Here is a 72089-nt window from a genome sequence, read left to right on the forward strand (position 1 = left end):
AACTAGGCGGGCTTCTGATTTGCCGAAATAGAGTTATTTATGATGTGTGTAGATTTATTTCTTGAACTGACGTAGATATTGTGTATGACAAGTACTTGCACATTGTACAGGAAATTTACTATCATGCGTTCCGTTTCACAAAACTCTCGTAAGCTTACGATCTCGTAACTTTTCTCGTAGTATTCTACCTCCAATGCTGTAACATGGGCTGTAAGAATGCTACGAGAAAAGTTACGAGATCTTAGGCTTATGAGAGCTTTGTGAAACAGGGCCCAGGGCCCCGTTTCACAAAACTCTCGTAAGCCTAAGATCTCGTAACTTTTCTTGTAGCATCCGTAGCTCCTATGTTACAGTATAGGAGGTACAATGGCTACGAGAAAACTTATGAGATCTTAGGCTTACGAGAGTTTTGTGAAACGGGGCCCATCTCTCAAATATACTTTGAACCGGAGACTAACGTATATATTGTTCAAGTTCAAGCTCAAGTATAACATTGTACAGGAGAGCTCATGTATACATTGTACGGGTGAACTCATGCATATAAATTGTACAGGTGAACTCATATACATTGTAGACCTCTTGTGTATTTACTACACAGGGAACTTCAAGCACATATTATGTATGAGCTCTCAAATATACATTTTGTAACGGAGGCTCACGAGTATATTGCGCACACACACAAGCTGGGAAACATAAAATACCATGCAGACATGCAAGAAGAAGTACCCCTAGGGGTGCACTGGCCCATTTTGGTCCAGCTGATGCACGTTCTGATTTTGTTAAAATCATTAAGTTAAACTAATTAGATTGATGCAGATACATCTCAGTTCTTGCCTTCTCTCGCTGTTTTAGCTGCAAGAAGTGACGTAGAAATAGATATTTTACGTGTGTTTCAAACTACAACGTATAGCGTTTTCGCATGGCAAGTGACCGCCTCAGTCATACAGCTTACAAGATTGCTTTTCAGGCACCTGTTGACATATCATGATTATGAATCATGCACATTGGAAAGTTTAACATGTTAAAATTTGAAAATAAAATATTCTTTCGAATTGCCTCTGTGTTCTATTAAAATATAAAATGTTGAATGTCGATTAATGAGCTGTCACCAAAGTCTAATGGTTTGCTTGAGATAAAGAAACTCCTTATCAGCAACAATATCCAAGTGTGTGTAGGGGTGCTAGCCAACATGATATGAATAGTAGGTCGACGATAGCGAATTGTTACTTGAATCGTAGTCATTTGAATCATTTATAAAGACTTTTTATCTTACTTGAGTAACCTATAATTGTTAGAGAGTCATCCTGGAGGATATAGAGGCAGTTGGTATGAAACGAGGATTTGTTCAACATCTCATACCAAAAGTATAGAAACCGTGACGAACAACGGTACAGATAAATTTCAAAAGAAAGAGAAGGAAATGCAGGGCAACAAGACAAGCGGAACTGAACCGGCCTTGGTTAAAATGTCAAGATGTCCAAGTTCAAGATGCGTCAACAAAGCCATTATGTTTTACTCTCTGTGTCGTATGTGGAACAGGAAACGGAGAAATGGATCCATGGTATGGAATAAGAATGGATTCCGTTTAACTTGATAACATACATTTGCACTTGCATTTGGAATGCAGTTCCCATTAAGAATGCTTTCACGAACTTACAGACCAGTAAATGGCTGTCCAAATGGTGGCACAGAAAATGAAGGAAGGCAGATCATTTGGATCATCTGGACTCAGGCTTGATGAATATTGTAACATATCCGAGCCTGAGGGGTCAGTAAATGAGAGACCAAGTCAGGATTTAACAACAAATGTAAACTTTCAATGAATATTCAGAGGTGGTCCTTTCATACAGTATGTATGCACTTGATGTCAGAGGTATGACATGTCAGGATTCCCAATAAAACTCAGTGATCGGCATAACAACTTACTTCAATGGATAATATCCCATACTAGCAATTGAATTTCCCATGGAGAATGGTATATATGATAATGTATTCACCTATATTTATATTCCTGTTTAGTTCTTTTAATATTCTATGAATTTGTGTTTGGGCCTAAAGGTTACACAAGTAGTGCCTCTGTGGAGGTCTGATCAAGTCCCTGTTCGAAATTCGCGCTGAGCTTATATAGATTCCTGACTTGTCATGTGACTAGATATTAGCCAATCAGAATCGACGTAAATGACTGGCTTGTTTACACTGGAAATAAACAAAACAAATTTACAACAATACAAATATAGTTGAGGTTGTCCTTTCAATGTCCGTTTTGTCCGAATTTTACAAGGAAAATTATGGTATGATTTGTTTTATGATCGACAGTAACATTACAAAACGGACAAGCAAAATGTTTTCTGAGCCGATGCCGTGACATGACGGTAATGATGACCTCACATAGGTAAGGTAAATACATGAAAATATATTTAACCAGATGATCTTAAGTTGTCCGTATTAATTTATATAAGTCCGTTTTTATCGCAAAAAGTAATTATGGAGTTAAATACTTCATACGTCAAACATTAAGAAAACGGACAAGAAATTTTGGTGTCAAAGTTATGATATTACCGTAATGGCGGCTTTCTTTGATGTTACATTTCTGTAGCCGTTATTTTGTAGACAGCTTAATCACAGAGTTTCCATGAAATGGATTTAGTGCCCAAAATGGTTTAAGAACCGAATTCATCATGTGACAGGTCATGGTAACATGTCAAAACGTCATTCGACGCAATCGAGTGATCAGATCGTACAATAAAATGCATTAAAAATACCAGGAAGCACTCTTACTGTATCCTGTTGCAATAAAATGTTTGCAAGGATAATTTAAACCAATTTAAGACCAAATATTAAGTTTGGTTTGATTTTAACAAACTAACCGTAATTACAACAGAATTGCAATGGACAAGGAGTGAGAGACTAGTTCCATTGTGGTAGCATAGCCATAAAGCTAAATAACAATTACTCATGCGCATGAATAACGCAGTTATGCTTGTCATGTGGAAAAGACATTTCTGAACACTTTTCACCCAAATAGTGACTAAATATAGAAGGTAAACATGAGTATTGTCACAATAATGATCCATTTAACTTCAACAACATTATACAACCTCAGGGAAAACATATCAGCTTGTAATCTAACGTGCCGAAGCAAAAATAGAAATGACATGTCACGAAAATAGGTGACGATATTACCACATTACGACCGAGCATTATAAATCTTGTCTAGCGTTCAAGAGTGAAATGATTACATCTAACTTCTATAATTTCCAAGATGTAGCGTTGAACATGTCAGATTCTTAGGAAAATCAGTAATGAATATTACAATATATAGACGTTTCGCCAAGGACACATCCTGCATTTGTTGGACGTTATGTTGAAGATGTGGAGTCCAAGCTAGCGTACCCCTGCGACCAGATAATCGCAAATGTAACTGCGGTCACTTTTAACTGATAGGCCTACTTTATTATTACCACTACTACAAAGTTGGATTTTAGACCCTATGAAAGTGCAGGCTTGGACGGAAGGAATGGGACGCTCAGAATTAAGAGATATATCACAATGTGAGGGAGTAGTAGTGAGGGAGTAGTAGTGAGGGGGAGTAGTAGTGAGGGAGTAGTAGTGAGAGGGAGTAGTAGTGAGGGAGTAGTAGTGAGGGGAGTAGTAGTGAGTAGTGAGGGAGAGTAGTAGTGAGGGAGTAGTAGTGAGGGGAGTAGTAGTGAGGGAGTAGTAGTGAGGGAGTAGTACATACAGTTGTACATAAATCAGTGTTATCAGTCAATTCTTGCAGATCTGCGGTTGTCATGGGCAATGGCAAGAAGTCTGTTGACAAGCTCAGTGGAACTGCTAACCAGCTGAAGTCATCAAACACACATCTCCTGTGTTATGCCTGTTCCATGTTCGCGGTTGAAGTCGCGGTGGCTGAGCGGGCTAGGCGGCTGACTTTGTGTGATGGCGATTAAGTGCCCGAATCTGAGGGTGCGGGTTAGAATCCAGGAAGGGACTAAACACCCCCAAAAGTACTAGAATTTGTACTTTACTAAGAAAGTGAAATCCCAAATATGGCATATGTTGCTGTCAAAGTTGTTCAAGAGGGGAGATTTGGCCTTGAGTTGTTGTTGAACCACAGGATGAGGATGAAAGAGAAGCCAGGCACATTTATCTCCAAATTTCGCTCTGTGTGGTCAAGGAATGGCAAAGAACAGGCAGATAAATGTAGTGTCTTCCATGGATACTTTCCATGCTGGGGAACCTAAGGGATAGGCTGTAAGCCCCTGGCCTGAGGAAAACTGGAGATTCCTCATTTCTCACCTTTCACGGAGATGCTGAGGTATGCTACTAGTGCATAATATTGTTCCATTATGTTTTAATCAGTGAGACCCGTGAAGGTCCCTGGGTAGAATAGGCCTTCAGCAAACCATGCTTGCCATAGAAGGCGACTATGCTTGTCGTAAGAGGCGACTAACGGGATGGGGTGGTCAGGCTCGCTGACACACACACACACACACACACACACACACACACACACACACACACACACACACACACACACACACACACACACACACACACACACACACACACACACACACACACACACACACACACATATATATATATATATATATGATCAACAACATGAGCATCGATCTGCGCAATTGGGAACCGACATGTGTTAACCAACTTAGCGAGCCTGACCACCCGATCTCGTTAGTCGCCTCTTACGACAAGCATAGTCGCCTTTTATGGCAGGCATGGGTTGCTGAAGGTCTGTTCTAATTATGTTGAAGTAAATCGATACAAGAAGTATCAAAGTAAGAAAGGATGCCTTTTTTGAAATTCCGTCTCCCCGTCCATTCTGTATCGTCTTTGAACGTAATACTGGGCTCAAGGTAAAATTTGATAAACCACAAGCGGAAAGAGAAATGTTGTGAGCTGCAACTGAAGTATAATTTCATTTGAATCATGAAGCCTATAGAATTTGTGGAATAAACTTTCGTATTTTACTCTTGGAGCATACGAACCAAAAACAACATATCAGGAAAAATGACAAATGCATTTTTGACAATGTGCCTGGCACGAAACCCTTTCGTACAACTCAGTTTATGAAAAACAAACATTTATTTTGGGAAAGTGATGTAACTAAGAACCTTGGATGAACATGTGCGGAATGTGACACTAAGTACTGGATTTATACCTTTTTGAGATCAAGAAAACATAACAAAAGACAAAAGTTTTTATTTGATTTTATTTAACATTAGTCCAAAATGCTCTCTCACAGTCAATCGATACGTTTTAGTAGTGACAGTTGCATTGGAAACTTCGACCGTAACAGTTACTATAAGTACGTCAACAAAGAATACAACATATACATGGAAAAATTTAAGGGAACGCATGTTTCTGAGGGCAATTCAAAATTTCTGTTTACTAACTTCAGCGCCGTGTATTATCGTTTTCGTGAAGAGCAGTTCACTCAAACTTACCATAATGCTTTCCATGCACGTGCACTACATGCTCCTAAAGTTACATGCACTTAGATTTACACGTGACATGTATGTGCACTGTCAAACATAAAGGTTAAAACATTGTTAAGATGGCGAAACAGTACTTAACTTGGTACAGAAATGGGAAGCAACTGGCATTGTTAATGGTGGAAGGTCATTACGACAGGTTGCAACAACCTTTCACAAGTCTTTTAGCGTGATATCCAGACTTTGGAATCTCTAGAGAGCGACTGGTGACGTCAAAAGGGGCGTGGTAGGGGACAGAAAAAGAAAACCACCCCATGGGATGACCGGACCCTACGTCTTGTTGCTCTGCGAGACAGGTTCAAAACCTCCTCCAAAATCAATACGGAATACAGGCGAAGAACAAACGTCGGAATTTGTTCACGTACAGTGCGTAATCGTCTTAAATCGGCCGGTCTAAAAAGCCGCCGTCCATTGGTTGGAATCAACATGACTGAGCAACACAAGCGCTTGAGACTGCAGTGGGCACGGAACCATGGAGGAAGAACCGTACGTCAATGGAGAAACACCATGTTTAATGATGAGAGGTGGTACACACTAGTGACGAGATCCTAAACCCGATTGTGATCCCCTTTGCGCGTACAGCAGGTCGAATGTTCGAGTTCCAGCATGACAATGCCCGCCCTCACATCGCTCATGTTTGTCGGGACAGACTGAGGGCTGCAGGTGTCCGGGTGTTGCAATGGTCGGCTAAAAGTCCTGACCTTAACCCCATCGAACATCTTTGGGATGTTCTTGGCCGCAATTTTCGGGACACACCTGTTCAACCCAACAATTTGGATGAACTTTTCGTGGCTTTCCAGGAGGAATGGCGTAGAATTCCGTTTGGTACCATCCATACACCCATTCGCAGCATGCCACGACGATGCCAAGCAGTTCTCCAGAGACATGGGGGACACACCCGATATTGATTTTTATCAGCCTTTTCAAATGTATGAACTTTACTGTTACTGTTTCAAAGATTAAAAGTCACAGCTATTTCATGGGTTCCCTTAATTATTTCCATGAGAATATTTTCACTTCAGAAATATTCCACTTGAAATACTAACTCAGAAAAGGACTTCACATGTTGTACCTTGAGGTAATCAAACCTTAATGATGAGCGAACACCTAGACCACTATGCTATCCTGCATCCACTGACGTCACAACTTGTGGATCAATGTGCCGTCTTTACATCTCTCCGTCGTGTAGGGACAGTGCGGTTTTGGGTCTGAAGTGTGTGTTACTTGGCAAGGCATACGGTTGTTGCCGATTTGTCGTTTCCAGCTCTTTTTGCACACGCTGCATCTTTCTGTAACGCTTCCACCTGGAACATAAAGGGTGTGGCTTCCACCAAGTTCCTTAAAGTCTACTTGCCTTATTTATGCTACAGGCGGTTTGCAGCGCTCTAAATAATCGCCGTCCCGGAGGAGCATGTATGGGCCGGCAGTTTCTAATATCTGCAAGCCCTTATGGCATTCAGTGAATTATCTGCCAATTTGTTTCAACCAGAATGTTGGCCATGTTTTTATTAACGTTCGAGAACCATCCATAATTCATCAGTGGCAACACCAGTCTTTACCAACATACAAAGTTTTCTCTGCACCATAGTCTTCGATATCTGGTTTTGAAGATAAAGGGTGAAACTGTGTACAGTGTAGTGTATGTCATTTTATTGGTTTGACTTTAACAAAAATGAACCTGCAGATTTCATTCAGGGCCTGAAGGCTGCAGGAGGTCCTGATGACTAACTGGCAAATTAAAGTGTTGCAAACACTGGCGACATGTACTACCTAATTACTGCTGCTGCTTCTTCTACTACTACTGTGACAGTCTAGCAGAAAACAGCTACGACAAAAACTTTGAAATGCATGAGTCACAATTGTATGACTTTCCTCTCGTAAATTTTAATTTGCAAATAAAATACAGTTAAGATATTTCTTTGGGCTAAATATGTTGGCTCCGCGAGGGAAAATATTGTTTTTTGCTCAAAACGCATGTCTTCTGAAATGAATCAAAACACGTGTACAAGTATCGTGACATAACTGATATTAACTTAATGCAGATGTTTAACGTTATTAAAATACCTAGCATGTGAGCAAAATAGTTTCGTCCGTTAGTACATACAACCTTAGCAGCGTAAGACTCGCTATATGGTTCTGCATTCACTTTTTCAGCTAATCAACCATGAAACCACTTTATGTTTTTTGTGGACAAAACAATTTTAGTAGGGAGCAATCTCATGCATAACGCTTGTTACAATGTGAGGCTGGATGGAAGCACTGGTAAAGCAGAGCTTGTTGAGTATCCGACGCAACCCATTCAAGTGTTGTGCAACCTTTGTTTTGACCCAAGACAATGTCCAACATTTCTGGTTAGAAGAACCAATCAGCATGCTGGCACACGCATTTCAGTTTAACCAGATGTTCCTCAGATATTGTCGATGAAAGTTGAGATAATACTGTGTCACAAGCCTCATTTTACTAAAGCAGATTAAATATGTCTCACCATTTCATACATAGAACGACAATGATGATGGCTGCGAGAAGACAGCACACAGACGCTGAAGAGGCAATGACAACTACAGGGACGTTCCAATCTAGAAGCGAACGTAAGGAAGATTAACTGCAGCAAGATGAAACATTTTGCATGTACATGTGTGCGACAGATCATGATATGAATTAGAAAAAAAATAACATTTGATAACAACGATAAAACTTCAGCTATTCATTATAACCAATTCATGTTTGTAACAGAAAATAAATAGTCTCAAAGAGTGCGAATACATGTTTTATTGTATGGGAAACAGTGTTTATTGATACGTACCTGAACTTTTCACATCAACTGAAATATACATTGTAATATTTACGATCATTAAATGTTCTAGGATATATAATTGTACTGTAAGGAAATACAATCCATTATGTTTATAAAATGTTTGGTTTACAGTTATTTCTTTCCCTACAAAAGACATTGTGCGTAAATGCATTGCAGAAAAGACATTTAGCATAGATCGCCGATCTGCTAACTTACAGGACAGATATTGTAACCACGAGTTTTAGAAGAAATCACTTTATCCCAAAGCAACAACATTATTCAGTTAATGAAATTACCTGAATAGGAAACAATTTCTGTTTACGTGTTTCCACGTAATTCCACGAATCGACTTGATAACAGTATAGAATGAGGTATGTACCCTTGCATTCGTTGAGGACAACTGCACCACGCCCAAGAGTTGTCTTCCCGGAAGTACATGCCTTACAATATGTCTGCCCGGCTTCGTCCTGGTATCGTCCCTTGTCACATGTTTCACAGAGTCCGTTCAGCAGGTAGGTGCCGGGTCCACAGGGAACTGTTCACACGTACGTCAAACATAAACAAATGTGACAAGATATGCATACTATCGCACTATACCTGATGGCTGATAATGTGTGCCGGAAATATGAGACCAGTGAGACCTAGTCTGTTCCAAATTTAGATCTATGCATGAAGATTTAGAATGATAATATGATATTCTCAATACCTTATGAAAAAAAGTGTGGCATCTTTTCGGCAGTCGTCTTTCCTGCTAAGTGACTCCTGTAGGACTAAGTCGCCTTTTTAAAGACGATCGGGTGGTCAGGCGTGCTGACTTGGTTGACACATGTCAACGGTTCCCAATTGCGCAGATCGTTGCTCATGCTGTTGATCATTGGATTGTCGGGTCTAGACTCGATTATTTACAGATCGCCACCATATAACTTGAATATTGCTGAGTGCGGCGTACACCACACGAGCGTCAGTCTGCGCAACTGGGAACCGATGACATGTGTCAGTCAACTTAGTGAGCTTGACCACCCGATGCCGTTAATCTCTTACGACAAGCATGAGCTACTGAAGATCAGTTCTTACCCGGACCTTCACGGGTTCTGATTTTTAGTAGGACATTTCTTGTGACTATGTAGAGGGTTTTATCGCTGCATATGGAAGGCCTACAATCGTAGGAATCTACGTACTGCAGAAGGCATCAACCCTGGTGAGAGTATCAGGACACGTGACATCTCCTGAGATCGAGGTTGAGAGTTGGTTCAGGTAGAAGTTGCTGCCTCCGATATTCACAGTGAAGACTCCGCTGAGGCTGGAGGTGTTCATGTGTATCACTGCACTTTCCACATCTTTCAGGCTGACTATCAGACCAACTGAATAGACAAGGCACACGTCTACTGTTCAAAGATTTGATGATAGCGGATTAAACTGAACGCGATTAAAGTAGATATAAATCAGGAATTTATGAAATGGAATCATTTCCACAGAGTTGATAACTAAACTAATTAATATTCCATGTTCCATGCATGCTTGCACATTTGACTAATAGATTTGTCAAAGGTTTATGATGAATCAGAAACAAGACATACCGATAAACATGAGTCTCACAGACATGAGTTGTCTCGTGTGAAAGTGAAAATAGGCACTCCCAACTTTGATAACACCGTACATGTATGTCTATATTCTAAGTCTAGGTTTAGGCAGCATACCTAAAACACCACTTTGCAGATTCTGATACCCTTAGGTATGCACTTACCGAAACAAATCATGAAAAGTGCCAATTCAGTCTGTAAAGTTGAAATCAACGCCATGAAAAAAAGCCCGCGAAATCGGACTTCAAACGATTCACTAAATTCCCCCCAGCGCCTGGGGGGTGGACTGGTTTCAACAGCTGTGCGCCCATAACGCATGCGCCGTGAATAGGTTCGCGGAGCTTGAAACAGTATGCATGCTCGGAGTATGAGGTCGTGAGCAGTAGTCTAATCTTGGTTGTGTACACAAACAAGTAAATAATCTACTCGTTACATAAAAAAAACTTGTTGATTGTAGTAAGCAGCCTCTGTCACCGAGAAAGCTCAATGTCTGGTTTATTGACAGCTGTATGTCTGCCTGCCTGTCTGCTAAAGACAATATACAATAGACAGCTTCAATCATTGACCACATACAATTTGAACTTAACACCTTTTAGACTATACGCCATAAATTGATTTATGACTAGTGCACCCGAGTCCTGTCTCTGCCACATTATGTGATTAGGCAGGTGTGATACTTGTACAAGTTTTTATACTATCGACAGAAAATAAGGGAACCAAGAAATTGAATGTAGATGACTTTGACTGTGACAGGGTCCGTTATCGTGGCGTATCTCCCAAACGCAACATCCAATGACAATGGAATTTCGCATAATGTATGCCCTACACGTGCATACAGAAGTTAACTCCTGTAAATGTACTGGAGAAGTCGCAATCACTAATGCAATAGAGATTGACACTTACTGACAGAAATGACTCCGAGGCAGTATCTCGGTGAAGCAACAAAATGGAGAATTGTGGGGATGATAGAGGGGGGGGGGGGGGGGGGGGGGGGACATCATTATGTGAAGTTGCCCGGCAGATGGGTAAATCAAAAAGTGTAATTTCACGCCTGTGGGATAAGTACCGTCAAACGGGTGGGGTTGCAACGAGACCTGGGCGTGGTAGACCAAAATCAACGACACCACGACAGGATCGTCTCATTACGTTAATTGCTCTACGCGATAGGTTTAAATCGGCCCCTGCCATCAATAGAGAATTCCGCACACTCACTGGAAGACGCATTTCAACCTCAACTGTTAAAAACCGACTCTATCAAGCTCGTCTGAAAGCAAGACGGCCTTTTAAGGGTGTCACCCTTTCAGCTCACCATAAGCGCCAAAGATTGGCATGGGCTAAGCAGCATCAGGGACGGGCTATGCGCTACTGGCGTTACACCATGTTCTCTGATGAGTCAAGGTTTTGCCTACGATTCACAGATGGCAGAAAACGTTGTTGGCGTCGGAGCGGGGAGCGATATGCCAGAGCAGCGATATGCCAGAGCAGCAATTCTTGACCATGATCGATATGGAGGTGGTACTGTCATTGTGCGGGGTGGGATTACACATGACAGACGATCAGATTTGGTCATCATTAACGGAGCCATGACTGGTCAGCGATACGTTGACCAAATATTGCGTCCTGTTGTGGCTCCATTGGCTAGGGTTATCGGCCGAAATTTTGTATTCCAAGATGATAATGTCAGACCACATCGGGCCCGAATTGTCTCCGCTTATCTCCGACAAGAAGGTATCCAGACATTGGACTGACCCTCTAAGTCCCCAGACCTGTCCCCAGTTGAACATCTCTGGGACGTTCTTGGTCGAAGGGTGTACGCCAGGGACCCAGGACCCGCCAACCTGGCCCAGCTTGGTGCAGCTCTCCAAGAGGAATGGCGGGCATTACCACGGGCAACCATCCGGAAATTGATTAACAGCATGCCGTCAAGGTGCCGTGAATGTGTTGCCCAACATGGTGGACACACCAGATATTGAACTTGACGCCTAAAATTGATTCAGTGGATATTTAAAGCAGTTTCAAATTCGCTATTATTTCATTAGTTCCCTTATTTCTTGTCGGTAGTATATGTCTGTGGGTTGAAAACAAACTACAACCATTTTTTCGGATGACTGGATTTGACGGAAACTGGTGCAAAGTCCTGCTTTGTACTTGGACGAACGACACTGTCCAGTCACGCAGTAGTTCACCATCTCTTCTGAGATGATTTTTGATTTGACTCAAATTCAGAGAACGTGTATTTACAAAACCCAACATCTCTATTTACATTCTCTAGGGATAACAACTTATTCTAGTGTAAATGATTTTGTTTGACAACAGTGTATGAATCCATACTGAAACGATGCATCAAATACAATAAAAGAAGTTGTTATCCATAAAGAATCTTACTTTCTATGTGACTCGCCATACACTGAAAGGCCCACCAAACGGATCATCTTTCTGAACACACAATGAGCCCTCAGCGTATCAGCAAATGAACCAGCCAATCGGAAGTCGTCGTTACCCTTTAGTGCACAGCCACCCGCTATGACTGGGTTCGGTCTCCCGAGGGCTTCGTTTCGAGGGGAGTAAGCCCAAGTACAAAATATTGCACGTTTGAATCGCGATTGTACGCTTATAATTTTGTGTATTTGTTTTTTAACAAGCAGCAGTGCATATTAGATGTCATGAATAAGTGATAATTGTGTTGTTATTATGTTTGATATTTTGGTTGCATGTGACCTTTAACTACTGCTAGACACATATTAGATGATCCTGCGCACTAAACGCATTTGTGACAAGAGAGGCGGTACAACGAATTGGGCGAGTACACTTGGCTGCTACAGGTAGCTTGACCATTATGCACGTGCAATACATGCTAACCCTGACATGAAATCAACTGATTAACACCTGTCTCGTTACTGTGTAACACCTGTGTCAATACTATTTAACAGATTTCAGTTGTAGTAAAAAATGTCCAAGTTAGGAAAACATGGGCAAATAGTTCATTCTCAGGCAAGGGAGATAGCATACAATGTTGTCATGTATATGGACAAAAATTGTGCAACCAAAGCAGATTCTCTTTTACAAAGTAGCCTTGCTACTGGACTCTCAACGGCAACTTTAAAGCGCATTAAGGCAGAAGGTAGTAGGAGTGCGAGTGGACCTACATTTATCAGTCCCACCAAGTTGCGCAAACCCAAAACTTACAAAACTTGATGATTTCGACCGGTGTGCAGTCCGTCAATTTGTACAAAGTGTATATGGCGTAAAAAAACAAACTACCCACTCTGGATACGATGTATGATATGGCAAAGTGCCAGTTGAACCACAAGGGTTCTAAGTAAAGTTTTCGAAAAAATCTCAAAGACATGGGGTTTAGGTGTCGAAAAACATAGTCAAACCGTAAACTTTTAATGGAACGTAAAGACATTTGTTTCCAAGCGTTTGCAATCCTTGAGTGCAATAAAGAAATACAGAGAAGAAAATCGAACACTCATCTTTATCGATTAAACATGGTTGCATGTACACCACATTGTCCCAAAGTGTTGGCAACTTGAGGGTGAAGTCGTAATAAATGGGGTTCAACCTCCGTCTGGCACCGGACCTCGGCTTATTGTGGTTCACGTAGGGAGTGAAAACGGTTTTGTTCCAAATGCTTTGCTTGTTTTTGATTCCAAACTCAAATCTGCAGACTATCATGACGAGATTAACTTTGATAATGTTTCCAAATGGCTCCAGGAAAAGTTGATCCCAAACCTTCCACTGCACTCTGCCATCGTTATGGATAATGCACCATATCATAGCAAGCAAGTGGACAAACGTCCGACAACCGCCAACAGAAAAGATGACATAAAAGCGTGGCTACAAAGGCACAATATCTCATTTGATGAGAAAAAGCTTAAAGTCGAACTATTGTTTCTTGCAAAATCCAACAAATCGGGCCCTGTCTACAGAGTAGACACGATATTGAAGCAACATGGTCATGATGTACTACGTCTCCCTCCATACCACGCAGAACTAAACCCGGTTGAGTTAATTTGGGCAAATGCGATAAGTTATGTAGCTTCACAAAACTTGCAGTTCACAAAAAGTTCCTGAAGAGTTGCCATAAATGAAAGGATGTCTGCAATCGGTGCAAAAGAATGGTCGGAATGTTGTAAACATGTTAAAACAATTGAAGATGGTTACTGGCAACGTGAAATCGCAGTAGAAAGGGAAATTGACAGACTAGTGATTGACTTAGGACTTGCAAGTGATTCAGACACCGAGACTGATTCAGAGAGTGATAATTAAAGCATAAATCAGTAAGTCCGCCTAATTTTCCAGCATTGTTGTGTCTTGTATAATAATTGACACATACTATATCAGGTCTTTACTGTTCCCATACTTTGTCATAAAAAAGAGTAATCTTTGGTGAGTTGTCTGTATTTTATATTTTTTTAGTAACTGACAAATCTACTGAGTACTTGTACTGAGTAATCCCCAAACCGTCAAATTTGTGTACAAAGATATATCTCACTGACGTATCAATGTCAAAAGGTATTTTCAGTTTTCTGTACACAACTTTGGTGACCATAATAAAAATATGACAGAAATATGGAAATATTGTTTGAATGCTAACCATTTCTCTGGAAACGGTTTTATAAATTTCCAACACATGTATTCCCGGTCGATCACCAACGGAATTATGGACGAAAATCAGCCCGTACAGAGAAATAGGAACATAATTATGGGATAAAAATATTTTCCCCTTGCTACTCTGATTTAGCCACCACCATTCAGTAACAGATAACTTTTAACATATTAAAAAGTTAAATGAAACACAATTAACTATATGTAGTTATTATCTATTTAATATTTAGCAGACGAAAAGTCAACTTTACCCATTAAAACAACACCGCATATTCCTTCGAATGATTAGACTGCAATTTCAGGCATAAGATACTGATATTCCACGCTAACCTTTAGTTAAGACGAAGACAAATAGATGATTGGGGCATTGACAAGCATTTTAGATATTCAACAATTTTGTTTAAAAAAAACCCAGGAAAATATCATTTGCTTCGTGAAATGGATCGGTGGTCCTAAACATATTTGCTCAGTATATTGTGTTGATTCAGTTCGTTGGGATTGTACCTGTTCCCAAATCGAGTGTGCTATAACAATTCATGCGTGAAACGCACGGGGAAAATGAACTTCTCGATATTTACCAGACAACCTGTCTCCCTCTTGTTTCAAATGGATCGTTCTGTGGGGCGTTCCCAAGTATGCAAATTGGGGTCATTTGTCAGGTCGTGGATCATCTTATATGTGTTTACCAGTAAGAAATCACAGACTGCCCTTGTTTGATGAGGTCGTAAAATGATTCGCTATGCATCTAGCTCACTGGTTACGCCTGTTTTATGTGTTTTTGCGCTTATTCAGTGTATAGTTCTGTAACGCACAAAGAGATTGATATAGTACCATTCTTTACCAGACCGCCAATGTTTTCTAGCGGGAGAACCCCATTCCACGATTTCTAGATTTCCACGATTTCCAGGTTTCCGTGTGCCAGAGCGCTCTGTACGAGAGCACTGCACGGATTAGATGGGGGCAGAGTTGCAATATATACGTGCTTAGACGTATCAAATCATACTGATATTTATATATCCAGTTAAATAAATTAGTCAGGGTCACATCCGTATCTGAAATTGGCGTTTTGAAAGTCGTAATTACGATATTAAAAGTCGTAATTACGAGTTTAAAAAAAAATCTTGTAATTAAAAAATCGTTATTACATTTTATGAAAATCTCGTAATTACGACTTTTCAAAACGCCAATTTCAGATACGGATTTGACCCTTATAGGCTTTCGTATTTATTAACCGCATACCGAATTTGAATTTGATTGATATAGACCCGTTAGTCTAGTCAGTACATAGCTCCATTATTCAAGTCTAGCTCAACATGGTTGAAGACTGCACTCGTACTATCAGTTACCTCGCTTGCCCCGTAAGATGACACTTCCTGGAGATAACAAACAATATGACAATATCAGTCATACGTACATACCACTTGCAGGGCTGTTGCCGAACGTCACCGTAAACCCGGCAGGGGGCGCCGAACGCTTCTTACGCTGTCCCCCTTCACAGTTGTCAATAACAACACTGGTCACCTGGCAACGTTTTTCTATTATACAGGGGATGGAGGATATTTCTGCCTGGACGACCTGTTGAACTTTGCCTCTTGCCTCGCCCACATTTGTGCCGTCACAAATCAGGTCTGTATACTCCGCTGTGTAGTGAACGTCTAGTGCATCTGCTGGGTGGATTTCTACAAATATAGGAGGTGTGATTTAAGATTCTGTTCTACAGATGGACGCCAATTTTACATAATTTTTGTACATGCACTTCTTCGTCTTTGTGGACCAACAGGTTCCAGTTCATGAACAGATCTATCGTTGTGCTACGTTTGGTGAAGAAACAGTGAACGGTTTTATCACCAAATTCAGTCAAGGTCAAAGTTGTTGCCACGGAAACGCAAAAAATATATTTTATTCAGCAGTCTAACACTACCGAAAGGCAACAGTACACCACCAGACCTACCCATGTGCCAGGTTTGGTTTAGAAATAGTGAACAGTTTTACAGTTCCGCTCCGGAACAAAGCACACCCACCAAATTTAGTCAAACTCGAACTTGTTGTTATGGAAAAGTAAAAAAATATTTGATTCAAACTACCAAGAGGCATCAGGCATCAGGCATCAGTACACCACCAGGTGAAGGCTTTTACAGTTCTGGTCCGGACACACCCACAAAAGTTAGTCAAACTCGGACTTGTTGCCATGGAAATGCAGAAATTTATTTTATTCAGAAATCCAAAACTACCAAAAAAATCTCCAGTACACAACATGATCTATCTATGTGCCAAGTTTGTGAAGAAATTGTGAACAGTTTGAAGTTCTGGCCCGGCAAAGACGAATGTGAATAGACGGACGGAAGACGTTGCGGGAGAAAAAAAAGTATGATGTTTTTAAAGTATAAACGGTACAGAAGCATGCTGACATACACAATGTGTATCGACAGCAAATAGTTCAGTTTGTATCGAATGGTCATTAAGAGGTATCTTACCCATGCAGTTGGGTAGTTTGTGGTAAGGGTTATCCTCAGTTTTGAAGTTCCACACATATCCGGTTTCATCACCGCACTCGTAAATGTCCAGCGGGGGCATGTCGAAGCTGTAGCCTTCGTCGCAACTCACGTTGCAGAACATCATCTTCCCTTTCGTGTCGCAGTTGAAAGTGCCATTCATCGGCGGAAGGACATCGGAGCAAACTGACGACATAATCAGTCTCATAAACATATTAACATTATATGACATTCTTCTCGCGGAAAGAATATATCATTTCCATGCTTCCTGCCTGAAGATGAACCAAGTTCATGTAAATTTTTATACTGATTAAATATATTGATTATATGAATGTCTAAAATATATGATATTGATATATCTGATTATTACGTAATTACGTGATTGGAAAGACTTGTTTCGTTTGTTGTTTAACACCTCTCTCAGAAGTATCCCAGCTAAAATGGGTTCTGTAAATCACGTCTGGACTAGACAATCGAGTGATCGACATCATGACCATCGATCTACGCAACTGAGATACTATGACATGTGTCAACCAAGTCAGTGACCAGCCGATCCCGTTAGTCGCCTCTTACGAAATGCATGGACTCCTGAAGACCAGTCCTAACCGTGATCATTGATCCATTAGCCTTGAGTGATTACATAGAAGTGTTTTTGCATCAAACTAACGCAGCGGTGATGTTGCATCTACCTGGACACGCCTTTGTGTTACAGTCTCCTACATCGACGTCGGTCCCGTCGCAGTCCCTCCCCCCATTCTGAGGTTGTGGATTGTCACAGCGCCGTGTACGATTTTTGACCCCACCATCACATTCTTCACTGCATCTGCTCCAGTTGCCCCAGGTACCCCAAACCCCGTGCACTGCAGAACAAATCAAACATGTCGACATAGAGGTGTTGCCTTTTGTGTACAACAGCAAGAAGATATCATGTATTGGTCATCTTCTTTGCACTATGGTGTACGTGGACCACCGATAGGGTAGCTGGATAGGGTGCGTCTCCATGTCGTTGTGAAAAATGAAAGCTTCGTGTTTTCACAATTCCCTGCCATTTAATCTTGTCCCCTGATTTGTCTAGCTTCCGAGTTACAACTTGTTTTAATGCTACCGGTGAAACAGGACATGGTTACATGTTTTGCAAACACCCGATGGCACTATTGGTCATTGACAGTAAAGACAATGTACTCTTAAAGGAGTATATCCAGTCTTCAGAAGACTGCTCAAAAGCGCTGCTGAACTCCGTATACAATGCTGAACAAATGAGTGTTAATAAGAATCTGAATGTCCTGACGGTTAATTTGTTCCACAAACCTTGGTCGTCAAACTGAAAGACCTACTATCACCAAATGTCTTGGTCCGACTGACCACCATCTGCTACATGTGTTAGATGCCCACAGATGACGTTCTATATTTAATGTATACTGAACCGCAACAGAAACGCAAGTCGGTTTTCAAATAACCATACACTGCTATTTTGGGTACTCATAAACTTGATTAATAGAAAAAAACAACAGACACATGATTGTTGATGAAATGGTTCATGATCTCTGATGGGAAATTCATCTCTGTTAACAAAAAAGTCAAGTGTCACCCATAAACAGTAAAAATGACAGAGTCTCGTAATCAGTAACGTGTGTGACCGCCATTGCTGTCGACACAGGCAGTACAGCGACGTCTCATCGAGTCAACAAGTCTCTGGAAGAAGGCTTGTGGCAGTTGATCCCATTCCCTTGTCAACCGTGCTTCCAAATCTCTCAGGTTTAGAGGTGGACCAGCTGTGTGCATTCTTCTTCCAGTTTCGTCCCACACGTGTTCGATCGGTGCCATGTCGGGGGATAGAGAGGGCCAGCACAGGAATGTTGTTTGCTCTCAGAAAGTCCATGGAGACCCGTGCCGTGTGAGGACGAGCATTGTCTTGTTGGAAGATTTGGAGCGGACGCTGTGCTTGTAAAAGGGGTACAACGTTTTGTTGGAGAACTTGATCGCTGTAAACGACAGCAGTCACACGTTGACGAAACACATGCAGAGGTGTTCTGTAGTGGTAGTTGAAGCCTCCCCAGACCATCAGACTTTCTCCTCCCCAGCGGTCAGCCTCCACAACGCAGCAGTTGGCGCAACGTTCATTACGTCGTCTTCATACACGTACTCGGCCGTCGGCGTGAGACATGTTGAACCTGGATTCGTCAGGAAACAACACTTGCTGCCATTGTTGACGTCGCCATCGTTGATGTCTGGCCCACTGCAAGCGTTGTTGGCGGTGACGTTGCGTTAAAATCGGCCCGACATAAGGACGTCGACATCTGATCCCTGCTGCCCTCAGTCGACGACGAACGGTGTCTGCAGAGATGTGGTGACGTGATCCTTGGGTGGTTGAAGCCGTCTGCGTCGCTCTTTGTTGTCGGTTACGAAGGTGAGTAACCCGGATGTGGCGATCTTGAGCTGGCGTTGTTACTCTCGGCCGTCCAGATCCTGGTAGGTCCTGAACATTTCCCTTGTGATTGTCGCAATGTGACACTGGAAGTGCCTCGCGACCGCAGTTGCTGTGGATCCGGCCTACAACATCGCAGTGGCGATCCCTCTTTCTGTTGAGTTAGACGTGGCATCTTGTCTCAGCGATCTCCCGTTGCATTTGGTAATGTGCGATGTTTCTGAATGGCGTACCTTATAAAGGGCCCATCAAGCAACGAAAAGCACACGTTTTGTGAGCAGCACGAAAATTTCATGCAAAAAGCAAAAATGCATCACTAAGGTCGCATTTGGGCAATTTCACCAAGAAAAAACGGAAACAATATTAAAGTCATCGTGGGGACCGTGGTTTAATATGCTTTACTGTGAGAAAACTATTGAACTGAATATTTGCAATAAAATGAACTTGCGTTTCTTTTGCGGTTCAGTATATATTTGTTCATCAGTAAATGAAACTGCAACGGCTTTCAGATATTTCCATATCTGGTATAAAACAGACATCTATATTTGATAATAAGTCTTACCAAGAAGATCGTCACAGTATTGGCCAGTATATTCCGACGTACACAAGCACGTGTAGCCCTCGACATCGTCTACGCACGTGGCGTTGTTTGCGCAAATATTACCGCCACAATCGTCGATGTTGATGTCACAGTTCTCTCCGGTGAAGCCACCACTACATGTGCACCTATACCCTCCCAGTTCGTCCGTGCAGTCGCCATGAAAACAGGGATCAGAGATGCAGGCGTCAGTGTCTGAAGAGGATATGCTTACAATCACCATTGGACCTATGCCGTATGTTCTACTTCAAAATGTAAGCCTTTGCTATCACTTAGAACTTAAAGGAAGACACGAATCGCTACTCAAAAGCTAGCGGGTCTGATGTACCATGTGAACGAAATACTCACCACAGAAACCGTTTTCGAAGTTACCACTACATCCTTGACTCTGAAATATGTGATCCATCGGTTTTTGGATTAAGAATTGAGTGTCTGGTAAAAGTTTGAAGTCGGTTTAAAGTATTCGCTATGCCCCCCGCGCTTACCATCACACTCGCTGGGTATCTGTACAAAGGTGTCAGCTAAATCAGCTTTGACAAAGGTCTGCCACGGAAACAAGTCTCCGTGATCATCCCTGAAACATCTTCGGGACACAGAGGTATGTACTCCGGACCATATGTTCACCTGTGAGATGGACCCGATGAACCCTTCCCCTGCAAATGAAAAGGTTATATTTTATATAATAATAATAAAAGTGAATTAGTGAGTTTGGTTTTACGCCGCTTCTACCAATGTTCCCGAAGTGGGCTTCGTTCATTTTACCCATGGGTCGAATCCAACGATCGAACCTGTGTCTGCGGCCTGACAGGCGAACGCTTTAACCATTAGGCTACCCCACTGCCCCTCAGAATCAGAAAGAGATGGTAGAACAAACACTTTAATTGGGCATCACGCATTGTACCCATAGGATACCCCACCGCTAGGAATATATCAGATCATTATGTTCAGTTGTTCGTGCATACCTCCAGCCGTAACTACCAGAGATCCGTTGATTGTCACCATGCCTGTATGCCCAATCGTCTCCCCAGATACACCGTCCGTGTACGTTTCAACATCCCCTTGTGTGACCGTGACAATGTGCTGGTGCCACATCGAATCATTCAGGAAGACAGCGGACTTAATGGTAACACTAAAACATGCGATGAATTGAAGTTAAATGTGCGAAAGGTTTCACGTGGAGAAACATTAAATACAAAATTTGTACAAATTTAAATTGTATCTCGTAATTAACAGGGTGATTATGTACCCTTGAATCCTTGTTCTGAGGCGGTTGCTTTCCATGTAAACTGACATCAGTCCCTTGCCATCTGATGTGACTCTGATGACACAGCCTTCCTCACTCTGTGTCTTCAACCACAGTACCAGTGTGACATTAGGCAGGTCTAGTTGACCTCCAACAGCTGTTTTTGCAGTAGCAGTCGTGTTGTCGCTCGGAATAAACTCAACATCAAACTCTGAAAAAAAACCCACAGTTACACGAATGTGTCGGTTCATCCCTGAAACACCATCACTTCAGATGCTTCACAACTCATAAATGTCATGTCTCATGAAACAAATCATAAAGCGTTTCTATTTCCAAATGAGTAACAACAAGGTACGGCGGTATAATATCATTAATGCTGAATTTGTTTTTACCTTGGCATTTGTCAATTGACTTTGCTTCTTGGTTTAGTGTAGTCTTTCCCCCTGGACACTCCAAACAGGACCTGCTTCCCCACCTGTCCTGGTAGTGGCCGATATCACATGGGCTGCATGGCATTACTCTGGTCGCAGAGAACATGCCTGGCTTACACATGGCTGGCAACATGGAAAAATATTCTAAAGAATTCTAATGGTTTTTAAGCATTTTATGGTTAGCAGCATGGAAGGGAACTGAAAAATCTGTCAATAGCTGGCAGAGAATTGTAAACGCAAGTGGATAACGGTTTCAACATAGAAGAGTATTGTAAACCCTGCTGGACAATGGCTTGCAACAGTGAAAAGAAGTTTAAACTTTACTGGACAATGATTTCCAAATATATGTAGATGAGAATTGCATACTGCTGGTCCATGGCTGGCAACATGGAACGTTTCTGTAAACATCTGCTGTTCAGTAGCTGGCTAAATTGAAAACAATTGTAAACTCTGCTGATCAATAGCTAGCAAAATAGATGAGAGTTGTAAGTATCCGTCAGTGGCTCCTGGCAAATTCGAAGAATGCCTTACATCTCAGTGCGTGATCGTGGTTATGGTTATCTGTCGTAAGAATATGACTACCTTCACACTTTGCTCTAGACGACGCTCCTGTTTCAACTGTGGTAGTGTGGGTTGGACAAGGAGTGCAACTGGTCTGTCCAGAACTGTCTGTATATTGACCAACTGGGCATTGCGTACATTCACCCGTGTTAGCATTGTAGAAACTGCCTCGGACACAGCCCACTGGAATCAAAGCAACGCACAAACATAGTATACGTTATTGTAGAAACGATGTATGCATCCACACGGAGACAGTTCGAAATGACACCTTATTTGACAATCTGGTTGCATTTGACGAAAAGTTCTCACCCATATGTATATGCTAGTAAACCATGGTCTGGTTCCACTTACCAATGGTTAGCTGACTAGTCTTAACGTAACTACTTTTATGTACGCTTAAATTTACATACTATTACGTACATTTACGTCAGGATGTACCCCCATTTACAAAATATCTTGCTAATTTGCAAACTTCAACGGCTTTTGTAAAACTGAACTTTTAATCTAGTGTTAAAACAAGAAGTCACTGATCACATAGATCATAATATGGCCCTAACTGGGAAGCCATGATGAATTGCGAAGTTCAATATTTATGTGCCACGGACATGCTGTTACTGAACACTCACCGCAGCCATATGTTCTGTATGTAGGGAATGTACCCAGAGGACAATCTAGGCTGAGCTGACCACTCCGGACCCCAGCTTCATGAACTGATGTAATGGAGGCGGGTATGAATGTTGAGGAGTTGCTGTGTATATCGGCTTCGATAACCTGCAGTAAACGCTGGATGTTTGCGTTGATGCCTTCGAACTGATCCTCTGCCGAACGTGCTGGGTCCAGTGACGATACGAGGCTGGACATTAAACGGTATTCCATGCCATGAGTAGAGTTGACACTGCGCTTTACTGTTAAAGGACCACATGAAACCTGGTGGTAAGAAATCAGTGAACTACAATCAGGATGTTAACTTCCAATAACGTAGAGTTTATATATCGTCTACTGACATTATACGCCACTCTGAATTCATAATATCCCTTTCCACAATAAATCATAATATATAGCATCACTGATACAATATAAATTGTCTGTCGTCTTTTCATGATTAACCTCAGTGGTCATCTAATCCTGGAAAACATCAAACCTACCTACCTATACATATATTAGTAAACAAAGAAAGGCTGAAGACACCACATTCCACCACACAAATAACATGGTTGGGTTGGTTGGGTTGTTTTAAATGCGGCACTCAGCAATATTCCATATTTATGACGGCGGTCTGTAATTAGTCTGGACCGGAAAGTCAAGTGATCAACAGCATGAACATCGTTCTACGCAAATGGGATACGATGACGTGTGTCAACCAAGTCGTCGACCCTGACCACCACGATCCTATTAGTCGCTTCTTATGAAAAGAATGGTTTGCTGAAGGTCAATTCTAAGTTAAATTTTCACGGATCCAGATCACATGAATGTTTGATATGTAACGCAAATCATCACGGCAACAGAAAATCTAACGGTACACGACGAAATATTTTGAGAATACTAATAACCAAAACCCTCAAACTAATTTACGGACTAACCACATGTGAACAACAGAAAAGCTCCTGTTTTCTCCTCGAAGTACCATATGATCATGTACAAACCTTCACATCCGCTACACGACACTCAGATACATCACACGCTTCTTTGTAAGGGCTCGCTTTCAAAGCAGTTACGAAATTGTCTCTGATCGCATCCATTGTAGCTGGGTTTGGACATTCTCCGTCAAAGTAGGAATACAAGTCCATCATCAATTTCGTCGATCCAGCTCGTATGACCTCTCGAAAAGTGAAAATATCATTTGGAAAATGCAAAAAGAAATACTGTACAGATGCAAGGATCCCGAAGATATATCCATCCACAACCTTTAATCATACTGAAAATAACTTAATGAAATAATAACGTTCCAGAAAATGTGCCCACGAAATAATTTGGAGCAAGTTTTATTTTCAATATAAGAGAGGCATACACACACACACACACACACACACACACACACACACACAGAGAGAGAGAGAGAGAGAGAGAGAGAGAGAGAGAGAGAGAGACAGACAGACAGACAGGAGGAAAGGAACACCCGAGCTTTCATGTGATCCCTTATTTTCCCCCTCAGTATACGCTTTATGAGAGAGCAAATGACAAGTGAGAGAGCTTAGCTTTATGCAACACTGTCACGGTGGAATTCTCCAGAAATTACCTTCACTCATTGTGCGTTAAGGAATCGAAACTGGGTCTTTGATGTGACGAGCGAACGTTTTAACCACTAGGCTACTCCACTACCCTTACGAGCAATGACATGATGCTGAAACTGTATGTCATAATCAGGGCGACTGCCACGAGGCTACCCCAATGCCCCTGGTTTATTAAGAAACTCTATACTTGCACAGTCAGGAATGCTGCCGTCAAAGTTCCACGTCCCAGATCGCCCACAGACAAAGAGTTTCTTGTAGGGAAATCTTGGTGAGATATCCGTTCCGTTCATACACTGCATCTGGCAGTAGTTTCCATCCTCCCACAGGTCACACACTAGGGCACCGTCACCGGGTGGAGTCAGGAGGGGACAGGTTCGATTCACTTCAGAAAGACACGACAGATTGATGATTGTTACTAAAGTACCTCGAGCTCTGTAACAACTATACAACATACATGTTTGATGATGATAACAGATATTATAATCATCGCCAGGAACTAAGACACAATTACATCATACTGAAAATATTCTCATACTGGTCTCACTTAAATCTGCATTTCATAGGTAATTTGAAGTAATTACTCTTTTCGCAAAAAGAAGACAAAAAAGAAGACCAAAAACCAAAACACACACACAAAATAATAAAATGATAAAAAAACCCTAAATAAATAAATAATTTTTCTTTAAATGTTAAAAAAAAATAAATAAAAAAAATAAAACACTTACAGTGGCAAACTGGTTGACTGTGTGTCCATGTAACATACTTTGAGTCGCTCTCTGGTTTCTCGCACCTCGTGTGATCTGGACCCCCAAGTAGACTGTACCCAGTCTGACAGGTAAAGTTACAATGTGCCCCATATCCGTGTCCACTTGGACAGTCCACTCGCATGTAAGGATGAGCGTGTATTGTCGGGCACTTCAGCTCTGAACATTTTGACCAAATAATCAAAATACGAATTTGTTCTGTTTTGCTATCGAAGAAGATACGACGTTGATGTCATATTTATAAGAATATATTCAGTTTGTGAAGTCCTCCCGACATCACATATTAAAACCGAAATATATTAGAGAAAGAAATGATATGAAACGTTCTATCTCGCTGGTTGATGAAGGAAAGAACTGTCTAGATTCGAGTCAAATTATATTTGACACGGGCTCAAGACTTTCACATAGTCAGTATTATTAATGGCCACAGGTACTTGTTTAGAAACGGCGTTCGGAAGACATATAGGTGTATAGACCCTACCTACGCTAGTACTATATAAAAGGAAGGGGATGTAACGAAGAAATCATCCCTCCTCGATCAGAGTTGCATGTCACCGTGAAAAATATTTAAGGCTCCGTCGACGCCAACGGATCAAAAGCCATATGATTTCCCTACAAAATGAGCTTTAAATGGTCACAATCGGATCATTATTTCAAAAGTTATTCGCCATGAATCATCGAAAACAGCTAGCTCCACAATTTCACGTCAAAATCATGGATCACCAAATACGGCGAAAACTCACCTTTTAAATTCGTTTATTAATTCCAGCCACGTTGACAGCACCAGCGTTGGGCTGGATTCGATCGGTTGCGGCATTCCGTGGGTCGGAAAACTTATTGCAACATCTACATGTCATTTTCTCGACACTAAGAAAGCATTTTCAACAAAATCGCCGGCAATCCTACTCACTTTGGCCATAAGTGAAACTCAAACAGTCTCGGGCCATCCCATTGGTTGGAAACAAAATATACAGTGGGAATGACCAATCGGATGGCCCGAGTCTGTTTGTTCTTTCGAACGCCGTTTCAAAGCGATACAAGTCCCTGTGGTAATGGCTATGCCATGAGAATGACCTGTCAGTGTTGTGTGAAACCGGTGAGAACTGTGAATGGCTATTTGAAGCAAATGGTGGGTCACGTGATCACATAGGGATGCACGTGCTTCTTGGTGTTGATAACGTTTATTTCTCATAGACAGATCAAACCAAGGATAGTTTAATTCAAAATTCGTTTTGCGTAACCCATGATCAGTCACAACGGGGTGATGCGTTTTTATTGATTTCAGTATATTTCAGTATATATTTGCTATGGATATCGCTTGTTATGGATATCGCTTGTGAAAACCTATTCAGTGTCTTACCTCGGATTACGACTTTGAAGCTACACGGGTGACCCTTGTTGCCATCAGCGTCTGTTGCCGTGTACAGAACTGAGTATACCCCTGCTGCCTCGAACGCTTTGTTTGATAATTTGCTTACTGGGGTCACTGTGACCTTGCCACTGTTATCAGTTGCCGTTGGTTCCTTCCAGTCAACGAAGCCGTGGCTTGACCCTTGCTCTGTGAAGAACACTTGGTAGCTGGGGCAGACTGTGAATCTGGGAGGTTCCGAGTCTGTGGGTAGACGTTATCATTCAACGTAATGAAACTCCTATATTATCACTAAAAACATTATGTGAGATGGCATATGTGAAACGGGACATTGACTACATAGTGTTATTTGATATGTCGTGATGTTTGTTTGTTTGTTTGTTGTTTTACGCCGCACACAGCAATATTACAACTATGTGACGGCGTCTGTAAATAGCCAAGCATGGACCACCCAATCCTGTGATCAACAGCATGAACATCGATCTAGCCAACTGGAATGAGATGTCAACGTGCACAACCACCCAATCCTGTAAGTTGCTACTTACGACAAGTATAGGTTGCTATTCGTGTATTCTGTGATTACATGTTTGTTTCAGGTAAGGGAAGGATTATATTCCTGAAACCTTCAATCTCGTGGAGATTTAATTGTGAATTATTCTTATTGTATGCTATCGCACATAAATATATCACTGAGTGTTAAAGGTATAAAGCTCTCTTTACCAGTGCACACTGGATTTGTTCCACGCCATGTTTTATGAGCACTGCACACTCTCAGGCGGGTCATGCCTGGCTTGACGTCATATCCGGGTAGACACTCATATGTACACCTGCTTTGGAAGAACATCTTGTCAGAGCAACGGATGTTAACATTTCCCGCAGGTTCTAAGGGTGCACATTGTACTCCTGAAAAACAAAAAAGACAAAAACCATACAGAACAAAACAAAACAAAAACAATAACAAAACAAACAGCAGCAAAAAGGGATGCAAACCAGAAAAAAAAACAACAAAAAAGCGATGGTGCAATCCTAAATTGCCATTATATTGCACAGGCTAGTAATATTGTCCCTGATATATTGATTTAATTTAAATTGAAAATGATTCGTAGTGACCTCAGTGATTCAACTCGACGAGATCTGGACTTGCTTCATTTACGATAGCAGCAGAAAAGTATAATTAATGTGGTTCACGGACTGTGAGACAGACTATGGTTTCTTTTTCGTCTTACTTTCACAGGTTGGTTCCGGTGCCGACCATCTGCCACTGTCTCCTTGTGGTTCACACGTCCGGACACTGTTCCCGTGGATTTCATAGCCGCTGTAACACCCGTAAATACACCGTGTACCCTGAACAAAGTCGGCACTTGGGTGGCACACGTAGTACCCGTTAGGGAACACCTTGTTTGGAGTACTACTGCATCGAATCACTGAGAACAATAAAATACAGTGCCTGTTATTGTTAAGCTATGCACACTATTTTACAGTATAGACATGAGCTTAAATAATGAAGTATTGCAAGATATTGCAACCATTTTATAGCTGACTTAAGAAGTATGTCCCCAAATAGTGAGAAATATGTCTCCAAATAGTATGAAATATTTGAAAAAATCATAAGAAATGTGTCCGTAAGAGAAATATGCAACAAGGTAAGAAATGTGTCTCAAAGGAAGAAATATGTCCATAAAAGTAAGAAATGTGTCCAAAAACACCTAACCTTGTACGTGGACATAGAATGTCATTCGGTTTTCATTTCCTGATCTGTCCTTGGCAGAGTAAATAACTCGTGTTGCGCCCTCAACGAACGTGTACCCCGGACCAGGACCGTAGCGGTGGACGCTGTTCGCAACACCAGAGATAATCTATTCATATCATTTGTCAGTTAGTGCCAGTTTACCAAAGTACGATCTCTCGAACTAGAGAAGATGGGAAGGACATCTGTGGAGTGCGTGATAACCATTTACCTCCGTATGTCAGTATGAGAATAGCTACCGGTTGGGTATTACATGCTTACTCTTTTAACTGTAACCTGGTTTCTTCACCGATATTAGTGAGGCATACACATTATTTCCCCCGCTATTTGCCCTTTACGCCGAAGAGAATTACTTCCTGCAGCCAATCAACAATGGTTATTCTCTGGCGTTGACGTTGGATTACGCATAATTATTTTGGACTACATTGCACACGTCATTATGTCGTCCATTCAGCATCTCCACCGAATCTGGTGATTAAGCTTTCTATTTACTTCCACACAACAGCAAGAGCCTACCTGACAGATCCATCTTTGTTATCAAAGGCTGTGGGCTCCACCCATGTGACGCCTCGTTTGTTGGTCTGTATTGGGTCAGCCCTTACATGGATATCAGGTAACACTGAACTAAAACTTGGTTTTTCGTTATCTACAACCATATGATAAATGACATTACATGTGCATCACGATAGTACTTCTTCTGTACAAGAAGTTCATTCACAAATGCTTCACGATAATATTTTTCACGAAACATTGCTATAGACTCAGTAAGATATATGTCGGGATGTTATAGGCAATGACGAATCAGTTCTGTTCATATTAATGGAGATTTTTCCCAAGGAACTGTGATTGGGATAATACATCTATTTCTATTTTAGTGGGTACATGTTACCTCTTGGTCGATGGTGGCAAAATAAGGCGCATCCAATTGCAGACTCAACTACAAGCCCAAGGAGTATGCCAAGAAAGCGTTTTCCCCTGTGCGCGTTTTCCCTCTGCACAAACGTGCTTGTCACACCTACAGAAAGATAAAAGGATTTACAAAATGTACACTATGGTGAATCATTTACAAAGATACAAAGACAACGGAAGTACATACCATCAGCAAACTGCCCAAATATCGTATCTGTAAATCATTTTCCTGTTATACGCACATCATGATATATATACCGGTGATTGTTCCACTAAACAAACAGCCAAGTTGCAAATATACCAATGTATAGTACCGATGCTGAAACATATGCCTTTGACTTCTTATAGGTATTTAACTCCTTTATCAGGGACAAGGCGGGATGCTCATGAACATGTGGACATCAATGTCTACCATGCATGTGTTCCTGATTAAAATACTTTACTGACAATATCGTACATACAAGCAACATATTTACTCAAATAATCAATTTCAAAGGTTACGTTGTATGGTCAATGGCTTGTAAGCTATGTAATCATGTGTTAGCTTCAATATATCTGAGTATTTTGTTAACGAACTCCTCATCTTAATTAACCCTTGCCTCTCTGACACACTGTGTCCCATTTTCCATCAATACAGATGGCAGTTCCTGGGTCCCCGGAAGTCTGACACACTACATCACACTGAGTGCCTGGTTCCAGTAGGTGTGTCTTGTTGTGAGATAACAGGACTGTACCGTTGTTTAGGCTGCAAGACTCCAAGGGAGGATTCAAGTCTGGGTGCCACGGGCATGGCTGAAACAAATTGGCTATCGACACTCAGATATCTCATAAGATGTATGGATACTGTTGTAATTAAACATCAAACACTGCGGGCAATGATAATGCTATACAGTAGCACTCAAAATGAACGTTAACGGCACTAAGGAGATTTGCTGATGTTCTGTAGTATGCGATTCCTGAATTTCAGAAGAAATATATTCTTCAAGAAAGGGAACTTGACGTAGGAGCAATTTAAATTTTCGGAATATATTTGACGCAAACCAATCAATGCTGAATACAAACATGTGGAGTCATGGTTACCGACTACAAACCATTCTAAAAAGGAAACGTTGAGCAGAAACGTGATGTTACACTTCTGTTTGTAGTGAATAACTAAATGAAATCCATGAACTTTATGAATGGTGTATCACCTTGAGCTGAAGCCTATGACTTTAGGCTTGAAAATGTCACATCAACAGTACCGCACGTGCATTGCTTTACAGATCACATAATACTCTAAGGGGTACAAATACAAAACCCATTTACTGGCATCGTTATAAATGAAAGTCCGCCATTAAAACTACTCATTTCGACATTAAATTACCTTAAATCGACCTTTTTCGATAATCGTGAACAATTCTCTCCCACGAACGAAATTGTAACCAATCAGAGGGGCGCACATGTGACGTAATGTGAGGTATGGTTATGTGGGGCACTGGAGAATTAAAGTACATTTTTGGGACTAAATTGTCTTGCATACAGGTTTGTCTAAGCCTGCAATCGTCACAATTCTTATGAAAAATGAAAGCTTTATGTTTTCACAATCGCCTGTCATTTAATCTTGTCACCTGCTTTGCTTAGCTTCTGAGTTACAACTTGTTTTCATAGACGATTCTGTCAAAATCGCTTGTTGTCATAGTGGTTATAAATCGTTATATTACTAGCTGTGTCTTTCAAAATCATTTTGGTAAAGATTCAAAAACATAAATAACTACGAGTTGTAAGAACTTTTGATTTTCTAACTTGGAAACAAACCATAATCTAATGGATTCTCAAATTGGCTTTATTTAGGCCGTGAAGCCACGATTTAAAAAATGTGGCGGCAATCTGTAGCGAACATCCGCCAGTCTGAGAAGAAATGCTATTTAGGTTTGTTTTCACCGAGTTACAAAATCTAAACTACTTTCTACTGGTAGTAAAATATTTATTTGATTGATGGACGATAGGATATTGCATGGCTTTGCTAATAACAACAATGTCACTCTTGGAAGCATGAACATGATACTACCTACAATACACATCATCACAACCTCGCTTCCGAGGAAGATATCGGAATGTTATAAGTTGTGTCATGGAAAATCCTTTTGGTCATCAATCATTTACTACAACTAGCAAGTCGTTTTGATTTTTCAACTCCATGAAAACAAATCTGAATAGCAATTTATATCTTTGAAGCAGTATTGTCGAACCACCCGATTAATACATACTACAGGCTTCCACAACGCTCGCTTCGCTCTCACAACCAACCCATTTAGCACGAACTGCGGGTTCCGGTGGAAAATCTGTGCATGGTGACAACATCACCCAACCCCTGGGAGCAACGGACGGCAACGCACAGGGTTGCCTTTTGAGAAATCAGCAAAATGACGAGCTTCTTACACATTTTCTATGCCACTTACTGAAAATCCTTCCCCACATGACGCCACTGCGGTTCGCAGCAGTGCTCTGGCGACAGCGTTACGTAACCTGTCTTTGGTTTCGTTGGCCGGCGAGAGTGAAGCAGACGTCTCTTCGACAACTTTTAATCACGCGGTATTAATTAAGAACATTTTTTTAAGGAATGAATTTCGTGTTCGGCTTAGGACTAACCACAATTCATTCGCATGTAATGGTTATTCGTTCGGTCTTCAAGCCAGAAGCTGAAGCTGAACGACACAACGCCATCTGCCGTTTACAAGGAGGGGCATTGCAGCACCAGGTGCAAGGCACTTCGGCGTGTCCACGAAAACCACCTCAAAACTATGGACCCTAAACAAACATACAGGACGACCAAGAGAAACCCCTGGGCCGAGGATCGCTACATCCGGTTGAGACATTTAGTGCACACAACAACCCAAATCCCTGTTCGGCACCAATTCTCCAACCAGTGCACAATCGGCTACTGCCATTAGACCGGTTCGACGCAACGTCTTGACATAATGTCACCGGGCTGAATGTCTGAAATGTTGCAGATAACGAATGAGGTGATCGTGGGGAAGATGGCAGACAATTTTGTTCTCATATGAGTCTCGGTTTCTTCTATGATGTGCTGATGGACGTTCACGTGAATAAAGCCGCCAGAGCGAACGTTACGCTGATAACTGTGTACAGCAGGTCGATAGATTTGGTACAGGTAGTGTCAGTGTGTGGGCACGTCTTCATCATACTGACCGGAAAGCTCTTGCGCACTTGGCAGGTACATTGAAAGGGTTATTTTACAACGTCATATCCTTCCCTTCATCAACGTCAACGTTTACACGTGTTTGCCAGGACTCCCGCTTTGAAAGTTCAGCGTTAGAAAGATGTATAGGTGTATTCAGTTTTAACTAACTAAACCCTATAAATATATGAAAGGAAATGGATATGACGACAAAACATCCTTTGAGGCCTACGGATCGAAAGCTACATGATTTCCCTACAAACTAAGCTATAAATGATCACAATCGGATCATTATTTCAAAATTTGTAATCCACGACTCACCGAAAACAGCTACCTCTGCAATTTCTAGCCAAATCAACCAACACAGCGAAATCTCACCTTTTATATTGGTTTATTGATCCCAGTCACTTTGACAACACCTACGTAGCACTGGATTCAATTGTCAGCGGCATTCCACGAGTCTAAAAACCTTTTGCAACATCTACATATTAGTTGCTCTACAGTAAGCAGACATTTTCTCATTTTCTCTTACCTTGAAGTTTAGAAAGTCCTTCTGTGCTGCTCTTGAGAGCACAAATACCAGAAATAGAGGATAAACTTTGTTAAACATTTCTTTCTGTTATCGGCCTCGAATGCTGCTGTGTGCCACAGATATTGTTAAAAACACATTTCCTATCACCTAGTGTTACTTCATTGGCCGTCTCCAGCTGTCAGTCATTGTGTACAGAAGTCAGTGAAGGCTAAAGTTCAGAGCTTTGTGAAACGATTCGTTAAGGCCATGTGTTTATGAAGCTATACTCAGAGACGGTACCTCACAATTCCTAACATAAACAGTGAAACAGTTATCTACAGAAATCTAACTTTATTAATTGTATTTTCGTGTACAAAGTGCAATTAAAAGATGCAGTAGTGAGAAGATAATTATACTGCGTTTGGAGTTTAGCCGAATGACACCGAAATCTGACATGACTATGTGCAATACCCTAATTTGATTGGACGATCAATAAAATTAGACACTATCAACACGGCTAATGCCAACACAACAGACGTGGTGGAAATGGTAATAAAACATTTACTGAAATCCGAAAAATACAAATATCTGATTTTTCCTACACAATTAGTAGGAAACCTCACTATCACATTACCTTCAATCATGAATGATATTCAAACTCAATTATCATGTACGCCCCAAACACAAACAAACACTATGTAACTTGTAAATCAGAACTGTAAAAATACATTCCTATTTATACAAAATTTACAGCAAAACGTTAGTGACATTTGCCTACCTGGTGAACGGTATATTTGTTTTTGTTAAAAATGGTTTACACAACATGAGCTATCCATTTTAAATATAACCATGTTGGTGGTCAAGCAGAAGTAGTGCGGGAGTGTTGTATATGTAATGAAGCGGTCGTAAAGTCGGCCGCATTTTCAGTCCAAATTAATAGCGTCTAATTTTTTAATTGCCCAATCAAATTCGAATATTTCATGTCGTCATGGTAGAATGATGAATAACTTCCAAAGGTAATCATTCTCTTAGTCTTTTTGTTCCATCCCAAACTGTGTTTTTGCTTTGGTTAAATAGTGTCCCTTGACGTGACTCTGGGTTAACCCAACATTAAACATTGTTTCATTTGTAATATGGGGTGTTTGTTGTAGGGGAAAAGACCGATGTTATGCAATTTACCACTTTAGGTGGAGTCCATTAAAACTGCACGACAGTTGACAAACCTGGACACATAATCAGGACGAATTTGGAATTCGGACCAGAAAATCATAGTCGTCTTCTTATTCCAAGGGACTTAGGTATGGGTTATGGGATTGGTAGGGGTCATTCACTAATTCACTGATTCTCGTCAGTACTTACAAAGGTGATGAGAAAGGAAAAGGCATTTTACCCATCATGACATATCGGCAGTGGTGCATGTATCCTTGGATAGATATAGGACCAGGGTGGCATATCTGTAACATTCAAGCAGTATCCTTTATAATACTGGTAATCAACGTAGTAGTGTAACCAAATACATGGGTTTCCTTGATTCGAATTTACAACTGAATGACACATGTCCAGATTTTCTCCCTACATCAGAACATATGTCTGAATTATGGTATAAGGATACATGTTTGACACGTTACAAATATACTCTTAAAAAACAGTAGGGGAACCTGAACTTTGGAGCCTGGTACAAAGAAAACCCATTGATGAACGTTACAATGACATTCATCGTGTGTATGCAGCGTCATTTCACGTTATCACCACACACAAACACAATGCATGGGAAGCACGTGCACATCGTGTGAGCCTCTTACACGTGCATGAGGTGTCATTATGAATCTTGACGTTTTTCAGGCAGGTCGATAAATCACCGTAGACCATTTTCCCGATATTTTCTTGCATCTGCGTATGGTCAGGGGTTTCAGGGTCAAATCACAAACTACTGACTGAAAACTGTAAACCTGAAATTGTCATTTCATACTCCAGTCAGCTAACAAGGGGGATAACTGAACGAGGAGCTTTGCTTTGAATGAAATCCATGTGGTGATGCATTCTCAAAACATCCATTATTATTGTATCAACATTGATTCAATATCATATATCTCCCAGTTTCGACAATCGTACATTGAAAGTACAGTTCCCCTACTTTTTTGAAGAGTATATTAGTTTATCGTTTCAACACAGTTCATGTGCTTTCCAAACATACGAAACACTTTGAAAATGAGCATGTCCAGATCTACAACCAACAAAGGACACAGTGGCTTTGTTTCAAATAGACACGGAAACAATGGGCGACTATGAGATAAGTTTGCGTTGTGAGGCATGTGTATGAAATCGTGCATCTCCAAGGTATGGCCTTATTGACAGTAGAGCATGAATATAGTAAATAGGAAACATGTGTCAACTTGAACAGCCCTTTTGCAAAGTAGATAAATAAACGCTGATAAGAAACAAGTGTCGGTTCATTTGAGAGAAGAGTCTTGCTACTCCAACTTTAGAGACGCGCATTGTGTGCAAATACAGATACGAAATATTTGCGTGAGTACTATAATAGCATTATTGTTCAGGCGGTAGCCAGAACACGAGTGAGTGAATTACATTTAAAGCTACAATGAAAGGAAAGGGACAGCCATGTGTGCGAGAAATAATGGAGACAGCACAGGTTAACGAATAAATAACGTTAACTTTCTCGACACTTGTGCACGTGCTTCTCAAGCTCCTGGCTGTGCCTTTCTCTGCACCCCTCCCTCGTAATAAATAGTGAACTGTGTAAACATTTTGATGATAGCTTGTTAAACAACTTTTTTATTATCAGGACCATGATTCTGCAAAACAAAAAATCACAGAGTTGGTACAACGTTTTGATTATGACCAACGTTTCATAGAGTATGTTATGCTTATTTATTTTCGAGTTACATTGCAATTCATCAGTTCGCTTTAGAGCCAAACGGACTATAAATACACGAAAAATGCATACATACTAGCCACACAAAGAAACTGTGCATTGTCAAAATATTATCCCAGTTGATAAGTACGATAACTATGTCAAAGGTACACATAAAGTTGAATGGAGGAATCATGAGACTATGACAAGTCGGGAGAATTTCAATTGAACAGTCAATCGCAATGACGTCACGAGTCCAAAAGCGGGATAGGGGGTCAGTCGACCATGACACAAGCTCAATAACGGGTATGTCCACCATCGGCATTGAGAACAGCATCGACAACACATAGAACCTATCAAACGTGCAAGGAAGGCTTGTGGGATGTCACGACGGATTCTCTCAAGTTCTTTTGCAAGGTCAAGGACGTTATCTGGCGGATGAGGACGACGGCGTAGACTTATCTGTTACAACAACATTTCACCACCAAAAACAAGGGTCTGCGGACATTATTTCGGCACCACATTCGGCGAGCTTGTCGATGACGTTGTGTCAGGATAGGTCCTATGGCGGAACGTCGTGGTTTGATCCTGTGATGACGTAAACGTTGTCGAACTGTGTTGGGGTGAATATGGTTAAGTCCTGGGATAGTCCGGGCAGTCATCACTGCAGTCTGAATCCAAAGTGTCAGTATTGTGTGGCATTCATTTGCTCTGTTTCTCTTTCCCGGAATGCACGTGCAACAACATATTGCACGTCTCCAGGACGAAACCACTGACGTCACGGAACGTGGCACGTGCATGCGTTTTGGATACATATCACTAATCTCTGAGTTTAAATCCTTATGTGTCTACACAGGTTTGATAAATTTAGATTCAAAATTTTTGCATGCACAGTTTCTTTATGTGCCTAGTATACATATTTATAAAGCCTGTCGACAAAGGACAGTGAAAACAGTAGCATATCACAAAACAAAAATATAAAACTAGCAGTACAATGAGGGATGAGGTCTATTTTTTTATGGATATACAGCTACTTTATTCTGTATAGAGAAGACGTTTCGACATAGATTCTAATGTTGTTGCCAAGTAAGAGATCATACATGAACTTTTAGAATTTAATTTATTCGTGTTTGTATTATAATTCATTACTAGTAGCTTCAGATTTTTAAAATGTTGTCAGTGATAGGTCAACAAGTGGCCTCACTAACTGCAGAGGAGAAGAAGAAAGCATGCGGAAAGGAGAAGTAGTTTCCAGCTCAATACTAGCAGCAGAAATGGCACTGTTATGCGCAAGGTTGGACTCATTTGAATATATAATAGTTTTGTGAGATACTGTAAAGATACCTTCATACGTTTCAGAGATGACTCGTTGGCCCCAACGTGGTAACAAGCAACAGCATACAAGATGCAGTCTTTGACATTGGTTATAGACGGAATGTAATAGTCTGAGATTGCTTTTACCGGCTCAAAAAATTTGGAAATGTAATTTTTGTTTTCATTGGATGAATGATAGGATGTAAGTGAAGGAGGTTTGTTTCATCGCTTTCCGTTTCATATATCTAAGGCCCTCAAGCATTTGGCTTTCATATACATAAGATGTGGTAAATATGACGATTGAAGTTCAGGATTGGCCGTCGCGTAGCCCCTACCTCAATCCCACAGAATACAGTCAGTAGTCATAAGACTCAGTTGTACGAGTACATTGTAGATACATATACTTCAGTATGTACTTGATACGGATACAATTTTAAACGCTGCTGCAAGCTGAAGAAAGCCCAATACGATAAAATACCTTTCTGGAGGAAACGACGATTCTTACTAGATAAAGGAACGAGTAATATCACACTAGATGTATGGTTTTCCAACTTTCCCGATCTACTGAACCCAAAGAAAAAAATCGAAAATAAATGTTTTGATGATGAAGTTTATAGTTTTGTTGATAACCGCATTAGTGATTTTTTGTGATAATCTCCCAATAGACATTACTCATGACATACTGAATAGTGTACTCAGAGAAAAAGAGATACTTGACAGTATTCGGGATTTAAAGCCAGGTAAAGCCCCTGGTGATGATGATGAATTCCTAAAGCTGAGTAGTTTAGATTTCTTACCTTTTCTACTCTTGTTGTCCTATAAAGTCTTTGATAGTGGCTTATTTCACGATAGCTGGAACACTGGTATGATATTTCCGTTATTTAGATCAAGGCCAAGAAATAATCCAGACAACTACAGAGGCATAACTCTCTTGAACTGCTGTGTTTTTACATCAACCATAGAATTTGGTTAGATATTAATGAACTAATCTCAAGCTGGGTTTCGCCAGAGTATTCCACTGCAGACCAAATATTTACCTTACAGTAACCGAGTAAGCACAAACGTAGATTTTCTTGCATTTATACATTAAAAAAACCCTTTGACCTCGTTGACAGAAGAAAATTGTTATGTCTCCTGAAAAATGGATGTCATTGTAAGACCTGTAATGTCTTAAGAAACATGTATATCTCCGTAAAAGCAGCTGTTAAAGTCGGCAATCATGAGACACCAACTTTCAGTATATCAGCTTGAGTTAAACAAGGTTGTTTTTAAGTCCTGTATTATTTATATTCATTAATTAACTTGTGCACGAAATGTATGAAGCCTGTAATTATGGTATATTTGTTAACCAGAATATTAATGTTGTTGTTGTTTGTAGATGATGTTTTATTTTCTTTCTGTTGGTAGACTGTTGGTCTACAAAGGTAGTTAGATGCCTTTTTAAAGTATTGTTCGAAATGGGAACTATGTGTAAACATAGACAAATAAAAAATCACCGTCTTCAGAAATGGAGGTATACTTTCCACTCATGAAAAATGGACTTATAATAATATAATCTTGAAACTCTTTTCCGAGAGATAGCGTTCAATAACGGACTGCAGGATAAAAATCTTATCAATAGTACTGTAACCTTTGCGAAAATCTGCTCGCGATTCCACGATTTTTTCATAGCATGAGAACAAAACTGTCAGTCTACTGTGTATGTACAGCTTGCTTAAAATACATGTAATTGATTTGCCCCTTTTCCTATGCACAGGTACAATAAGACCCATTCACCATGATTCTGGAAATATGCTCGATCAAAGTTTAACAGAACACTGAATAGCAGCAAAATTCTGCTATGATATGATCAGGTCCAGAACTTTTAGATGATTTAGTTCTATAATCCCTGCCCTGACCTCCTCTCTTGTAAATAGGGACATCAAGTATACTATTGACGTCTTGATCTATCTTCTCATCAATATCATGATCGAGAGAATGTAATTCGACAATTAATGTATCTGTATGCTGAAATATGGTTTTGAAGTGTGTATACCATGAGTCCACTGTAATGTGCGGGGTATAATTCTTAGATAAAATGAAAGCCTGCACAATGTGTTCCAGAATAGTTTTGAGTTATTCAGATTTGAAAGCAGTGTATATTTTACAGATCCATAGTAGTTTCGCTTATTAGACTTTTATGTACAATTATACTTGTTTCCGGTATGTACATACTTTCATGCTTCGTCGCTATAGTTCCTAAAACATCCCAACAGTCTGTGACGTCTATGCCTCGTTACTGCAACGTACATCGTACAGGAAAGTGATCAGACTCTGACCTCGTAGCAACATCGAATTCGTGACACAATGTGAATAAAGAACTCGAAGTGATAATATAGTCAATAACTCTTGTACCCATTGCTGAAACAAAGGTATAATCAGCCACATCTGCATCTGAACCACATCTTCCATTCAAGATAATGAGAACGAAGTAAGTACAGGCTGTAGCATTGAACGCCCGTTTTTGTTTATCACCATGTCATGCGAATGTCGTCCAATTGATAAGAGCAATGATCCAAACCAACATAACTTGAAATTCATGTACATGTAATCCAACTGTATACCTGTTCTTGCATTGACATCCCCACCCAGTAGTGCATCTACATTGCCAAGCTCTTGAATTATGTCAAACAGTGATTCTTGAAAAATACATATTCCACTCCGTTATACCATGGAGAAGTTTCTGGGTGTATGTACATACTGGCCGTAGGCGTATCCTTATTTGTAGGGAGCATAGCTTTATCAAGCACTATAAAATTGCATTCTCATAAGATTTGTGTAATTGAATGAAGTTTTGTATATTAGTCTTTCTAACTAACACTAGAATCCCACCTGATAGTTTTCCTGCACTGAATAGTTTTACTGCTGGGGCACTATAACGAAATCATCTTCGAGAATAGACATGCTGTGTCTCAGCGAGTCCCACAATGTCATGTTTTGCTAGAAATGATAGGAAGACAGTATCACACACCTTAGAATAAAGTCCATTGATGTTTCAACATTGGACACTAATACATGATTCAGCCTGGACGGGGACACACCCCTATCTGTGATTTAAACATATTTTATTCACAGTTGTGAACGGGATTGTTGGATAAGTTGGATAACTTGTCCCCAATCCCCTATCTGTTATCATTGTAACCACCCTTTCTGTGTTGGCCAGCTCGTAGTCGAGGGCGAGTGTTGGTATCTCTCTGACCACTTATAAAATAGTATCTTTTTAAAGGCACATGTAATCCAAGGGTGAGTTACAATGGAAATCAAGGCAACACAACAGCACACCAGTAAGTCCTGTTTAAGAAAATAAAACTTTTATTTGATAACATATACCATAAACTTGTGTTCACAAAATAATTTGTAGTTCCTTCAAACAGTTCTATCAATTATTTCACCAGTATCTTTTGACGATAAACTTGTCTGATTCATACATTCGCATCTACCAACCATCTATGCCCCGCAAACAACATTGACATTATCAGGAGAGCAGATAGCAGGGTTGTCAATGCACACAGAGTTGAAAGACGAGCGTTTGAGAGCATGGATATAGTCTTCCTTTTGCCTCTGGGTCCCGCTGTGACAGTCTCCAGGCGTCAACACCAGATGGCCACCAGCATCACCGGCTGAAAAAAGCGAAGCAGTCCAAATGCACGTATGGATGCGACACACTCTGCCAGAATCATTAACGTGCCAGAAGCCCAGCGGTTAATGCCATCCCTTGTCATGCCGAAGACACGGGTTCAGTTCCCCAGACGGATACATTAAAAAGTCCATTTCAGATGTCCAGGGTGTTACCTGAATTTACTTAAAATAACATAAAACAACATTAACAAGAAGGGCATTGTGGTTTGGATCCTTGACAACCATCATAGTTAATCATATGACAAATTACGGTGGTATTTCCAAATAGTATTGTTTGCTATGTGAGTGACAAAAGGGAAACAAAAGAATAAATCACATAAGGAAATTCATGTCATTCACCTTTGCATCGCTGTGAAATAGAATCTGGTGTCCAGTGTCCACTTGCGCCACACACTATCCACTGTCTCGCGTCAAAGCTGCGTGGGAGAGAGTAGTTCGTATTGCACCCAACAAGACAGTACTGCCCATAATCTGCTCTCCACCCGTTACACAGGACGTAACCGTTGATCGGGGAAACGATGGATGGACACGGTTTGGCTGCATTCGTATCATAAATACATACGTTGTAAATTTCATGAAACGGTACAGATACAAAAGTGTGAGAACAATGAAATAATAATTCCACTGATCAATTATCATTGTAGGTTGTGTCTATACTGACAGGACAAATCACTGAAACATCAGAGTATTGTTACTTCCTGTATGTCGTATGTGCAAGACTGGTAAGTGCGTTTGCGCAATATTCCAGTAATAAAAGGACGCGACACCACCAATTGGCTTCATACATTTTGTCCAAGTGGGAAATCGAACTCGGGACTTCGGCGTGAAGAGCGAACGCTTTGAGCATTTAGCTAACTCACCGCCCTTAGAAGAGTAGCAACGAGTTGCATTCATTATCTCACCAGCAACCCATGCCCATCGTAAGAATTCACTAACGGCATCAAGTAGTCAGAACCAAAGATTTCCTTGATGCAAGTCACTGGATTGCCTGACTCGATTAGTTACAGATTAAGATGAACTTTACAGTTTGTTATGTGATTGCAAATGTCTTCGAACGATTCAACAAGCGACCTTACGTCTAGCGCTAATTGTAAAGCTGCAGTTCGTCTCAAGGCCGTTGCTGGGTTTCACCGCTGTGTAGAGGACGGTGAAGTCTCCCCAGGGGAAGGTGAAGTTGTTACTGTCATAATCAGAGGACGTTATCACCGGGTTGCCATGGGGATCAGAGAAGACTGGAACTGTCCATGTGTAGGTCACCTCACGAGATGAAGTAGTCAAGCGGACACTAGATGGACACTGGTCTACCACCGGAGCTTGTACATCTGAAACAAACAGGAAACAGTTATTTTCACATCGGCAATTGTCCTGTATTATCCGTGTTCGCTCTTATAGTATTTTTTTTTTAAAAAAACTTACCTACCCACATCACAGTTTTTCCCCGTCCAGCCCCTTCCACAGACACAGTCGTACCTGTCCAGACCATCCACACATGTGCCGCCATTCTGACATGGGTCACTCTTACACGACTCGGCGACTAGAAACAGCCCAGGGTACATATGAAAAGGGCATTACATATGGTACGTATACTTTAGAAAATGGTGATATATTTGACGTGCTAAAATGTCTCGACTACGGAACTTTACAATACTACGAACGGCAATAAGGCAATGCAAATCAATGAACTTCAACGGCGGAGATGCAGGATCCGAACTAACCCAAAACGACGACAACAACAAATATACATGTATAGGGGTTATCAAGGTTCGCGATTCTGTTGATTGCATGTCATTCATCCCTAGAAGCTTCGACCCGTTAAGATCCGGATTAGAATGGTCTTCCGCAAAACATTCTTGTCGTAAAAGGCGACTATCAGGGTCGGCTGGTCTGGCTCGCTGGTTTGGTTGACACATGTCATTGTGTCCCAGTTGTGTAACACTATGATCATGATGTTTATCATTGGGTTGTCTGGTCCAAACTCGATTATTTACCGATTGCCGCCATGTAGCTGGAAAATTGCTGACTGAGGAGTTAAACAATCATCCAACCAACCTGAAATTTTCATTAAAGCCAGTACTCATAATTATTTTCATATCTCTCACAGTTTAGTGCCATACATACAGAGACATCTAGGTGTAGACCGACTCCAGCCTCCGTTAACCATACATTTCCTCTCGTAAGGACCTGTCAGGTTATAGTTGGCGTCACATGTGTAGGTTATGACATCATCATACTGGTACCTGTCTCCGTGTACGTCTCCGTGTGGAATGGATGCTGGCTTGGCACAGATCACAACTGAAACAAGCGGGTCAAACAGGTCACGAATATGGTTACATGATGTAACAGTCCTTTTATACATGTTTGTCACAAAGCCTGTGCGTTGAACAAATGCTTTTATCTTTTCTTTTTTCATTCATACTACATTTAGGCTTTGAGAAGAGTAACAAAATCTAACATACATTATCTCACCAGCAAACAATGCCCGTCGTAAGAATTCACTAACGGCATCAAGTAGTCAGAACCAAAGATTTCCTTGATGCATGTCACTGGATTGCCTGACTCGGTTAGTTGCAGATTAAGATGAACCTCACAGTTTGTTGATTTGTTTGATTGGCATTACTAGAAGCTGGTAAGTGATAAGAAGGTAAGATTCTTTATGGATAACAACTTCTTTATTGCATATAATGCGACGTTTCGGTATGGATCCTTATACCGTTGTCAAGCGAGTATAAGGATCCATACCGAAACGTCGCATCATATGCAATAAAGAAGTTGTTATCCATAAAGAATATTACCCTCACAGTTTGTTAGTGATGTATGTGATGGCAAATGTCTTCGAACGATTCAACAAGCGACCTAACGTCTAACGCTAACTGTGAAGCTGCAGTTCGTCTCAAGGCCGTTTCTAGGTTTCACTGCAGTGTAAAGGACCGTGACCGTCGTCATAAAGATGGCATATTGAGTAATTAACCATTAAACAAAGCATACCACAAGATCGGTACCTCGTACAGGCAATATTTTTGTCGACAGCATGTGTAACGTTAATAGATGAGGTGATACGTACTGCTGCCACAACATTCTCCATATCTCCCCATAGGACAGGAGCATCTATATCCATTATAGTAGCCTGCATCACAGTGGTTGTTGCAGTCCCGTCTGACATAACCACCTCTGCCTCCATCGCATGCTTCAAATCCTTCACATTCTGGCGTGTTGTGGTGCCATACCTTCCTCTCGCGTACCTGTCTGCCATAACATCTACTGGAGCACTTCGACCAGGCCTGCCATGTGTCCCAGTGGCATCCACAACTGTCCCATTTGTCGGTTCTCTGGCATGCAGCGATAGGAATGACGGCGACCAAGATCAACCACAGCATGGTTACACCTGTAAAAAACACTTGGTTTGTGCAGGCTTGAAATGGTAACCGTTGTAGTCAAGCTGATAAGAGTTGGCAAGCTTTCAAATCCTCACAGGGATATAATACGCTGTTCCGTTGTTCTTCTCAGTTTTATTACGATCAACGACTCGCAACTTTCCAACGGTTCAAAAAGTAATTTCTATATGTCACAATGATCTCAAACCTTTGTTGTTTGATCGGGGTTACCGCTTTAAGACGGTATTACGCTCGTCAGTGAAATGTTCCAGGTACAGACATCACAGACAGACACACCTTATCACAGGTGTTTCCCAAACCAGTTATGCAAATCAGGGGGAGGTTACCAGATAAGAGCTGATAGCAGTCAAATCTTACAGGTGTATACTTGAGCTGTTTTAACACATACTGTACACGATCAACGAATACGGTAAGGCCAGTCTGCTAATATTTTGACATTTTGCAACATGTGTGATCAAATTTGGATGAATTTCACTAATTTTTTCATCATGTTTAAAATATTCATTCTGAGAATTTTAATCCTAAAGGAATTTTTTTTTTTATTTTGTCAAGCTCTACGGCGTTAAAAAACAGCCAAACCACACAGTATATATTTGTGCGAGAATGCACGAGACAATGTAAAAGGTTTGTAATTCTATGTGTTATTTCTTGGTTTTATGGTTGGCACGTTTGTGATTTATGTCGATTGACATTTCTGTGTATCATGTGTATGGCAATGGATATACATGTGTATTAATGTGAAGTGATATTTTATGTGGAAAGGGTATTTATAGTGTTAACCGCCGTTATTGTAAAATCCTATTTGCGTCCTCCTTTCCTCACTCAATCACACACTCACTCAACTAACTCGGTGGCTCACAACACTCATCGATCACGAATTCACTTACTCAGTCATGGAACACTCAGACAGGCAGGCAGGCAGGCAGTCAGGCAGTCAGGCAGGCAGGCAGGCAGGCAGGCAAGCAGGCAGGCAGGCAGGCAGGCACGCACGCACGCACGCACGCACGCACGCACGCACGCACTCACTCCACTCACCCACCCAAACACTCACTTATATGCCCACTCACTCACACACTCTGCAAAGTATCTTCTTTCTGTTTTGGCTACCTATATAATTTTGTTGTTTCCAGGGCTGTCATGGCAGGGACATCGCGTTTCCTGGCTGCTTGTATATTTACAGCGATGATCTTAATTTATACAAATATCACTGAGGTATGATCCATTCTTACTGCAAACCACGAAGTGAATAATGGAAGTCATAAAACATCATAACACGTATGTGTAACATACATTCATTTTGTTACCAGTTATGTGAAAATGGTCCCAGTATTTTCACTATCGAATTTCAAGGGCTAAAAAATAATGGAGCTGGATGTGGAACCACAAATTAAGCGTTCTTAACTTTACGACCTAGAGTAACTCTATAGTTAATCTTAGGCATGCTAATGTCGTAGATCTACAAAGGTGGATAAGGACCCTTTCTGTTTTTGTTTGATTACCCAGGCTACATACACTGGATGCAGGTTGCCAGAGACGTTTGATGGGTCTTGTAGCAAGGATGTGTTTCCAAAAACGGACACCGTCATCAGGAGGGTTCTTCCAGGAACCAAATGTAGATTTTTAGGAACCATGCGAGTCATAATATGTAACGAAGACACCACATGGACACAAGGTGATTCAATAGTTTTCCTAGGAATATCGTAACTGAACGCTAATAAGCAAACCGTGAAATACAAACTAGATAGCATGTTGAGATAACAACATTATATGATGACTATGTTACTATACATTATTAGATACGAACTGCATGTCTGCTTGCCATATGCTGGAGACAGCATGGTAATAATAAATGTGTGATACATTATTTCAGTATACGACGTCCGGGAACACGCCGCTATATCCAGACACAAACGTCAAATCCAGTATGTAGCGCCTATAATGGGAGCCGTAACTGGACTTATTACAGGAATAGCAGAAGTGGTCTGCATGTTTGTTTGCAAAAGTAAGCTAATGTTAATTATTCTTAATAATTTGGTTTTAATCTCAATATTAAGATATGCTGACGCTTTGTAAACGTATATATATTTTTTTCATCATAGGAACAAAATAACGATACCACTGTTTTATGCCTGCATCTATGTCAATATGTTTACGATTCTACATAGATTGTGTATAACGAAATCACAAGCATCCGAGACAGACTTTAAAAAAACACCAAACGTGTCCATATCACCTGTTACGATGTTTCACAACAGAGAGTCCCCCGCCGAACACACCTCCAACGATCACCTGTCCACAAGTGAGTGACATTACAGCAGAGACAGGAACGACGACAGCACACGTGACGTGGCCTACACCTACTGCTACAGACCCAGAGGATGGCAGCAAACGGTAGGCAGATGATGTGAAAAACAATAGTCAAGGCGCATGGTAAAGTGAAAATTTTATATGCTTGATGGTATTGACATGGACAAGGCTATTGTGTGTTGATTGATGATATACATCCACTGCAGACAAAACCCCATTTTGATTCCATGAGGGGTAAAGTTCAAAATTTTGACAAAAAGAAAAAGTTAGACCATTAAAACAATTAATACCAAACAAGATTAAACTCAAATGACAAACATGTCATTGACATATAAGACTCCCCAAGGAGATGTTTTGAAAAAGTAGTTTGGAAATTGTAACAGTGAAATGTTACGGGAGAATCGGTCAGTTTACTTTCGGCTAGAGTTTTTCGAAATCTCGTGGAAGATGAGCTCTAAACGAACATAGGTATGCGCGTTAGAGTTAGGCTGACCAGTTGTGATAAGGTCAAAGCCATAAATACACTCTTCAAAAGAAGAAACGCAAACCCCAAATGTCAATGAAAATTTGGTGTTATTCAAGGACGTGTAGATCGGCGGAAAACAAAGACGCATGAATGAAAGTTTGTGGAGCAATGCATTGCTATCTTGTCCATATTTCATGAGCATAACAGTCATCACAGTCATTACACCTGGCTTTCCACCTGGCTGTGTTGAAATCAGTACCTCGTATGACCACCTCCAGCTGGTACCACTGCCCGACACCTCCTGGGTACAGATCGAATCAGTCGTTGGGTGTTTTGTCGTGGAATTCTTTTCCATTCCTCCTGCAGCATGTGGAACAACTGTTGAAGATTTTGTAGTGGATTACGGCGTCGACGCACCCGTCTATCGATCTGATACCAAAGGTGTTCGATACGGTTTAGATCCGGGGATGTGGAGGACCAGGGGAGGGTATTGATGTTGTTACTGGCCAGGTAGTCCACGGTGGCACGTGCTGTGTGGGGCCTGGCGTTGTCCTGTGGAAGAGCTGAAGTTGACGATCAACAAGGTGAAGGACGTGAGGACGGAGAATCTGGTCGATGTATCGACTGGCCGCCAGATTGCCTTGGATTGCCTTCACCGAATCTGTCCACCTGTCTGATGCAGGTAGGAGCAAAACGTTCATGACGTCGTCTGTAGATCATCTACCATCACGTCTCCCGAGGAGATAACGGGATTCATCGCTAACCCATATGCGCCTCCAGTTTGTCAGATTCCATGGCAGCACCGTGCTACACCATCTCACTCGTCGACGTCGAGGTAGTCGTGTCAAGGAGGGGGCGTTTGGCACGTATTCCTACTTCTCAGAGACGGTTCCTGATTGTCTGATCGGAAACTCTTCGGACTCAAAACTGTTCTTGTGCTGTGTCCCGGGCGCTACGATCGCGGTCACATAGGTGGGTTACCCGGATGTTCCGTTTTGGGGCAGGTGTGGTGACTCTAGGTCTTCCTGATCTTGGACGTTCATTTGTCGAAATTGTTTGATGAAATCGACCCCACAATCGAGTTATTGTGCTGGGATGAACGTTGACGATCCTTGCCACCTCACGCTTTGATTCGCCAGCTTACAATCGCCCAATTGCCTGATTTCGATCGGCAGCGTTGAGACGTCCCAGACGTTTGTGTACAGTACTTGCAAAGATCGTGGTTGAAATTGTGAGATTCATTTGAGTCTTTTATAGTCACATGTACCCATGCACATGAGAAACAATCATTGTCCCTCATATTCGTGTTGCATGATATCCACGCATTTCATGACAATCCTGATTGATAAAACCATTCGAATTCATTTTTGGTTGCCTTTGGATCAAGCATTTCAAGCATTCCAGAAACGAACCCCTAAAAATGTTTGAGCTTACATATGTGTACAAATTTGAAAGTATCATTATTTAATTTCATTTTGCGTTTGTTCTTTTGAGGAGTGCACCTATGCAGTGTAGATTTATTTATTGTTTTGGTGTTATTGATTGGACGGAAAATAAATTCAGGGTACCAACAAACTTACATAAAGAAACCTTTCGGGCAGTAGATCAAATATAATGACACTGTATGCTCTGAATAAGGTGGGGCTCTTCCTGACAGAATCGTATTACGCTATTTAACACACATTTACTTGTCCAGTGATTTCTCTTGTGTAGAATGCCAGGAAGCATGATCAAAACAAGGCAATGCACAATTTTCTTGTCTCCCCATTGTTGTGGTTATGGGCTTGGAACGGTCAAAGTTTAATACAGGCTTCCAAGGCTGCAGTGATTGGAAGTCTTTGTATTCTCCGAAACGTTCTATGTTGGACCAAACAGGTAGGGCTTTCTTGTCGTCCGTTGTCTAATTGGATTGGATAATGGATTAAAGCTGATGATTGGCCTGATGTCTGACTGTGACAGGCTCATCCATACCTGCTCTGTCTACATACGTATCTTAAATCGTCTGAGGAATTCAAGGGTGTAACAGATAATGTTAAAGATCATCTTTGCTGCGTATTTATAATAACCTATATCGAATAATTATTGTGTCTGAAGTATACAGTTACAGATGTCTGTGCCCTCGCAGCCCCGGTCTTGGTAATACCTCACATCCTTGTAGATCAAGAGAGTGTCAATGACCACACCAGATCTCAGCCCGCCTGTCATGTTTTTTGATTGAGAAAGCTGCCTTTCGCATATTCTCCAAATTCTCTTACATATTCTCGATGACCCTTAACATTCAAGACTTCCTAATAAGTCTCGTTGTCTGTCATGGCGTAGTGTATCGACACCAATAGTTCTGAACTCAGGATGATTCTGTGCAGCTTGGCCATACTACAACCATCCGCATCTCATCTGCCGAATTTCTATCTGTTATACATGTACACAGCTTAAATCCTCTTAACATTTCATGACTGAAAGAGTGGAACTGATAATGGGAAAAGATCCTGGAAGTGTGTTTGACGAAGGCACCCATTTCATACAATACAAGACAGAGGACAAAGGAGGGCTTACTGCATCTTGTATCATACAATTCACAGTAAAAGGTTTGCTAAAACTAATGCTAATATACTTTAGATTTTATGTCTTGGTTACAGAAATTGTGTTTGAGTGAGTGAGTGAGTTTGACTTTACGCCGCTTTTAGTAATACTACAGGAGTATGACGACAGGGGATTAAAGTAATAGTGAGTGCTGGCATGATTAAACGTACAATGTGTCCACAAATCATTTATGAACTAAAGAAACAAATCTTGAGGACATGTATAAGACATTCTTCCACTATGCAGATAACATTCTTTCTCATTGACGTCTTTAAAGTGATTGTAATTTATCAAAAATTCAGTGCAACGATGTTCCCCTATCCACTGGCCGAGTACAGGGCGAGTTGAGTGCGACAAAAGAGAGATCTCTGGGTCCACCTGTAAGCTATACTGCGATGAGGGATACGAGGCAGTTGGTGCGACTGTGTCAGTCTGTGACAAGGAGAAATGGAGTGCTGCTTTCAAGTGTACAGGTTAGCTGTAAACCCCAAACATTTGAAACCTATCTAACATAACGATTCGGCAGTTTCTCATATGCGCCTGAACATTAATTAAGCAAATAATTAACCCGAATACAATGCAACAATTTGATAACCATCCACGTGGTCTGATATTCAAGCATAAAAGGCTAGAACTCACTATCCCCGAACTGTCATTGCCTGCAAAGAGCACGGTATCAAACATTTTGATACCTCCTTGGATGCAATGCTCGAGATGGAGAGTCCTGTTCAAAATTGACGCAGCCACTCCGTGAGAAATGCAGAGGGTTCTGATGCTGAGGAGTGAATGCCTGATTGCCAGTATGAGGATGAGGTTGCCCGATATTTTTCGTGCGAGTACTGATACGGTCGCCATTGGTGGTTCACAACAATCATTATTTGAGGGTGTGGTGGCGTAGTCATGACGATCATTCTTTAATATCAGCTATTCACGTTTTGTGTATTCCTGTCAGAATCTGTATTTATGAGAAATACAAGCTCAGGTACTGAAGGACATGCCCCCGGCGTCAGAGAGTTTTCTGGAAATACAGAGTTATCGACCTGAACATGATGTTTTAGCTCCATCAATGCGTACTTTCATCTTAGTCAAACAAATAACCAACTCTCAACACCAGCAGTCATGTCATTTTCGTTGGCTGTTTCCTTGGTTTCTACAAGTAGTTAGAACAAGAGAGGAACAGTAACAGATGCAGGTGACTTTAAATTTATGGTATATTTGTCTGAGATCATAGTTCCCCTTAGGTTATCTAGTTCTTCTGCTGGTTCAAGTTGACTGGAGCACATTATGGTTATGTCTTTCGTATTCTACTGAAGTAAGAGAAAGATCGTAATAATTCAGCTCCAAACTGGTGGCTATTTTCAGTTGTTTTCACTTTGTTTTAATGGATATCCAAGGTTAGAGGCAAATTGCAAAAGTGCCAAAGCAGGATACGTACATGTAAGTAAAATGTACTGGTATTTTACAGAAAAGGAGTGTCCGACAATACCAAATGTGACAAACGGAAATGTCTATTGCATGGGGAATCCGCCAACATACAAGACTTTGTGTACACTGTCTTGCAAAAGGGGTTTCTCAATTGAAGGACCACCAATGATCATTTGCAACAAGAAGGGAGAGTTCTCACCACCAGGAAAATGCATAGGTATATACAATACCCACAGTTTAGCTCAGTGTGGACGCTTATATCATATAAGTGACATTGTATTGTTTTCCGTGGAACTATAGTGGTACTCAACTCAAGGAATATATAATTCGATATATATTCAACAGCTCTCATAAAAATGATCAGGAGTTCGGAGTATAATGATTAACTGACCAATCGATGTGTAGTTTAGTCAAAATACATATACAGAACTACGGGTATGAGTGATATCCCTATAAGAGCATGTATCGTTTACTGTGCGTCATGAAAGTCGCCCAATATGTGCACAAGAAAATTAAGTTATTACCTGATGTCTTTAGATACTACACCACCAGAGTTTGTTGATGGTTGTCCCGCTGACGTTGAAACGTATGCTGTGAAAAAGGGCGGCGCAAGGGCGGTCAACTGGACAGACCCAGCAACCAAGGACAACTCTGGCGTGGCTCCAACAATTAAGAGCATTCCGTCTTCCGGGTATGCCTTCCCTCCTGGTCGAACCTCTGTCCGCGTTGCTGCTACTGATCAAGACGGAAACACAGCATCTTGCAGCTTCACAGTTAACATCAAAAGTGAGTGCATACCTCATAAACGAAATGATAATTCCCTCTTAAGAACAGGGAATATGAATTCACTTTGATTATTCAAAAAAGGATTTCATTCATGGCCACTTTTCGATATAACATGTTGATTTTGCAGTATATGTTTTCAAAAGTGAGACTGTGAAGAAAATTGGCATTTTTCATATAGTTGTTTTTTACCCCTATTCACTTGATTCTGAAAATGTATGTGAGCGAGTGAGTTTATAGACACATTCAGACTATTCCAGCCATATCGAGACCGGCAAGAGAAACTTATACGTTAACAACATATAAAATGGTATAAAATGTTATCATCAACCAGATTGTCACAATTTATTTAAAAGAAGTTGTTGGAGATCATGTAAATATTAAATTGCCAATGAACAACAGAATGTAATTTGAAATACCTAACATAAATTTCTAGGACTTTCTGTTCGTGAGACTTTCCCATAATACTTCAGCTCTGAAGTGTGACGACCCCAACTTAGACAAGTCTGGAAGAGATCTTCTGTTGTACTCGTGTTCTGATGACATGACCTACGGAGACACCTGCACAATGTCCTGCAAGTCGGGTTACCCACTGGAGGGTTCAAGCAGGATCTTATGCGATGAAAGACCTGGTTCTGGAACGCCCCCAAGGGTTCACTGGACATGGCCGGCTGATACTCTGGAACCTTACTGTAAAAGTGAGTAACTCGAATACAGATATTTGGATATTTGCTAGTCAACTAGCAGGTAAACCCTGTGTTAGAACTCACCTCAATAGTTCAAGGCATGTTTCCGATATATGATGTATTGACAATGGAGGTTGAGGTCTTTTGTTGTGAACTGATCCAAACATTTTAGGTACACTATAAAAGGAGTATTATGATTGCAGTTTAAGCAAACTAGAGATGTACCTGTTAACATGGGACTTGGTAGCAGCGGCTTATGCTCTCAAACCTCATTATAGACTTGAAGATGTCAGCACCTAGTCATTGATGTGTTGATGTGAATGGTTTCGTTTATGCACTTCATTTGTATCATCAACTTGTCAACAGCTGTGTTTATGTTCTCAAACGTGACTGTGAAACTAAACCGTAGAACCCGAGAACAGTATGTTACGCCCTTATAATCTGGAGACGTTGTATATCCTGAGACATACGGCGAGATTATAAACACCTTTTCACAAACGTTACTATTTTTCTTGGTAAGTGACTCTGTGGGTATAGCGAGGAAACTGACAAATTCAGTTTGTTTACTTGCATATGGAGTTAATGGCACTCCTTCTTTAACAGCATAAAAGAACTTATTACAAGGGTTCTTTTGAAAAATATCCCAACTCATGAGACAGGAATAAACTGATCTTGACAAAGGTTTCAAAACGCCATGTTCCAAGACTTCTGACGTATGCTTTCGTATCACGATTGTAGGTTGAAATTGTTAGACATGTATTTAGTTCTCAATTGTGAGGTGAATTAGTGAATTAGGTGAATTATCTTGGTTTCCTTAAGTCAACAACTGCCCGGACTTGAGGGAACCTCTCAATGGCGCTCTAGCATGTGATCGCTGGAATCATGGGAAGATGTGCCAGATGCAGTGCAATGACAAGTTCGATGTGCCGAGATCTGTGCCCGCCCAGTATGTCTGTGGAGAGTCAGACGGAAAGTGGCGCCCCAGTGACGACATTCAGGATTGTACTGGTATGTTAACGTGTGCTTCATTGTGTTATCTTGTCGAAAGTAATGAAGTAGAGTACATGTATACATAATTGATATCCTATGATTTGCATATGGTTCAAAATTATTTTGTCAACATTTACATTGCGTAATTAATCATTGAAGTCACGGCTGACAAAGGAATGAGTGAAGTGTTACTTCAGGAAAATAGATTTACTCTAAAACCTATAACAGACTTGGTACGATCTGGTAGGATGCGTTAACAGCAGAGCGATATTTAATAGCGATATTAAAGTTTCCGATATATCAAAAACCTTATGTGACCATGCATCTATTCTTAGTGAAGCGACGCCCTGGATCCATGATGATGCCATCCGAGCTGTATTACTACAGCGGTGACTGTCCTGATGCCACAGCCAACCAACAGATTAAGGAGAACTTCATTAAGATGCTCCAGGCCAACCCTTTGTTCAAGGAAGAATGTGGCGGAACTGTCCCGGACTGTAAGGCCGAGTTCGTCAGCGTGAAATGCGGTACAATATCTCGCCGTAAACGCGCCGCCAAAGTCAACGTCATAGTTGAATTTAACGTCATATTGCCATATAGGGAGAACGGGCAAAACGCCAGCGTTGTCGTCAAATCATGCGAAGCTGCATTCGACAGAATCAAGGCAGCAATAGATAAGGCTGTTCAGTCTAAGAGCCTCGATGTTGGAGTTCCAGGGCTAGAACTGCAGAATGATTCCTACGCCCCTGGCATTCCAAATTTTCTCTGTGGAAAAGGCATGACACCAAAATATCGCACTGCTTCGTGTGGTAAGTGTTTACTGTGGTATTGTGCAATTCTGGATTATTGATTTAAATTCCAGTTCTGTAAACTAGTTTTTAAATTTGCAGAATAGGCTTTCGAGAGGACAATTTTCCATGCTATAGTCAGTCTACTAATGTTTGCTGAACAGTTAAATTCTTTTTTTACACATTTCCTCAACACACATGCTCCACATACATTATGAATAAAAATAAAGATCAAAGAAGGAATTGCATTTTTGAACCATATAATATATACTACAGAAAAAGGTAAGGGAAGTGATTGAGGTACACATTAACAATACTGGGACGCTGCATCTGAATCCAGCATCTACTATCAATATATGTTCACGTGATGCGTAAACAGTACATGATGCACATGCACACATATGTCAAAATGGGATGCTCACAATCGCTGATTTAGCAAAGCCCACACTTGAAAAACCCTCCGAGACAGAAAAGTATGACCCTACCCAGGGCCCCGTTCCAGAAGCGACCCTATGGCAAGAATGATCGTAACTCCCATACTTAACATAGATTTACGACTGTCATAGCGCTACGATCGCTTTGGGAAACTGGGCCTAGCTTACCACAGTAAGTGGTAAGGTTGTGACAGGTTGTGACAGGCAAAGCACTATGGATATGAGGCTGTCCTGATTAGTCCAGATCCACTGACACACCCGCATTAGAGGATCAGCAGAAGTTTTGGGGCGAAGACAGTACGTCAGAGACCCTGGAGCCTCCAACGTGGCATTTTTTGAGAGAGTGCTTTAGCCAAAATGGTTATAACGTGCATGTTTTGCCCAACATAGCGAACACACCAGATAGTGATCTACACGACTTAATGTACATTACACCTATTTGTTGTCATTACATTTTCATTTCCTTGGAGATAAATGTAATTTCAATTTCAAACAGCCGGTTGTCCATCTGGAACGATGTTCAACGAAACTTCCAACGATTGCGCTGATTGTCCCTTAGGGTCATACCAAGACAGTGGATTTGCTTCCACGTGTCTGAGGTGCCCAGATGGCTTTTCTACGAAGTCCACAGGCAGCAGGAAGAAGGAAGACTGTATAGGTGGGTTGACATGTTGGTGTTCATGTAATGCCTTTGTTATGCACTAGGTTGACAAGTTACTTTCTTCAAACAACACACGTTGGTGCTAACCTTTGCTTCGTGTTACATTTCGCTATAACACTTGCATGGCAGGGAAATGCAATTGTCACAGTTGTGCCAACGCCTTGTGTCATCACCGAATATTCAATGCATTCCTAACTAATTATCATATTAACTACTTGATTCCTAACGAAAGATTTTGCTCCTGGTGCAAGGTGTTTTTAATAGGTCAAGCATGTCAGTAATTGTACAAACCGAACTGAGAAAGAATAATATGTAATACGTGTATTCTTTCAGTTTCCTCAGATTCTGTTTGATCTGTATTACATATCCCAATGCCTAGAGGAACTGAGACTTGATATATCTTTAAAGTGCGTCTTTGTTCTGCAGCTATGTGTCAGACAGGGCGCTTTTCTGGGTCCGGCCTGTTACCGTGTAAACCCTGTCCTATAGGGACCTATCAAGACATTCGTGGTATGACAGCGTGTAAATCATGTCCGTTGGGTCAGTCAACACTGAATCAGGGTTCAAACAACATTAAACATTGTGTAGGTAAGTGCATATCTAGACATAGAATAATACCAGCGATCGTTTAAAGAGCACATAAACTCTAGGGGTGCAAATGCATAAATCACTCATTGACATCGTTATAAATGAAACCCCTTCATTAAAACTACTCATTTCGATCTTTAATTACCTTAAAACGACCTTTTTGACAACAGTGCACAATTCTCAACCGTATGCGAAATTTAAACCAATCAGAGCGGCGCGTCTCCGTGACGTCATAGTAGGTTTAAATATGAGGGTTTATGTAGAATTCATCTACATTTCAGGGGGTAAACTATTTCGTTTACAGGTTTGTACAAACCTGAAATCGCGACAGCTGTCGTGAAAAATAAAAGCTATATGTTCCCCAATCTCCTATCATTTAGCGTTGTCTCCTGTTTTGCCTAGTTTCCGAGTTTCAGCCCTTGTTTTCATAGACGATTCTGTCAAAATCACTTGGTGTCGCTTGGTTGTAATCCGTGTTAGGTAGTATAAACCTACACGTTATTTGTCATCATTCACTTGATGCTCAGTTAATGAATTTATAACAGGTATAATTAGTGTTAACGCCACTTAGATTACGCGACTAAGGGCCCCCATTTGGCATTTCTTGTGTCAGGATCGATCAAAGGATTAACCGATAACACGCTTATTCATTAATTACTTTTATGCGGATTTAAATGGGGATTTGTCAGAAGATGGTGTTTATGTATGTACATTTACTAATCTATACTGAATACACTCTGTCGTGTCTGTGTCTATGTAAAAGCAACACCATTCTTTCAAAGGATTAACCGCCAATACATTGATTGATTGCTCATTATTGTATACTAACTACAACAAAATTACTTTTTTAAAAGAATGACGCACATTATGCGATAAGTTGCCAGGTGTGCTATCTTGGATGAAAGATTGAGACCATACAGCAATGTGAAAAACCTGAAACGTTTTCATCACGTTTCCGTATATTAGACTGTTAAACGACACATCACCCGGGAAATCTGCAGATGAATTATATATCACTCGTTTAAGTGGATATTGATGGATACATTCCTCGAACAAGGTAATAGCCTGACATTGATCCTATAACTTTTGCATTTTGTTTTTATTAAGTTGTCGTAGCTTTCAACAGAATAATTGTTTGCGTCGTGAAGTGTAATGATACAGACGACATACACTGGGGCGTGCGTGCGAATTATGATTCATATAGGCAAACTATAAGATGTGAGGATATTACATTCCTGCTTCCTACACATTTTCTATACAACTAACTGAAAATCGTTCAATCTATGACGTCACTGCAGGGCTCTGGTTTCGTTTGCGGGCGAGAGAGAAGCATACGATTTTTAGCAACTTTTAAGCGCTTGGTATTAATTAACCACAAGTTGCTTTTTTAAAAAAAATATGGTGTTCCGTTTATGACTAACCAGAAGTCTTTCATATGCAGTGGTAAAAAGAGTACCAAAAATCGAGTTTAGTCGATCTTTAAACCAAACGTTTCACATGCCAAAGCGCATTGGGGATGATAACTAGAACTGACGCACTGGCCTTGGGTGCTAACTGAGAAATCGCGAGTATACATTCAGACGTGTCTATGTTTCAAATTTACGATCGACTGATTGAAACGGAACAGCGAATTGCCATGCTGTTCTGTACACATGCTGTTTTGTATGTACATCCTAGTTCTTTTACAGATTTCGACATCTCTGTCAACAAATCTACGTTAGGCGATTTTGGAAACATTATGGGTGATTTTACATCCCTATCGATGTATTTCTGGATAAGGATACATGGAAACGGTAGCTCGAAGGTGAAGATTTCCGACGGGCATGGTGGTGAAAGTTTCAGTGTCAACATAGCGGATTCAATTACGGTTGGATTAGGAAGGTAAGTGTGAGTGAGGTTGGTTTTAGCAAAACTCCAGCAATATCACGACGGGGGAACACCAGAAGTGGGCTTCACACATGGTACCCACGTGGGGAATCGAATCCGGGTCTCCGGCGTGTCAAGCGAATGCTTTAACCACTGGACTACCCCACCTCCCCAGAAATTTAAGATCAATACGGGAGATTTAATGTCATTAGTTCATTAAACTGGAATACTGTGGTATTATTTAGAAAGCATGTCAGGCTTAGATGCCTTGGCATGGCATTTTATAAACTAGAAGGCTAGAAAAGGTTGGTGTTTTTCGAATATGCAGTCGGCTTAGTCTCTGACTCTCGTTCATTATAATATGTCAATGATTTGTTGTTCAACGCTGCACTCAGCAAAATGGCACTCTGTAAAGAGTCGTATCTGATTTGATACAGGAGCATCGAACTCTGTTGGTGGGATACATGCGACGACCGCCCTGTCCCCTTTGGTTGCCTCTCACGACAGTGATTGGTTGCCGAAGACGTATCCCTGAATCCCTACTGTTCATGTTCTTGAGGCTCCAGCTCAATAGCAAAGCGAATCTACCGAACTACATGTCCTTCACACGGACGTGACTCTTAATTCAACAACGCAGAGAGTCTGTTCAAATAAACCAGTATCGGCATGTTTCAGTGGTTCCGTGGCTTCAGGTCTGTCTGTGAAGGAAAATGACTGGATGCACATTGTAACAACAGCTGACACAAGCACGAAAAAGATCACTGTTTACACTGACGGCAAACAGGGGTTCACGAAAGTTCTCTCCAGCATTGCCTCACCGTTGGCCTTAAACGGAAGTACTGTCTCATTGACCTCCAACACAAAAGGTCAGATTACAACAATCCGCACTACACGTGTATATTCGGGTTTTTTTGTTTGTATTAAGACATTCTTCCAAACAAGCGAAAAAAACCCGTCAAAATTGCCCAGGAAGCATACTTGTTAATTAGTTTAGGGAAGTAATATTATACACGTCCATTGAGGTCAAATTGTATAATATTTCTAATAACACTAGTCGTTGGTTGGAATCTTCTCGTCATCATTTCGCTGATTCCAGATTAATATACTGTTCTTCAAACAACAGATAAGCACTATAGTTGTCCTTTCTATGGTGCAAGTAAATGGACAGTTACGTGGTAGTAATTTTGTTTTTAATATTTGTGCACTATCTAGTTACCATCAGTAGCATCAACATTATTCAACGGATTTTGACCGGAAGTGAGGCGGGAGAAGTCAGTTCCGGGTGTGGCGTCCATGTACCCGACTCTTCCATAGAAGTCAACTCCGAGGGATTAACTGTACCCAGCACATGTGATTGTAAGAGAACAACTGCATTTGTATTGTATATGACGTCGAACATGAAACGTTTTAGAAACAGGGAAGTGCTCTCTATAACTCGATAACGACGGCTTGCGATGTGGATAAAACGATACCCGATAATGTGACACAATATGATGATGATGATGATGATGATGATGAATCTCCTCTTTTGTAGCTGTTAATGAATGTCTGTCGAGTCCATGTGGCAACCACACCTGTGTGAACGAGGTGGGCAGATACAGATGTGACTGTGCACATGGGTACTCTGGACGACAGTGTGAGGTAGCGCCTGACCACTGTCTACATCACAGCTGTCAACACGGGGCCAGGTGTGTCAACAGCTACTCCAGCTACACATGTGTCTGCAAGCAAGGGTACCGGGGACAGCTTTGTGAAGAGGTTATAGGTACGGAGAATATGCACTCCCCACTGAGTACTTGCTATTACTATTTTCATCAATGTATCTCACGACATTTGAATAACCTATTTTTATGTTCTTACCGGATAAATATATATTACACTTCATTACTTTTCACTGCAATTTTTCTTTGACCCATTTTGGAGACATCCTACTTTTTCATGTAATTAGGAAAACTAATAGTTGATTAGTTAAACAGGTGATAACATGTTTGACATGAAGTCAATTTCAACTATCCAGTCCGGAGGACGAAACCTGTTATTGGCTATGTAATGCATTAACCTGTTTTTGTTTTAAGTTAACGGTGGATGGAGTTTATGGTCCGACTGGGGTGAATGTAGCGTGACCTGTGGGGGAGGAGTGATGACCCGGAACCGGAAGTGTAACAGTCCCTCACCTGACCCGGATGGGGAACCGTGTGCAGGAAGTGACACCATGTCCGAAAATTGTAATGCACAAGAGTGCCCAGGTAAACACGTAACTATAAAGGTTCAATCGGCCACAGGGTATTTTCAGAATTCTTCCATACCGAGTATTACCTTGTTTCTCTGAAACTCTCATGTCGAATGAACCATCTTACAAACCATCCATCATAGTTGGGAAAATAACACTGAAGACTGTTTATAAAAGTTTTTTTTAAAATATCACCTGAAGCAGAATTGTAAAAGGTTTATCAAAAACCTTTTGCTCAAGATATTGCTACTAACCACTAAGTCCTTAATCTGACACTAAAATGGCCGAGCGTCTAACACTGGTCACAGATACTCATGGTCTGTGCCATTATCACGGTTCAGAAATGACACTGCAAAAAACTAAAGAAGATCTTATAGCTGATACCCTAGTACAAGATGCAACGGTGTTTCAGCTTGTAGCCACCTGCTGAGGTCATACGGTGTCCAGACTCACTGCAACACGACTGCCGACCTGATCCAGTGCTCCATCTCGTGTCGGGATGATCTGATGTTCATCAAGCCGGTGCTGCCATTGTACGAGTGTGGAAGGAAGACCAACTACATGTGGACCCATCAAACAGAAGACAACCCCCGTGCAAGGCTGCCAGCCTGCTCCGGTGTGTAGGTCATAAGAACTTGTCGATAATCTTCAACGAACTTTTTAGTCGATGAGTCGTCGTTAGAATTTAAAGTTCGTACAAAATCACGTGGATTTATAAAGATACTAAACTAATCACTGACAGTGTAAATTTCTAACATTTACTTTTAATCTATTACTTTAAGAAATACTTTTTTGTATTTGTTTCATATATATGCTTGATCACACGACATGATTCTATAAATGGAAAAATATAATATATCTTTATTGTGTTCGATTATTCATGAAAGCAAAGTTTAGCGTAATAGTGGTACAATGTATGTAATACGCTGAACAGCAAAAGAAATGCAATTTAAAAAAAATGAAATCTCATAAAAGTATGTGTGCATGTTTATGTCTTCCAACTTGACAAAAAGCCAGGGATGCGCTTCCTTTGCTGTTCAGTATAGTTGTAAGTATCAAAGATATCTCAGGTCTATGTCAGTGTTATGTTAAATATCAAATAATGTAAACACTCAGGGATCCAAGTTACATGAATCATATACCTCTGATAAATTGTGTTACGTTCGGGGCGATGGGGTAGCCTAGTGGTTAAATCGTTCAAAGCATCTCGATTCCCTTTATGGTTTAATGTGTGAAACCCATTTCAGGTGTCCTCCGCCGTGATATCGCTAGAATATTGCTAAAGACGGACTCAAACCAAACACACTCACCCACTGTTATGGTCGGTTTTAGCTGTATCGAGTGCCCGTGGCTTCACCATCCAACACCAGATGGAGTACCCATCTCTAACCTGTGACGGCAGTGAACAAATCAGGCCCTCTCTGACAACACAGCTTCTCGCCAAGACAAACACTCTGAACTGCACGCAGGACAACTCATGCCAGATTCGAGTAGACTTCTGTTCTGGCACCGCCAGAAGAAAGCGTTCTACTGGTGCCCCGGTGGCCATTGTGATGACGTCAAATACCGACAGCCATAATCCCATGAACATATCGCTTGTGTTCAGAGATAAATCGCGTAAGTAAATATTCCGACTTTTGGAACTTTCTGTAACAAATATTACATGCATAATCGGTAACTGATTAACCTTCTCTTAACCTAATGTTTGCATCTTGTGTCATCTAAGGTGTGTCTTTTCTTTCATATATCGAAAGAAAAATAAGGTGAACTATACCATCCTTTGGGCAAACAATCAACGGAAAGGTATGCATGTATTATGCAAACGGTTTAAGATCAACAAGTTAATGTGATCCAAACGGTGAATTCCTGTGTCACAATAATGATAAATAGCAGAACAATAATTCATGATCTAATTCAGATACCAGCCTTTGCTTAATGGCCTCGGTATGAACAATCGAGTGCCAGCATCGTATGCTTGTCGATCAAACTCCAAATTAGCCCGAGCTATCACCCTTGGTTTACTTCTCCAACCAAAACCTGCATCAACCTTTTCCCTCATGATATGCCCGCCTTCCTGTGTCCACGTCTCTTTAACGGTACAGGGTCCGGGCAGCTGAAGACATACTTCACTGATGTCGCCACTTTCGAGATATCCGCCCAGCAGCTGGTCAACAACAGCAACACTATATTCACAGTGAACCTAGGAGGCAAGACATACACGACGGACCCCAACAGTGGAACCACGGCAGTGGACATCAACTGCCCACCCGGAACTGTTCCTACAGATGCTGCTGGGCTTTGTGGTAGGATGTGGCTTGACTGATGAGTATACGTAGGCGTCAGTGTACACTTTTTAGTCGGAATCTAACACATGGCCTTTGCGTGGATACTTAGTTAGATTTTCTTAGTTAGATTCAGTTACGCGATTCTCATCACAGACGTGTTGTCCATTGGCACACAGGCATATTATTAAAACGCACATTGAGAGAACATAAAAAAGTATGCTCAAACTTTTCGGAAATCAATTCACACAATTATAACAACAGTCATTTCAGTATATAATGTTGTTGTGTGAGCTAATATATATTCCATTAAAAAGCAGGTATTATTCAATTTTGCATAGCACTAGCCAGTCACAATGCATATGAGAAAAAGTGAAATATCTCCATGCAAAAGAAACACTTCCAAAGGAATGGAACAACAGGTCACAGTTTCCCTTCATTTCTCTTCATCATCTGTTTCCTCCTTGGCTTTGGCATTTGCATTTGATCAGTCTTATAAATCCAATATCCCCTACTTTTTGAGTGATATATTTATGAGGGAAACTATTGAGAAAAGCAACTCAAGTAAGTTGCTATGATTTATGCTGCAGTTTTCCAATCAAGTGAAATTATGCAGATATTGTACTCTATAGGTGAATGTCCTGCTGGAACAAGAGAGGACAACAACGTATGTGTTCTTTGTGGGAAAGGTTCCTACCAAGACCGTCCTGCCAGCATCGTGTGTAGTCCATGTCCGTCAGGAACGACAACTCCAGGTCTAGGAGCAACATCTGCTAGTGACTGCAGTACCGGTATGTGAAAACACGTAGGTTTAGCAAATGGGTACTGGTAGTGTTGTTCAAAATTCCCTTGTAGGATCATTGAAGTTCGTTTCGAATCCCGTATGCACCCCGATAATGAGTATATAGTTGTGCAGTTACACATAGCTGTGTTTTGTGTATGTGCATATATCTACATGACATCAATGACCTACGTCAATAGGGACTGTTCAACTTACACTTACTAACTCCAGACGAAAACCTAAGTTCTGTTAGACAGGGATTTGATTACAAGGCAAAGGTACAAAGGATTCGTGGAATCGACAAACATGGCGCAAACAGAGGCAAAAATCTGCCATACTAATAGAATATGCAGTACATGCATTTAGGTAGCAAGATGTTGATGACTTTCTCCTCAAATAATAATAATGATAACTCTACTGAAAAGAGGCATGTACTTAGTTCCTTGTTCGTCCATTTCTTAAAGATGATGATCATCCTGCTCCTGATTCTGCTGCGGATGGTAAGCCCGGGAAATATCTCACCTTTCTCCAAATACTAATGAAAGTCCAAAAGAATAAAATATTATTTCGTCGTCCATTTTGTTTTCAAATATCTGTCAGTTAATGTACGTTATAGTGTAACCACCACGTGGTAAGAAATACCTGAACATACTTTGTGAAGATGGTGACTTGTTTGGGTTACAGATTCCCCAAATATCACGCTGGTTATTGTGCTTCCTACACTGTCTGCTCTGGTGCTGATCGTCGTGGTGGTTGTGGTGGCTTTCAAGGTCAAACGGTAATCACAAACGTTTGAAAGCAAATCAGCGATTTGTGAGCAGCATGTTAACAAACAAATCGGGAAATTCAGATTTCTATGAGCAACCTAATAAATAACTTACTATCATGACCAAAGCTGTTATCGCCGTTAGCAGAATGATAGGATAAGATTGACTCCACGTCCACATCCATTTGAAACACCCGATAACGAAATTTACTGAAAGGTCTAAACGTTTTTGCTTATGTAGGAAAGACTGGATGTTGATGTTCCATTAGATTGCAACAAATAGTGAGTCACTGAGTCTAGTTTTACGCCGCACTCAGCAATATTCAAGCTATATGGGGTGGTCTGTAAGTAATCAAGTCTGGACCAGATAATCCAGTGATCATCAGCATGACCATCGATCTGCGCAATTGGGAACCGATGACATATGTCGACCAAGTCAGCGAGCCTGACCACCCGATCCCGTTAGTCGCCTCTTACAACAAGCAGAGTCGCCTTTTCTGGCAAGCTTGGGTTGTTGAAGGCCTATTCTATCCCGGACCTTCACGGGTCTGCAACGACTAGTATAACGTGTGCATCAGATACTAGTATAACATGTGGGTATCAGATACTATCATAGGATGTTGGCATTAGATGCTAGTACTACAAGCGGAAAACATGTGAATATCCTTTCATCATATAATATTGATGGAAATGGGCTGAACCACATCTAACATGATCATATACCATTCCAAAAAATGTAGGGGATATCGGATTTTCAAGATTGATGAAATGCAAGTGATGAAGCCAAGGAGGAAACAGATGTTGAAAACAAATTAAGGGAAAACGTAAGAAACTAATTCCATTCCTTTGGAAATGTTCCATCTATATAATTTATGTTACTTTTTCTCATATGCACTGGCATGGGCTTGTGGTCTGCCCGCAAAATGGAATATCCAATACTTTAATGGTATATTTGATCGTATTCGGACAGCACCAAGGTGAAGAGAAGCGGCAGCTCTGTTTGTCCCAAGAAAGACAAGACAGATTCTTCTCCTAGTCCTCCACCTTACACTCCTGGACATACACTAGAGGACACATGGAGCGTAGGAGCTGCTGTAAGTAGATACCCTTTAGGGCAAGGTGGAACTGGGTTGTGGTAGTTACTGAGTGAGGGTGGTGTTGAGGAGGTAGATTCTCACGAAGTCTCTGAATGAAGAAAACTTTGAGAGGAACAAAAATAAATAATTTTACATTGAAAGGAGCCCCGGGGAATATATGAGAAAAATCCTAAACTACATCTGCATCGTTTAGGGCTTAAGCATTGCGGAAAAGGACTGGTTCAAGAGAAAGGGAGACTAACTCTTAACATGCATCAGTTCCATTATTTCAGTATATGTACTGAGTATCGGGATAATATACCAAACTATATCGCTACTGTTCACTTCTTTGGATTGTTTAGATAATTCTCCTTTGGGTTGTAAAAATTACGTACATTGAATAGAATTATGTACGAATTCTTTGTGGGGTAATCGTTCAGCTAATGGCGTTATTTCATGGTTGGAAAGGTATGAAATTCAGACAGTAGATAAGATCAGACTAACTACCTGTACCTTTGCTATTTGTCATGATGGAAATGTAGCCTCACCTTCTCAAACCTATGCACATAATGTAATCATGTAAATGATACCGTATTCAAATGGTTTCAGTAGTATCCCCCGTACACGCCCCAGTCACCGCCGGACTCCAGCACTCCTCTCTGGAAGATTCCCCGAGTCAGACTGACTATGTCCCATACAGACGTCGACAAGATGTCTTCATAATAAGCCAACGTTGTAATCGGCATCATGTACAGTGGTGTGTCTGTATATAATGTAAAGATATTTTGGGGGTGCACTTTAGCTGGTTAGTGGCATATCACGAAACTGTATACGTTACAATTCCTTGTCAACCGATTGGTTGGTTATTTTGTTGTTTAACGCCACACTCAATATTCCGCTGTATGGCAGCAATTTGAAAATAAGCAATTCTGGACCAGACAATCCTGTAATCATCAGCGTGGATCTATTCAATTGGGATACGAGTACATGAGCAACCCAAGTCATCAAGTCTGACCACCCGATCTCGTTAGACGCCACTTAAGACATCCATGGGTTACTGAAGATCAACTGTAACCTTGATTTTCACGGGTTTGTTGTAATGAGGGAGCACTTGTATATATGTAGATTTGGGTTAGTGAGGGTTTTTTTTTATTGAATGTTAGCATTAGTCTGTTAGATGTTATATAAACTGTGATCATAATTTGGTTCGTGGTATTGTTATGTGTCTGTTTTTAATAATTAGCTATTTGGTGTCAATTTGACGGGGAGAAGAAATTACGATCGGGTGGCGTGGGTTAATTTTTTAGGAATGCAATGAATATATGTGATAAGAAGAACTTCTCACTCCACCTCTTAGCTACATTGCAGATAAATTCACAACATCAGTCGATCTGTTCTCGTCCCACAGAGGTTAGGCTGCATAAAAAACAAATGTTTCCCGGGCACATTTTTTTCAGAAGTGACAAGCGGTAGAACTTTTTTTTAAAGTTTTGATGGAAAAAAAGTGATGAGGGAGGAATACGTTTTTATTTTTTTTCTCAAAACTACAGCTTGGAAACGTTTAGCATGTGTTAATGAGTAACGATCCAGTCACACGTCTTCTTACAGACACTCATTCTTGATGGGGATATATTTTTTTAAAAGAATTGTTACGCGCTCAAATAAAAGTGACGCGCCTATGCCCGGGAAACATTTGACTTATTTAGCCTTACTTATCCCATCTTCCTACGTTTGTGAGAGGTAACCCCTACGGGAAGAGAATGAAGTCGATTGAGCCAGTTCGTCCGAAAAAATGAGCACGTAATATCAGCAAAATCTCAATATTAGGGAGACTAGTATTACAATCTTAAAATCTCCTTTTCATACGACAGTCTCAACAATTACCTCTGTGTGCTTGTTGTTTGACACCAAACTCGATGCTCCTTCTTCATGACGACAGCCTGTAATTACTCAGGTCAGACAATCCGGTGACTGATACTATGAGCAATGACCCATGCCACCGGGGGAAAATCCCACGCCATTAGCCTTACAAAGCCTGACTACCAAACAATTTACGTGTACCGGAATGATAAGGAAAGGAAATTTTCCACGGGCCCCCAACTAAGTCTCTACTACTTCAATAACTCATAGTTCTTGGAATATTAGTGTTATCTGGACAAATCTAAATATGTTATATACGTAAAGATATTCATTTTCAAGAGACCCATGAAAATCCGGGTTCGACTTGGTCTTCAGGGTTTACTCTCATTCTGCCTACATCTCATTTTGCCTACAGATAGAATAAAGGTGTAGGAAGAATGGGAAAAATCCAACCCACCCAATCGTAAGAAGCGACCACTAGGATCAGATGTGCAGACTCGCTGAATTGGTTGATGCATCTCATTGTATCCCAGTCGCGTAAAATGTTGTTCATGATGTCAGTCACTGGATTGATGGGTAATTACTGATGGTCATCATATAACTGGAATATTGCTGAGTGTGGCGCATAAAATAAACAATGTTAATTTGTATAATGGCCTTAAAGTAATTCTGACGCAAATTGTAAAAGAAAAACTAGGTTATAAAGTGAAACTTCAAGACGATCTTGTGAGTGCCGTAATATAAAATATAGAGCTGAAGTTCAGATATGACGAAAAGATTTTGTGAACAGAGGAGAGACAAAGTAATGAAAAAAAAGCATCATAAGACCATAGTCAACGAAATTACGATTTCGTTAAAAATTTAGAAAGTGGAAACTGTCAAAACCGGCATTTGCCAAGTAGTCAATACCGGCATACAATCTCAGCTCCATTCATCAGCTCTACAGTCCAGCACCTTGTCTTAACCGGATTATTCCTTCAACCCCAATGAGTGCCGGTTTACGCAGCTTCCACTGTACAATTAAATTTTATGCTCCAAATCTTATTATAACGTCGTTATTAAACTAGACGTTGTATTCAGATCCCCACACCGCGGATATATGCAGACATATTAGCCTACACCTCGCAGATACACGCTTTATTTGGTTTCGTATTGATCGCGGTGAGCAATTTCCTTCCAAATCAAGAGTTATCCCTCTTGCACCGCAGACATCCATGTTTCCATCCATAGAGTGTAATACTGTTGTCAATGTCTACGCATAAAACATTGAAAGTCATTCACGTGTTTGAATTTTCAATTCAGTTACGTCTTATGTTCAATGATGCCATGTAAAAACGGCAGTAATTATCTTTATGGCATATTCGACGCTGTTACCTTGCAAGGTGCCTCCTAGGACCTGTGAGTGGGATTGTTTGTATTTCCAACCAGGTGCTTCCCCGTAGCAATGAGGGCAATGATACAATTCAAAATACGGACAACCCTCCTGAGCATCAAATACAAAACATATATCACAGTAAAGTTTGTATTACAATGGAGCCATGATTTGTGTGATCCTTGCACACAGAGGTGGGTGACATTCGTGGTCATCATCATTATCATCATCAGCAGTAGCAGCAGCAGCAGTAGCAGCAGCAGCAGTAGCAGCAGCAGCAGTAGCAGCAGCAGCAGTAGCAGCAGCAGTAGCAGCAGCAGTAGCAGCAGCAGCAGTAGCAGCAGCAGCAGTAGCAGCAGCAGCAGTAGCAGCAGCAGTAGCAGCAGCAGTAGCAGCAGCAGCAGTAGCAGCAGCAGCAGTAGCAGCAGTAGCAGCAGCAGCAGTAGCAGCAGCAGCAGTAGCAGCAGCAGCAGCAGAAGCTGTTTTGGGTCAACCTAGCGGGTACCCATCACATTACGTTGCACAGTATCCATATCCACAGGCATCTACCTTCTGTTAACTACATAGATGTCATACAATGATCTTCGCGATCCTGTTCCTAAATCTCAACCAATTTGTGTCATTTGTGCCAATCAGGCAAACCGTCTCATACGACAGAAGCATATATTGCAAAGAGAATCTGTTGTTACTGGTGGGGAGCAAGTTAAAGACCATACCGGTGACGTCAAGCGATTAATTGAAATTGAAACTCCATTGATAACTCAATAACCAAAAGCAAACATTTAAACTTACACATCCATTTGGTCCCATATGCCGCAGGGTTGTATCTGATGCGAGAACCTAAATCTCATAAATGTATCGCCTACTGAGGTTCTTGAGAGACATTTGGAAGTCGCTATTCTAATATACAACTTCCATAACATTTTGTCGTATAGTATCGCCTACTGTCAAATAAATTGTATTTGATTTGCTCCACCAATCTCAATCATCTAATCCCGAAGTAGATAATATCATACCGACCCCAAACGAAGTTTCTTTACCTATTTATTAGTCTGAAAACTTTTAAAGAGCCATGTTCGACACACCTGCACGAATTCAGTATAATTCAGCAACGCATGAATTATAGCTTACCAATTGCACGTGTGGGTCTCGGATTCTGCCTCAGGGAAAGCAAGTTCGTCGTTTTACCTCATATGAAAAGATACATATTTTCTTCAGAAATAATTCAACAGCGACACATCTTATACGACAAGTACACTCAACCGACCCATTCAGTCGCCTCACACAGCAAGTACAACCAGTCACCCCATTCAGCCGCCTCACACAGCAAGTACACCAAGCTGACCCATTCAGTCACCCCACACGGCAACCACAACCAGTCGACCCATTCAGTCGCCTCACACGCCAAGTACTATCAACCGACCCATTCAGTCGCCTCACACGGCAAGTACAACCGACTCATTCAGTCACATCACGCGATCCTTAATCCTTTAACTAACACTCATATAAGGAAATAAATATCAATACACGGATAATCTACAACCTCAAATACACCCTAATAATTTTTCAAAAGGTATAAAACAGTAGTATAGGGAATGACAGTTCTGGACCACTTTCAAGAAATGTCTCTACAAAGCCTTATTTAGTAAATAAGGCTTTGGTTGGGGCCTTAGCTCTTGCTACTATTACCCCTACTACAATGAAACAGTTTACCGTGTGTTGGTAGGAGGTAACACTGTGCCGTACGGTACGATCAATAATTCTTCTCTTACAAAACCCCTACCCGGCCCATCCCTCAAGTAGTACAAGTTAGGTTCGTCGGCTTTCATATCCACTTTATCTATGTTGTAAGTTTTGACTGACCATATAGGATCGGTGGCTCGCTTACGGCTATCGCCCTCGTGTTCCCCCGGCTGGTATAGATACCTCACTAGGGCCCTATCTGGTATCTGTTTCTCCTTCCCATGCAATGGAGCGGCCGACTCTGCAACTATTGATTTTAGTTTGATAGCGTCTGCCGGTTTCTTACCAGTGAGACGGGTGACTTCATGGTTGATTGCCGACACCACCTTGGGTAACCTCGTGACCCATTCAGTCGATCGTTTTCCAGGGGTGGCCATCTCCCTAGCATACTGATATCCGAACAAGCGCTCAGCCAAAGTCCTATTAAATCTCTCAACTATGGCTTGGCTGCGATGGGCTCCGGCCGTGCCACGCCTGACCTTTGTATCGTGTTTGGTTAGCAGTTGTGGCACGGCACCCATGAACTCCCGTCCGGGGTCAACTTGCAGCTCTGTTGGCCACGTCAGCGGGCTGCGTTTGTATATGCGTTCGAATCCTCTGGCTACCTGAGCCAAATCTTTCGTGGTCAAGGGTTCGGCTTCCTTGTAACGACTGGCTACGTCCACTACGGTTAAGGCATACTTGTACCTCTTGTCGTGGGGTAGGAACAGTAGGTCTGCCTGGTGAACGCTATTAGGTATGTTAATACCGAACCTCCTTCTAGGCACGTAGCGTGGTGCCGGCAAATAGATCTGCCACAGGGCTTGTTTTTCAAGCCACGCTTTGGCTTCCTCCGGGGGTACTCGCGCTATTTTAGCTAGCTTATCTACTGCGCTAGCTCCTTTCCAGTACCCACGCGGGCTGTAGTAAATAGCCTCAAATTTTTTCATGTCCATACGCGTATGTGTTTATCCCATCAATAGCTATCCAACGTTTCGTGTCCATAGGCGACAGGGACGTCTTGTTTATAGTCAGTCCGTATATCTTATGCCCATCACTTCTAAGTGTGTTCATTTTATGCCTAAAGGTACGGGTCTTGAACAGGGCTTCCTTGAATCTTGCGTGTTTGATGTGTTGTTTCACCACATACTTCTTAACCCCCTTAGCCTTCCGGATCTCACTATTGTCGGCTTTCAGTATGGAGTACATCTTAGGTCTCAAACCTATGTACTCGGCTATGGGCGTGCCAGCACACTCGTCCTTCATCTTACCTAGGACCTTTTTATTTACCGTACTGTGTAGGGCATGGGTCTTAGGGTAGTCGCTGGTGTCGTATAAATCGAGGTGTTTTTTCATGTCCTCGTACACGTCCTCGGTTCGAATCTCCATCAGCAGGGAATCCGTGTCAGTGTACAGCACTTCACACCTGTCGCCGTACTGTTTCTTGAGCTCGTTGTAGTAAAAGTCGTACATCAGGTGTTTGGATAAATCGAGGATGCTCATCCCCACGTAAACAGGCCGGTTGAATTTTATGTGACTTAGGGCAACCAGGTTGTCTGTGAATATCTTACTACGGTTGAATGCCGGACTGGCTATCAATCTCCTGAGCTTGTCTTCCTCACTCGACCGAACCAGCTTCACGGTCACGCGTTTCCTCAGGTTCTCCATAGTCTTACCAAACACCGAGTTGTTCATGAGCTTGTAGAGATTTTTCTCAAAATCACTGGTGGCTTTTTTTCGTAGGTCTGTGTTCATTCTGATGTAGGGCTCCATCCATGGACTCTGGTCGAACATGAGCACCCTGTGTATTTTGGTCAGCCTCATACCCAACGACAGGTACAGCTGTAGGTTGCGATAGTGAACGATGTACTTGGTCTTATTCATTAAGTTAGGCACGAGTTTTTCAACGTCTGTCACACGCCCACCTGACAAGTTATGTTGGTACTCAGACATCCAGTCTGGGTTAACCCTCATACGTTCGGGGGCCAGGGGGTAGCTGTTGTGTGATGTGTGTAATTCCTTGGGATACTCTAAGTCAACCTCGAGGATATAACCTTTGTTCGAATCTGGTGCAACCCCCATAACATCAACGTGGGGTACCCATTCGAATCCCCCTGTAGGTAGATACTGACTCATGGCCCAGCCGTACAGGTTGTTTGCGTCGAGGTAGAGAATGTGATTGGTTGGTTTGTTAGGATCGTAACCTT

At 41.2% G+C, this 72089-nt stretch overlaps 3 protein-coding genes across 4 annotated transcripts; 1 reads left to right on the forward strand and 2 right to left on the reverse strand.

Annotated features, from left to right (window-relative positions):
• Window positions 1-5228: 5228 nt before the first annotated feature.
• Window positions 5229-33062, reverse strand: LOC137294564 (sushi, von Willebrand factor type A, EGF and pentraxin domain-containing protein 1-like). Its single transcript, XM_067825608.1, has 26 exons — window positions 32986-33062; window positions 29874-30073; window positions 29255-29380; window positions 28882-29011; window positions 28330-28451; window positions 27845-28042; window positions 27339-27521; window positions 26610-26861; window positions 25211-25408; window positions 24673-24867; window positions 23898-24073; window positions 22881-23181; window positions 22276-22437; window positions 21655-21816; window positions 21266-21473; window positions 20982-21148; window positions 20505-20672; window positions 19984-20214; window positions 17686-17856; window positions 16979-17182; window positions 15923-16183; window positions 9492-9674; window positions 8693-8848; window positions 8323-8340; window positions 8005-8095; window positions 5229-6823 (listed from the first exon to the last, which is right to left on the reverse strand). Exons 1-26 carry the CDS (start codon window positions 33060-33062, stop codon window positions 6688-6690), a joined length of 4476 nt encoding a protein of 1491 aa, XP_067681709.1. The 3' UTR covers window positions 5229-6687.
• A 7420-nt stretch (window positions 33063-40482) lies between these two features.
• On the reverse strand, window positions 40483-44501 carry LOC137295062 (sushi, nidogen and EGF-like domain-containing protein 1). Its single transcript, XM_067826334.1, has 6 exons — window positions 43889-44501; window positions 42946-43119; window positions 42248-42361; window positions 41904-42149; window positions 41167-41364; window positions 40483-40808 (listed from the first exon to the last, which is right to left on the reverse strand). Exons 1-6 carry the CDS (start codon window positions 44199-44201, stop codon window positions 40636-40638), a joined length of 1218 nt encoding a protein of 405 aa, XP_067682435.1. The 5' UTR covers window positions 44202-44501; the 3' UTR covers window positions 40483-40635.
• An 854-nt stretch (window positions 44502-45355) lies between these two features.
• Window positions 45356-68052, forward strand: LOC137294844 (sushi, von Willebrand factor type A, EGF and pentraxin domain-containing protein 1-like). 2 transcript variants are annotated; one of them, XM_067825971.1, is made up of 26 exons: window positions 45356-45431; window positions 45723-45891; window positions 46090-46221; window positions 46475-46610; window positions 49453-49577; window positions 49875-50045; window positions 51038-51214; window positions 51535-51783; window positions 52254-52478; window positions 53286-53474; window positions 53792-54265; window positions 55175-55336; window positions 55766-55927; window positions 57616-57808; window positions 58469-58659; window positions 59006-59149; window positions 59328-59558; window positions 59869-60039; window positions 60436-60639; window positions 61356-61640; window positions 62126-62326; window positions 62938-63096; window positions 63551-63586; window positions 63771-63864; window positions 64823-64946; window positions 65541-68052. In XM_067825971.1, exons 1-26 carry the CDS (start codon window positions 45357-45359, stop codon window positions 65649-65651), a joined length of 4590 nt encoding a protein of 1529 aa, XP_067682072.1. In that variant the 5' UTR covers window position 45356; the 3' UTR covers window positions 65652-68052. The 2 variants fall into 2 exon arrangements, with proteins under 2 accessions (XP_067682072.1, XP_067682073.1); XM_067825972.1 differs by having other exon boundaries at window positions 45357-45431; window positions 65538-65622.
• Window positions 68053-72089: the final 4037 nt, after the last annotated feature.

The sequence above is a fragment of the Haliotis asinina genome, chromosome 8 (assembly GCF_037392515.1).
Source record: "Haliotis asinina isolate JCU_RB_2024 chromosome 8, JCU_Hal_asi_v2, whole genome shotgun sequence".
Classification (NCBI taxonomy): Eukaryota; Metazoa; Mollusca; class Gastropoda; order Lepetellida; family Haliotidae; genus Haliotis; species Haliotis asinina.

Excerpts from the sequence above, each read along its gene's own strand:
- LOC137294844 (XM_067825971.1), top strand. The coding sequence starts at position 45,357 with ATGGCAGGGACATCGCGTTTCCTGGCTGCTTGTATATTTACAGCGATG. Across the intron at positions 52,479-53,285 it reads TCTGGAACCTTACTGTAAAA|TCAACAACTGCCCGGACTTG; the intron begins GTGAGTAACTCG and ends GGTTTCCTTAAG. Across the intron at positions 55,337-55,765 it reads GAAGAAGGAAGACTGTATAG|CTATGTGTCAGACAGGGCGC; the intron begins GTGGGTTGACAT and ends TTTGTTCTGCAG.
- LOC137295062 (XM_067826334.1), bottom strand. The coding sequence starts at position 44,201 with ATGCTGTGGTTGATCTTGGTCGCCGTCATTCCTATCGCTGCATGCCAG. Across the intron at positions 42,362-42,945 it reads GTCTACACCTAGATGTCTCT|TCGCCGAGTCGTGTAAGAGT; the intron begins GTATGTATGGCA and ends GGCTGTTTCTAG. Across the intron at positions 41,365-41,903 it reads CTTTACAATTAGCGCTAGAC|CCAAACCGTGTCCATCCATC; the intron begins GTAAGGTCGCTT and ends ATACGAATGCAG.
- LOC137294564 (XM_067825608.1), bottom strand. The coding sequence starts at position 33,062 with ATGTTTAACAAAGTTTATCCTCTATTTCTGGTATTTGTGCTCTCAAGA. Across the intron at positions 23,182-23,897 it reads GTCGTGTAGCGGATGTGAAG|GTTTCATGTGGTCCTTTAAC; the intron begins GTTTGTACATGA and ends TCTTACCACCAG. Across the intron at positions 9,675-15,922 it reads CGGCAACAGCCCTGCAAGTG|TTGGTCTGATAGTCAGCCTG; the intron begins GTATGTACGTAT and ends TTGTCTATTCAG.